Source organism: Lactuca virosa, chromosome 6, assembly GCF_052849685.1.
Source record: "Lactuca virosa cultivar CGN04683 chromosome 6, Lactuca_virosa_CGN04683_v6, whole genome shotgun sequence".
Taxonomy (NCBI): Eukaryota; Viridiplantae; Streptophyta; class Magnoliopsida; order Asterales; family Asteraceae; genus Lactuca; species Lactuca virosa.
The window spans coordinates 115863887-115935975 of record NC_136431.1 but is presented as its reverse complement, the minus strand read 5'-3'; the positions used below and the strand labels follow the sequence as shown (position 1 = coordinate 115935975).

The 72089-nt window shown below is 38.3% G+C and overlaps 2 protein-coding genes and 1 pseudogene across 2 annotated transcripts; all 3 read right to left on the bottom strand.

Moving 5' to 3' along the window:
* Positions 1 to 380: 380 nt before the first annotated feature.
* LOC145121876 (F-box/kelch-repeat protein At3g06240-like) lies at positions 381 to 983 on the bottom strand. Its single transcript, XM_079057563.1, has one exon. It carries the CDS (start codon positions 981 to 983, stop codon positions 381 to 383), a length of 603 nt encoding a protein of 200 aa, XP_078913689.1.
* Positions 984 to 34630: 33647 nt separating this feature from the next.
* LOC145121875 (F-box protein CPR1-like) lies at positions 34631 to 40723 on the bottom strand. The gene is made up of 3 exons (XM_079057562.1): positions 40433 to 40723; positions 39746 to 40336; positions 34631 to 34711 (listed from the first exon to the last, which is right to left on the bottom strand). The coding sequence occupies exons 1-3, from the start codon at positions 40721 to 40723 to the stop codon at positions 34631 to 34633; spliced, it is 963 nt and encodes a 320-aa protein (XP_078913688.1).
* On the bottom strand, positions 37318 to 38979 carry LOC145118972 (uncharacterized; annotated as a pseudogene).
* Positions 40724 to 72089: the final 31366 nt, after the last annotated feature.

Sequence of the window (72089 nt, the reverse complement as noted above, 5' to 3'; positions counted from 1 at the left end):
ACGTTTCGTTCTGTCAGTTGTGGCCTAAGTAGAGCAGTGAGGGAAATAAGGTCTTTTTATTGTTAGATCAGTTAGGTAGGCTTAGTTGAGCGGTTAGTGTTAGTAGTTGGTATCTTTGGTCATAACAGAATATAAGTGAATTCGGGAAGAGTTCCTAGCCTCTTGAATGCTAGTAAACTTAAGTATGCTCCATCATCAAAACTTTAAGTATGCTCCATGATCAAAACTTTAAACTATAGATAATGTCCATTTGCAGACCTCATATATTACAAAAGAAAATGAAAGCATCGCATGAGTAAACATGAAGATTGAGCTATGAGGCCAAGATCAACACAGTTTTTTAGGGATGTACAAGAATCATTATAAACATTAATAAGAATTCAGAATCCATATATAATTCCATAGTTTGTATTATATGATAAACAAAATGAACGCACCTTACAACTCTTCTTGCTATTACTCTCTTCTGTCTTTCTCTTTGGACTCCCATTAACATAGGGAGATACAAGACTCTCCATATTGATAGGGGCACAAATATACTCCCTAGTCTTGTAGAACAGCATATCATGACACAATGTTCTCTTGTTAGGAATGTAATGTTCTTGCTCTTTCAAGCATTGTAAAGCTAAGTTCATATCACAGTCCTTTTCAAACATTCCCCACGACAACTTTCCATTGTAGTTCTTCAGCATCCATAAGTTATCATTAAACCCATCACAAGGAAATACGCATAAACAATCTTCCATAATACCTAAATTCATATTTGGGCGGCTAGCAACACCAGATTCATATAGCTCATCATCAGGTTGGGGAATTTTGATAAATTTTTCTTCAGATAGCCGAAACGAAGTAATGACTCTCTTCTTATTTGGGGATGAAGAATCTTTCATAATCCAATGAAGTGCCCCATTGCATAAGATACCAATCCTACTAAGAAACGAATACTTTACATCTCCAATTAGTTTCCAAACATTTGATTTCATACTTAACACTTGAAAACATGTCCAACCAACACGTTTACGGAACCCTAATACAACCTTGTAATCATCCGTAGATGAATCATAGCCAAAACCCCAACATAAATGCTTGGTATCATGAATTTGAGGGTCTTGTAGTGTTTGAACCTATCTAGTTGAGGGATTAGCTACTACAAGTTGAGAAGCAAAAGAAGAGATGCATACAAGTCCATTGGAAGAACCAAGAAGATGACAATCACGGTCATCAAAGAATCTGTCATCAACATCATAAACACGCGACCCGTTGCGATAAGAGACCCTTGACATAACAATCCTCCTATCTATATCATTGTTTTTGTAATCAATTTGGTAACTATAGTTCATATGGAATTTAATGAAACCAGAGTCAGAGATCAATTTTTCCCAAGACTTACACACACTTTTGCATCGGATTAGATCCCTCACATTCAATCTTTTCAATATATTCGGAAGGACATCACCGTGAAGCTCTGCCATCGAAACCCTAGAGTCGACAATCCGAAAGGAAAGAAACCGGGGGGGGGGGGGGTTGTACCTAGACGATAGCGAGAAATTTATTTCTATGGTGTATTTATTAGGGATTTTAGTTATCAACACTCATAAATGCAAAACATGATATGATGAAATTATTAGCACGATATTTTACCATTTAGAGAGATTCATTTACTGAGATGGCTGTTACAAACCTGTCATATATGATTAGTACTTCAATACCCATAAGATCACTAATGCGATCTAGATCATGATCTTTGATAATTGATTTGCTATAACAACTAAAATCAATGTTAATAACATACCTTCTTTCTTGAGTATTTCTCTTGTGCTTCCTTTAAAAAGTCAACTGACATGTATTTATCATGAGTTGGTAGAGGTTGTGGAACAGGGAGACAAATTATACCGCCATCATGAAGAGCCAGGAGGAGAAAGTGAATGTTGGGATAACAATAGAACAAGTTAAGCACTTTAGACAAATGTCAAACAAACTTCAGTGATACTTGTAGAATAAAACTTCTGAAAAAACTTAATTCAAAACTGAACACAATATTTATTAAACTTGTGAAAATTTAATGTGGTTCAGTTGAGATGACCTACGTCCGCGAGCGAACGAGAGAAAGAGGATTTTATTAAACTTCCAAGAACAATTATAATCACACATAAATGTTACATTTCACTTGAGCTTTCAAAAGAAAATAATCTTTCTTGCTTACTAACTGCTCCAAAAGATGTGCACTCAACTTCACAATGATTGCTCTCTTGAAATTACTGTGTACACACAATCACGCAAGGAATAATGAATGAGGATATGAGCCTATTTATAGGCAAGCATGGAAAACCCTAATTCAGATGCGTCTGGCTCATCCATAATTAGCTCAAGAAGGGGATGCCCTAAGTTCCAATCAATCACGGAATGCATGTGGGAGCTTCTAGAACCTTTGACTTCATAAGCATCATCCATGAGCATCATCCATAACCATTGTCTATGATCATCATCCATGACCATCGTCCATGAGCATCGTCGATGAGCATCTTCAACTTATGAGCATCTCCCTTGAGCATCTTCAACATATGACACCTGATGCTCACACGTGATACGTGATCCCTGATGCTCACCCGAGCTTCCATGTGCTCTATTGATCCTAGATGCTCCATGTACCCCGTAGCTCCAAGTGCTCAATGTTGATTCTTGATGCTCACACATATATCTAAGTGTAAGGATGTCAATGGGGGAAAACGGGTAGGGGATTGCATCCCCCGCCCCCGCCCCCAAAATTGCCATGTTTCCCCGCTCCCGCCCCACCCCCCGATTTCCTGAATTACGCCCCGCCCCCGCCCCCAATTGATTTTATGTTGCCTTTTTTTTACGCTAAATGAAGTTCTTTTTGGGCTAAACGTAACTAATTTTTTGGAAAAGAAAATAGTTCTTTATAACAAAATTTTAAATGTTAAAAACAAAAATGCTATGACATCTCAAAAACATTAGAATGGAAACTTAAAAACGTTTTTTTTTTTTGCTGAATTTTGGCAGCTCAACGGGACCCCGTGGGACTTTCAGGACGGGACTACCCACCCCCACCCCTGCCCTGAAGTTAAAACGGGGTTAATTCTACCCTTACCCCCGTCCTTGCCCCCACTTTTTTTAAACAAATACCTCACGTATGGGATCGGTGTCTTACGAGACTTTTTGACATCCCTATCTATGTGTTCCGTTAACATTCCAAATGCCCCAATGAAATATCTAGATGCTCCATTGAATTTGATCAAGTGTTCACACCCTAACAGTGAACTGCTTCTTGTGGCCTACATAGAAGAAGTTAGGAAAGGATATGGATGGTTACATGATTTGAGATATTCGAACCACATGAGTGGAGATTGATCATGGTTCTCAAATTCACACGACCATAGTTAAGAAGGGAACATGTTTTCTAGTGAAGTGTCTAAGATATAACATAGGTTTGAAATCGACTTGATGAATTTAAGGAAACATGTAAGGAAAAGGGAATAGAAATACAACTTACGTACAAATGCTTACATGGACTAGCAAAATGGAATATCTAAACGAAAAAAAAAACGATCATTATTAAAATGGCTAGGAGTTGTTTTATTTAACGATGAATGCCAAATAGATTTTGGGAATAAGTAAACAACTAATAAACTATTTTATGGATAGATCTACCAATATAACTTTGATTGATATCAATCCTGAAAAAGCGTGGAGTAGTAATCGCCCCTATGTTTCATATTTATGTGTATTTGGTTGTTTAACAAATGTTCATGTACCACAATAGAGAATGAAGCTCCATGACAGGAGCGTGGATCTAAGGCCTATAATTTGCTCAATCCCAATATTAACAAAATAAAAATTACAATGAATGTCATTTTTGTATGAAGATAAAGGATAGTGTTTTAGCAAATCACATAGTAGAGAATGTCGTCAGTAAGAACAATACCGATGAGGATGACAACACCAACGAAGAAGATGAACGGTTGAGGATGATATACATCATGGGAGATTTATAATAAGAAATGGGTAGAATTCCTATAATTCGAGAAACAAGAATGTCTCCATATGGGGCAGTAGTTCGCGTGGAAGATTAAACATGTCCTCAAATTTTGCGATAAGGGCCTTGACGGCCTCGGAACCCTCACTTGATTCAGTGACCTCCGATGCTAACCAGTTCGGTGATACTATAAACGCATCTAGTTCATAATGTAATAACGACATGAAGAATGATTTGAAAGAGACCGGATTCTTAGACAAGCTCGGATCTCCTACCTGTGTAACACTCCGTTCCCCTTCCATACTATCATTGTAAGATCTTTCGAATTTACAATCATATCCCCCATGTTTGCATCCATTTAATACCTAATATTACATCAGTGACCTAACTCTAGAGGGAAGAAATCATCTACGACTAGTAGATCGTGAAACACGAGAATCATTTTTTTACCAGTAGTTCATGCAATGCCTTGTGAGACAAAGTTATCTGCCATCAATTAGTACCATTATTTCAAGACCGCCCATGTTTTTGTGTAGTTTCATAATCTATGGGGGCGTTAACACTATAACCGAGTTTAATGTGACTTTTATTGTATCTAAGTGAGCATGATCCTAGTTTGTATTAGACGGTTCTTCCTGATCCTCTTCTTCATCTTCGTCTCTCAGTACACAACTTGATGGCCTGGTGCGAACTTGGCATCGCATTTGAAGCATAACCCTTTTGCCCTTTAGCTGTGAGTTCATCCTTTGAAAATCTTTCGAACGTCCTCAGCTATCCCCATGCACCTCTAAATTTCCTATAGGAGGTTACCATATCTCTATATGTTGATCGGAATGACCAACCCCCGATCATGCCCCTCTCCCATCAACACGGTTCTCGTTACCGCCAATCGCATTGTGCGGGTCAATCCCTAGGGTTGTATGACCCTCACCGAAGATCTGAGTTTTGATTTTATCTTCTTGATGGAAGTTCCTTCCAATACCGGTTTCCAATGCTTCGTATTGCTTCCACAACCCATTGGTGTTGTTGTTGATCGGAATGGCCCACCCCTATCGTACCCCTCTTCCATCGACACAGTTCTCATTACCTCCAATCGCATTGTGTGGGTAAGTTCCTAGGGTTGTATGATCCTCACCAACGACTGAGTTGTTGTATGATCCTCAGAGTTCCGATTTTAGCTGGTTGATGGAAGTTCCTTCCAAGACCTATTCCGACAGCCCCCGTAGTTAGACCCACCATTTTCCCAAAATTTCTAACGTAATCGTGGGATGTCCCCTCCTTTCGGATAGCTATGACTTGCTCATATCGGCTACCCTCATACTATAGCTGGAATGATCAAGGAGATACCGTTTCAGTCCTCTTCATTATCAAAATGGTGACGTGTCCTCACTCCAACGATACCAAGGCTGCTCCATCCATATATAAGGTTGCAGCCTTGAGTTGTTCGACTTCCTTGATGCCTTGAATCTATTAAAAGAACTCTCAATGTGGTAGACTTACACACACATACATCTTCTCCTTCAAATAAGGACCTTTTTTGCTTTATGTACTTGAGCCCCTTCGAACCAACTTTTTCTTTCATCCTATTCTTATGCGATTCCCATTTTGCACCTTCGCCTTCTTGCTTTTTCCCAACCCGATTCGTTGTCAGATAATGGAAACCCCATATCATCGTAGAGACGGTCTTTCGTCGTGTGTCGCTCGCATTCTTCCTTGGTGGGCAAGTTACCAACCTTCGTGGTTAAGTGGTTATGGCCCGGAGGAGTTGTGTAATCTTCTAGTTGTGTTGTTTCTATTTTTCCTCGACTTCACCTCTAAATTTTATGATCTCTACTTCCAATTTGTTGATTTTCTTCAATCCCATGGTTCGCTTTCTTGGTGCTCTGATGCTAGTTAAAATGAACCAGGTAGAATTACTATAATTCTAGAAACAAGAAGGTCTCTGGAAGTCTTAGACTCAAATGAAATTTCTCATTATTCATCAAAATAACACATGAACCTATAAATACCAATTTGCCAAGAAACCTAATCCAAATCTAACCCCTATTTAGATGATAAAAAGATAAATCTCCCTATTAATTAATTCACTTGTTTCTAGGATGCTTATAGACAGTGGCGATGTTACATAGGTTGAAGGTGGGTCACTTGACCTACTTTTTTTTTTATTTTTTTTATAATAGCTTATATATAATTAAAAAAATGTGACCTACCTAAAAACAATTAACTGAACTACTTAATAGTATTGGAAAAAGATATACAACTCAGATTTTTAAAGCCTGTATTCTATACTTTAATAGCCCAAAAAGTTAAAATATAAGTCAATATATATAGTCCAATATAAAGTTAAATAGCCCAATATAAAATTAAATTAAAAACAAAATAAAAAATAAAATAAACGTGAGTGACTACTTGGAGGGGCAGCGGCTCAATAGGAACTCCTAGGGCAAGACTCTAATTCCATCGATTTATTAGTCATCAAAGATCTATAATTCATAATTCACAAATCACAATTCCACTGAATGTAATTTTTATTATTATATATTTTTTTAAACTTATTGCTTCACTGGATCATTGTTCATTTATTCTAATATAATTGATATTAAATGTTTGTTAATAATGAATTGTGAATATAAGACTATCGATTCCAGAGTCGGGTTTTTTTTTCTTACTAATAGTGAATATTGAAGGGTGATTTATGAATTCTTCAATGATTTAACAACATAAATTTTGATTGTTCCATGATTGTATACTATGTTTTTTTATTTGTCACAATATGAATTGATTATTTGATTGTAGTTCATTTGTTTGATTATTTGATATTTTGAGTGTTGTTTGTAAAATAAAATTGTGAAATAAGAAATCTCATAGCTAACGAAATAAGAAATATCATACCAAAAACAAAATCATTGTTTCATTGATAATTCCTTATTTCTTTGCTTTGATTGTTGATTTGTGACTTGGTGTTTGTTTCAGAAATTAGGATAAAAAAATTGTCTTTATTCAACTTTTTTTTAAAGAATGATAAAAAATAGTAAAAAAGGATAATGAGGAACATAAGCATATAAAAGTTGATTTAAGTTCACTATGTTGAATTATGAAAATCTATATCAAGATATAAGAGCACATCCCGGTACAATTATAAGAACTTCAAATCTTTTTTTGCTTATACGATCCGATTCGATCTTGACGCACAACTATTTTTTTTCTTGTCGTTTAATTTAAAAAGTGAATCATGTTGTTTTATGTTCTAAACTCGCCACTGCTTATAGACTTGTCCAAATTTGCAAGACGTACCATGTTATTGAAGCTAATACTATAAGCAACGAATCGGACAACCTCCTACATGGATGAGTGATTATGACTCGGGTAATGAACCGGAAGATGTTTGAGAAAACATGACCGTGGCATAAAATTCTGATCCAAATTCATACAATGAAGTTGTTAAAATGAAGCATTTGAGAATTGCCGTGACAGATGAGATCAAGCCCATTAAGAAGACCATTAATGTAGCTTAGTTGGGCTGCCAAAATGAGCTAAAAGTAGTGAATCTATAAGACCAAGCTGAGGCATAAGGCCTTACTAGTTGCAAAAAGAGACTCATAGAGGTATGGAGTTGATTATTTTGAAGTTTATGCACTTCGTGTGGAAACAGTAGGAACTACTATGGGATTGGATTCTCAAAAAAGGTGGAATATCTACCAGCTAGAAGTCAAATCTCTGTTTCTAGATAGAAAGCTGAATGAAGATGTGTACGTTGAGGCTTGAGCAACCACAAGGGTTCGAAGTAAAGGCTTAAGAGAAGAAAGTGTACAAAGTACATAACGTACTCTATAGGTTTTCGGGCTATTCGGTCTCATATATCACTACATATACACCAGGTAAAGAGGGGATTGATTATTATAATTTTTACAGTGCACTTGAAAGAATTTAAAATGCAACATAATCCAATCCGAAACATAAATGGAATTACCTGAATTGGTGACAAATTTGAAGAGGCGGAATAAAACCGATCTAACGTGTATCACCCGTGGATGAATGAAGGGGTGTTTGGATGTGCATATTCAGACCACATAAACATACGGAGGGAACTCCTGTCATGTTGCAGTTAATTCAATAAATAAGCGCCTCCAATTCCCCCCTGGGCGTTAATAACCATCTTTAAATCGAAGATGCATGGCTCAGAAATCAATGGCGTGAAGGTAACTTTGTGTATCCAACGTAAGTGGGTGCGGATTTTCATCAAACACTTATCCTGCAGTTCAGTGGAATCCATAACATATAGCATCTGGATGAGCATAACGTCAAGGTAACTTTGTGTAGTTTGTAATGCCGAGCCTCGGATTTCAACCATAAATAGGGTTTGAAATTACTCACGAGTCGCACATAAACATCAACATCGCTCCCCGAGATAGGAGAATATCTATATTTCTTCAAAGGTGATCATATACCCTTCCTTTTTCTAAATTTCTTCGTGACCCATATATTATTAATTTTAATATATTATTGTTATTATTATTAAATTATTAATATTAATATTATTGTTACTATCATTATTATTAATATATTATTATTAAAAGGTTTTTATTAATTATATATGAACGGATTGAAAAGTTGTTGGTTTTGTTTTACATCATGTTTTAGAACAGAAAAAAATAAAACAATAACTAGATCAATCTGACACTAACACACAAACAAAAAAAAAAAAAAAAAAAAAAAAAAAAAAAAAAAAACCTATTATGGCTATCAATTTTGTCATGGTTGCGGATTACTTTGTGCACACGAATTTATAAATTTATTCTAATGTAGGTCAATTGATAACTTTGGAATTAATTGAAATTTTTTGGAGGAACCTTGATTAATCATCGACGATGAAGAACTACAATTTGTGAAGATAGGAAGTAAGGTTATATTTCAAAACTAAGGGGTATTTTTACGTCATCATCAACTATGGTTGTTTATCTGGTTGTTCATAAAAATACATGTAGATGTTCAAAGTTCAGCATAAAATGGTCATATTAATAGCTCTGCTAGTGAGTTCCTCCAAAATACCACACATCATAATATACATACAATGCATGTACATCGGGCTCACAGTCACAAAGACTAGAGTGCCCTGGGCCCACAACCACAAAGATTGGATTGCCCTCGGGTATGTTGGCCTAGCGCCTCAACCCAACCACTTACATTAGCCTCTGTGCCTACAACTTAGAGTCGGCCCGCACCTAGTATCTTGGCCTACAACATGAAGTAGGACTGCCTCAACCTAACACACCATGATTTGTCGAAATATATGATCAAACAAGAAATCAAGTAAACAAGTAAGCACAAACAACTATCTACATAAATATACATGTCGAACAGTTCATTACCGCCTACTAGGCCCCTCCCAGCACACTATGCCACTACCGGAAAATCTCCAAGGAATACATAGCTATGTCAGATTTGGAATCTATGTTGCTGGAATTGATTGATAAGTGTATGATTTAAAAATAGTATACGATTAGGATCATGTAGTCCTAAAAGGACTGATTTGGCCTTATTTCCTGTGTATTGTCTGGTTGTGGGCTTAGGGTAGAATCATTCATTCGACAGTCTATGTGATCCCGTTTTGTGTATAATTTGTATGCATAAGGCAACCAACATTGTTGATAGAAGTTCCTAGCATCATAGAAGCAATTTAGTTGAAGGATGCCTTTTTATGTTTTGTGGCCTATAGAGTGTTACTGCCATAATGTTGCTTGCTTTATGCTTTGTGTGGCCCATATTGATGTGAGCTAACTATTAAATGAATATGTTAAGTTACATGCTGCAAAGGTGAAATAGTTCTAGAATGATTGATTTGGCCTATTTTGTAGCTCTTGTTTGAGTCTAACCGTTGTAGGGTTGGGTATTTTATTTGAAATATTATTTGAGTTTTGTTAAAGGTAACTGTATTCATGAAGTAGTTAGCTGATATTAGTAGGGGGTTTTCAACAACTGATGGCAGGGTGAGGTGGGAATCCTAAGAAGGACTAGGAAGTACTTCAAAGGAATTGGTGTGTTGTTTTGCGGTGTGTATTTGTTTGAAAGAGGGTATATGTGATTGAATCAGGTGGTAGTGGATATGAGTAGTTACTTAGAGGATCCAGAAAGATTCTTGAAGAAAGTACGGATATGTGTCGAAGTTAGTATTCGGCTCGTATTACTGAAAGTACAGGACTCGTAGTCAAATCGAGGAGGACTTTGGGGATTCTAAGGAGTTGATGGAGGGTACATTATATGGTTTGGCACCATGATTCATTGCAATGTATTCCCGCCTTATTCGGTTTAACGGTTACAGTTGTTTAGACTGGGGATGGGTCTGGTGATTGCTTGGGCCTTAGTGGTTATGTCAGTCTGAGTTTGAATGGTGCATACCTAGATGAGTTAATTGATTTTGAGGTCTCGAGGGCCTTGCTCGAGGTAGTAGCAGTTGAGTCGCGGGACTAAAGAAGGAACCGATTGTGATGAATGGCTCGAGGATTGTAGTCGCAGGCTGAATAATTGGCAGATGGATTGGGATGTCACTATTTTCGACAGGGGTTATGTACTTCCAGTTTTCCGCGTTTGGAGGAAAGAGAGATCAGACATTTGATTTTCATAGTTGGGGTGTAGACCCAACATGAGTCTAGATTATTGCGGTTTTCTTTGGCGACATGTATAGAAGTGTGGGAATGAACAAAAGGATACTTGTGTTATAGTTGCCTAGAGATGAGGTCAAGGGTTTGTTTTCTTCGGATATAGTTAGTTTAGGTGCTAGTTGACTGTTTTAGGAAGCAGGGAAGTGAATCGGGAACGAAAAACTTTTGTTGTCCCATGTGTATCCTACCTATGAGAATGATGCCTCTTGAATTTATGAATGATTCCCACGATGAATTGATGGTTGGGGATTTATAAGCAAGGTGTGTGCTAGTCCATTCGTTTGTAGATAGAGAATCAGTGTTATGAATGGACTTTCAGAATTATTGCTAGTGCGTCTACATGAGATTCTTAATGTTAGAGGCAGTTATGATTAGGGAGTTTCCGAGGTCCCCATCTGAGATTTGGAATCTCTTTGAATTTGATGATCTTCATCTGGAAGATCATCTTGCATTGTGTAATATATTCCAAAGGTATGGGATGATATATATATATATATATATATATATATATATATATATATATATATATATATATATATATATATATATATATATATATAGGGTAAGGATCAAATGAGAACACCTAAAATGTTGAGAACGCGAGAACAGTTATGGACCAATCATTTTATAGGGGTATATTAGTAACTGCGTATTTAATTTAAATTATAACAAATCTTAATCTCCTAAATTTTAGCAATATTAATTACAGTTACTTAAAATAACAGATTAACCAATATTTATTTTATTATTTTATTAATATATGACAAAAAAAATTTTATTAATTTTTTGTTAAAAAGTCGTTTTTTATAATTTATCATTCATCAGATATTATTAATTATAAATGAGTAAAACATGTTTGTAATTATAAAACTATAAAGTTGTAATCATAAATGAAGAAAACACAATTTAAAGATTGAGTTTTATTCAATAAAAAAAAATAAATAAAAAAAATAAAAAATAAAACTCGACTTATTATTAAACTTTGTTATATTCATAAATAGAATTTCTAAAGATCGAGTTTATACAATTATATACTTATATTCATAAATGAATATGCCAAATACTAGTTTCATACATTTATACATGATTATATTCAACAATGATTAACTCACTCCAAAGGAATATATTCATAAATGAATATGCAAATACTAGTTTCATACATTTATACATGATTATATTCAACAATGATTAAACCACTCCAAAGGAAAAACAAATATTGAAAAATTCATCCATATGCCGACCATTTTCTTGAGTCGGTTGTAACCTCCTTCTTCTACTTGGATCAAATGGTTGCTTATGTGACGAGCACCAACGATACCTAAAAAGTCATATCATTTCTTTTTCTTTGATAAATACCTACAAAATGCCAATAACATGTAAATACAATAAAAAGATCAATAAAATATTAAAATGAATGATTAGTAGCAAAATCATGTGGTGTTATAATCATAAATGATATGATTATAATCGATTTTCTAATCATTTATATTGCTGATAGTTATAATTATAAATGATTAGTATCGGTGTCTTCTAATGATATGTACAACCATGTTTATAATCATAAATGATTATAACTTTATAACAATCATCAATCGTATAACTTTATAACAATCATCAACTGTCTTTTACAAACAAATCAATTCCTTTTAGTTCATCTTCATAATCATATATGCATCAGTTAATACCTGAGAACAAAGCAACACAATATCAGCAAATCGCAAAAGAACCTTTGGGGGACTTGTCTTCCTGATGCCTGCTTCAACCATTCCATCCAATGATTCACTATCATGAAGTTTGGAAGAAGCCCAATGCACTAGCGAACTCTCGTCTCTCAGTGGATCTCTATTTTTTCAAAAAAAAAAAAAAAACAAACAGATCTCATCGGAAAAAGACGAAGATGAATGTAACATACCCATCGAACGGCTTCCTTCCGGTCAAAATCTCCAAAAGCAGCACTCCAAACGCATAAATTTCGTCCTTTTGGTTACCAGTTCCATGTTTCGAGTGTTCATAAGAAATTCGACCGGTATACGTCTCTGAAGCCTAATTAAATCATCATCATCATCATTAAGCACCACAATCAGAAGAATAAAAAAAGGAGAAGAATTGTCTTGGGAGCCAGAAACATGTACCTGAGCTCTAGCACTACTAATTGTTAGGGGCTTCAACTCTAACACCACTGTTATCCCCTCGCCCTTTTCGATCTCACTCTGAATCCCCCTCGTGCTCTCTCCTATGTTTGCCCATTTAAGAGAAAATGAACTCTATTGTTGTTGAAATCGTGAAGATCCAAAGAGGGAAGCAACCGTGTAAATGACCACGTTTAGACTAAGGAGGAGGCTCGATGGTGGCTATACGATGGTCGACGATGGAGGATGGCGGAAGACGATGAACGAAAACAGTGGTGCAGAAGGTGGGGTGTGCGGCCGGTTTTTTCAAAATAAATAGATTAGGGTTTTCTAGTTAAGTAGAGAGAGAGAGATAGAGAAATTATAGGAATTTCTATTTAATTAAATTATATGCATTTCCTATTGTACCCTTCTTTCCATTTCAAAGTTACATATTTAGCACATTAGTTTTATAAATATTCATAAATGATCCAGTTAATAATAGCCATAGATCTAATTATTTACAAGGTTGTGATCTGTTCTCGCGTTCTCAACCTTTTAGGTGTTCTCATTTGATCCTACTCCTAAGTGGGAGAGAATTGGGTATTCAGCTTCGAGGATCATCGATTTGTTAGAGTTTATGGTTTTAGAAGAATGGGTCACAAATATCTGCGGTTCGGGTATGCGAGTTTTTGGTTCAAGATTTGGTGAAAACGGGGTGCAGGGAAAGTTGCCATCAGATGTATGTGCTCAGGAATGCATGAGTTTGTTGGGGGTCAGAAATGGCATCGACCAAGTCCTCGCACGATGGCCTGGAGTGTCACAATCGAATGCCTGCTCCTGGAGGGATGAATGTGCTATATGGGTAAGGTTGCACCCTTTCTAAGACCAATTGGTTTTAGATCAACCGGTAGCGATGATGTTCAACAAGTGGTATCAGAGCCAGTGGCGAGGGTTCGATTCTCTCAGGGAGCAATTTCTGAGGGGGGGATTGTTGGGGATCATGTCACACCCCCAAACCAAGGATGGCGGAAACGTCTGGGGGTGGAGGACTTCATGTAAAGTATCACAACAACGAGTTTAATAGTGCTCAAAGTAAATACAACCATCATAAATATAATTGAAAAGGTTACACCATAGTATATGTTTACATGTTTCAAAATCAATTACATTATGATGACAAAATGAACTGTTTGACGATTTAACGTCCCATCCTCAAAATGTTGTTGATTTCCTGTTTCACTGATTTCCTGAGAATACAAGTAGTTTTGAAAAAGTGTCAACAATTAAGTTGGTGAGTTCATAAGAATTTTATTTGAGAAAGAAGCTGTTTTCTTTGTAAAAGCGATAGAGTATGATTCCAGAAAATTGAATATTTTCTTTGTTAAGTGTAAAATGAATGCTCCTATGTTATGCGATAATGAACCCTAGAAAGACCTGTAGGTTCCTTCTATAATCACCCAGCGTATATAAGTTATATAAATTTAAGTTAAATAAACCGTTGAATATAATGGGTCTGTCCTAGGTCCACAACCAAACAAGGAACAGGAGATAAGGCGGGCCCACCAATTCTAAGTCGATTTCAATTCAATTTTATATAACTCTAACATGTACACTTAGCAATTATAGATGAAAACTAACAATTCTAATGATTTGTAGTTTTAATACCATAAAACCATTTTGTGTAAACCCGGTATTTTGTATTCGTACCCCGTTTATATGAAAACCCGGTACTTTGTAATGTACCCCTTTTTGTGTAAACCCGGTACTTTGTAATGTATCCCTTTTTGTGTAAACCCGGTACTTTGTAATGTACCCCTTTTTGTGTAAACCCGGTACTTTGTAATGTATCCCTTTTTGTGTAAACCCGGTACTTTGTATTTGTTCCCTGTTAATGAAAGTCCTTTGTAATGAGTTCGAAATGTAAATGAAACATAAACTATACCTATTATAGTTTATCAAAATGTTTGTAATGTATATGCAACCTAACTATACCTATTATAGTTTATCAAAATGTTTGTAATGTATATGCAACCTAACTATACCTATTATAGTTTAGCATGTTTATTTGTGGTGTATAAGAACCCTTTTCTATGTAAGTCGAATGTATAGCAAAAATATAACTATGTTTATCATGCCTTGTTTTGTACTATTGGTAATGATGGAGGATTCTTACAATTCAGTGAGTATTTTCTGTTATATAATTATACCACAACAAGAAACTCATGTAAAATATGAAATTCTCAAAGATTAACACTTTGCTCAACATGTTACAAAGTGTGATGAAAGTTATAAGGTGTTAACTAGTCTTTGACCTTTCTACTCTGTTTTAGAAAAATCATAGAAAAATCATACGAAGTCGAAAACTAAATCCGTAAATTCTGAGAGTTCGTGAATTGTGTCTAGTTTATTCATAATTTTTATTATGATTTTTAGAAGTCTTTAACTTGTGAGAAAACGTTCATATTCACAGACTGGTCCGAATTCATTTCTGAAATGATAGGCAGTTTTGTAAAAATCACCATAAATCGTAGAAAAAACGTATGGAGATGTGAAAGTAGTCATTGTAAAGGTATGAACCTAAACTATTTTCATATTAAACAGTTTTGAAAGATATTAAGTTTAAGATAGTCAAAACAGTCCGTGAATAAGACTCAACTTTTCTGATGAAAGCTGTTGTTTGAGTTTAGTTAAGTTTTTGGTGTTTTAACTTGTATTCCCCCCCCCCCCTAAAACTTGAAGAAAACATGAAAATGTAGGGGTATGAACTCACCTTTTGTGATTTCAGTGGATGGATGTTGAGGAAAGGAAGTGTTCAACTCAAGAACACTTAGAAGATTGCTTGAAGATTCGAAGTTCTAACACAAATATGATGAAGTTTGTGTAAGAAACCTATGATTTGAGTAGAAAGGAGTGAAATAATCATATGGATGATGATAATACTTACCAAAAGTAGAAGAAAATCTTGGAGAATAGCCTTGAAACTCGAAATTTAGAGAGAGAAAATGAGAGAGAATGAAGTTTGTTCTTTGGTGGAAAATGAGAGAAATGTGAGGAGAGAGGGGAGTTTTCCAGCCTTTGATCAAGGATGTGGCTGGAAAAATGATGGAAAGAGTACAATGAAAGGACTAGGTATGGTGGAAGGACAAGGGCTGGTCATGGAGTGGGCATGGGTGGTTGCTTGTGTCATACACTAAAGTAAAGTCAACACTCCACCAATAATATCCCACCCACTCTTCTTGGATAAGGATTATACCCCAAAAACGTGATTAATTATGAAATATGGGGTTCTATATGTTAAAATATGATTTTGGGTGAAAATCCCGCGTTAAAATCATGTAAAACTGGCCTAAAATGAAGTCGTAGTCGAAAACCGGGTGAATTTGGCCTATCTGCGAGACTTCTCGGTACTGGGCCGAGGTTCGGTCCCTACTGCTGTTGGGCCCGAAGGTGAAATGGGCCGAAATGGAGCGAAGGTGGTCAGGAGCGAAATGGGGCGAAGGAGAAAGGAAGGTTCGGTCCGAAGGGAGGTTCGGTTCGGTTCGGTTCGCATGGTTTCGGTTCTTCAGCAGTTCGGTCCCTATAGGGACCTTCGGTTCTAAGCACTTTCGGTCCAAGAGGGTTCGCTTCCTAAAGGGAGGCTTCGGTCTATTAAGGCTGTTTTACCAAATATTACCACGTTTCAAGCGGTTTTTGACCCGGTTAAGGGTCGGGATGACCCGAAAGACTATAAAAAGTTAAAGGAACTTTTGAGAGAGATTTGGAAGAGATTTGGGAGAGATTTTTAATAGAGAGAGATAGAGTGAAAGAGATTGGGAGAGGCTTCTTTTGTGACCTTTTTGAGTGTCCGGCTTCGCAACGCAAGGTTTGTACATCCCGTTAAGTCTCGATATGATTGTTATATGCCCCCGAGGGTTAATGAATAATGTTTTATCGAGTAGTTTCATCACTTTCCCTAATTAGGGTTTAGACTTTCCGAACACGTGAAAACTCTAAGTGATACTTTGTATTAAGATTGCGAGTTGTACAATAAGAAACATAATGGAAACCCTAATATACAAGGGTTAAATGAGTTGACCGGTTTGACTCGTTGACTTTATTTGACTTTGACTTGACCGGAAATTGACGGTTGTCACAGATCAGAAATGGCATCCACCAAGTCCTTGCACGATGGCCTGGAGTGTCGGAATCGAATGCCTGGTCCTAGAGGGCTGAATGTGCTATATGGGTAAAGTTGTTCCCTTTCTAACACCAATTAGTTTTAGATCAATCAGTAGCGTTGATGCTCAACAGAGTTGTCTTCGCGGTAGGAGGTTATTGGACAAGGAGCTCGTTATAACCAATGGTTTTTTTCGGGATCACTGATGATTAGGTCTTGAGGCATTTGGGTCGCTCAGGTTAAGTATCAGTTGTTAATGTATTTGTTAGCTCGTTGTATATATTGCTATGTATAGTTTAGGATAAGCAGTTGTTGATCTATCAATCAACTTTAGATTTTGGTATGTGTTGTTCCACATGGGCTTTGTTCAGTCATGTATTGCATCAGTGGATTAGTTTTCAATGCATTCTCAATCGTTGGTCATTTCATTTACTTTTAATAGCTGAGGTGCCAAGCTTTCCTTCCAGGAGGTCGAAAATTATTGGAAACGGTGCTCGTAAAGGATTTCGGTACCACTACTGTTGTCTATGTAGACACAGTTGATTTGTATTTTACGTATGCGGGCAGTTATAAAGAGTGGGTCCCTAGGGTTCCATCCCGACATCCTTGGATCTTCTAACGAAAAACTAATATTGAGGATGTTTTAAGGGAGTACCTCAATGGCGTCATCTGTTTTGCAGCACTCGCTTCTCTTATAGCACCTCGTGATGGTAAGGATCTCCTCTTTGACTTGGTGGTTGCTGGCATCTTTCCGATCTCGGGCATTCCTCTGGTCGGCGTGAAACTTGGACCTTAAATCTTATGCGATTTCCGAGAGTTCTCCTGTTAGTTGTTCTTCATCTATTTCTTTCCTCAGAACCGTGCACTCGCCGGTATCGTGAGTTTTTCTCTTGTGGTACTCATAGTATTTCCCTTTCTCTTTGTCCGCCTTTAGAGGTGTTTTCTCAACAACATGAACCTCAGCTCGATGGCTTCGGGACTCATCTTTACCAAATGGACGGAATCTGCGGGATGGGTGTCTCGAGTGCTGGTTGTGCTTGTCATGGCTTCTGTAAAGTCCCAAAAATAAGACCCAAAAATTTCATTTTTAATTTTAATAAAAACAATATTCAAAACATCATCATAAATCCCAAATGGAACAAACGTATCAAAACATCACAAATATCAAAGTTATCATGAAATGCAGAACAATAACGCGTGTGTACTGTAATCACCCTGAGCGCTTCCCTTTTGCAACAGAAGTACCTGAAACATAAACTAAAAACCGTAAGCACGAAGCTTAGTGATTTTCCCCCAAATACCACATATTACACATGCCTAACATATATTGGGCCTCGCCCGATTAGTGTAACTGGCCTCGCCCTAACTCGCATAACGGGCTACGCCCACTGAGTATAACAGGTCTCGCCCTAACTCGCATAATAGGCCCCGCCCACTGAGTATAACGGGCCTCACCCTAACTCGCATAACGGGTGCCGCCCAACATACAAATCATATAAGTGTTAACACGCTGTCGCGCACGTATTAAACAAATAAATTTATCACTGCTGGTTGCACTAAAAATATAGCACATGGAAGCAGGGTCGAATCCTCAGGGACACAGCCTAAAAGTCAATGCCTTTTTGCATCAGGCACATCTAGTCAAGAAACAGAATATAAAAAGGGGGGTTTTGATTAAAACTAATAACTAGAAATACAGTGATAATACAGTAAACGAAAATCAATAATAAGAATGGTTTCAGCTCTGCTGTGACTTTCCTACTCATGCAACTGATCCAGATCTGATTATTTGAGATGCGTTCTATCTAAGCTGGTACTGAGAAAAACTAACAAGCTCTAGTAATTTCTCTTTTACCTTATTTAGTTAACCAAAACAAGTTCTTCAATTAACCATAAATTTTTACTGTCTAATCAAACAAGCTCTTAATTAAGATCAGAAAAGTTGCATTAAGTTCTTTGTAAAATTCCCAGCAATACCCAATACTTTTCACAAGCTCGGAAGCGTAAAGGTATGATTTTTACAGTTTATAATAAAGTCAAATCCCAAACACGGAACCGATTTATTACTTGTTACTTATTACCAATTAATTAGAACAATTACGGATTCTATTAACTGATTAATTGGAATGATAAAACCCTAGCTTGGTGATCACACTAACAAGAATCAAAATCAAACATTCATTAAGAACAAAACTGAAGAATCTAGATAGAAACACAAATCAAAAACAATATCTAATGATCAATCACATGAAAAGTACTTATCTTTGCAAAACTGAAAACTAGGGTTTACCCAGGCATGGCTAAAATCTTATCTAAAACAATAAAAAGAAACATTAAACTACTAAATCTTCCTAAACTAAACGTAGGAGATGATCCACAGTCTTCAGATCTTCAGAAATCGCTAAAATCGGAGAAGAAACGCCTCCAAAATTGTATTTTCGTCATCTGGTACCTCTGGAATCTCCAACTTAGGTTACAGGAATGCTATCAGGGTCTATTTATACGTCCAGCAGCAAAAACGGCGCACCTGCGATCGCATGTACACAACATGCGATCGCAGGTTTTGAAATAAACGCGTCTGATGCCTTTTTAATGAAGTAGGATGCTATTTTGACACTTTTTATCCAACCTGCGATCGCATGTACACAACCTGCGATCGCAGGTATTGAGTTTTCACTCCCGGATGAATTTTGGGCACAAAAGAACCTCGAAGGCAACCTGCGACCAAACCTGCGATCGCAAAAAGGGTCACCTGCGATCGCAAGGAGACAACCTGCAATCGCAGGTTGTGCCTATGACGTCCGAAATTTCGTCTACTTTTCAGATCATTTTGAATCGCGTCAATCGGAGTTACGGTTCTCAAGATATGGTCAAAATACTGACAGGGGGTCAAAGCTGCCAGTAACATCCTTTATCTTTAGATTGTAGATTCTTTCTTCGTGTGATCAATTCGATCGAATGTTTCTTGACCAAAGCATCTTCCAAACATTCCTCAACATACTCCATAAGTTCCAAGCTCCATTTTAAGCTCCAAACACGCATCCAACTGCTCCCAAAGCACTGCTCCACTCGAACTATCTGAAATTGACATAAAAACATGAGCAGTACGAGAATTCTAACGAAAGACATGAGCTGAACATTATTTATCTAAATGACATGCAAATGTACAAAATATGATGCTAAAATGATGATAAAAACTACCCTATAAGATACATAAAATGGCATCTAACAATAAGCATACCAAGATAATAGTATACAGAATAACCATCGGGCCCCCGCCCAGTAAGCATACAAGCACTAACACATGCAAGAGTCGCACAGACATCTAGCATCCTAACATAACAGATCATTGGTCGGCATTGGTGCCTTAGACCTGCTAAACCTGGTAAGGAGACTCACCTCGAACTGCTGAATCACACTGATAAATCTCTGGCTGCTGGCCCGACAAATCCCCGCGCCCAAAAGTCACTAAATGAAGAAGTTAAATCTGGATCCCTAAGCTCTTATCCAAAGGATGAGTCTTCAATCTTCTCCTTCCTCTTTAAGATGCACAAAACACACCAAAAATGTTTCATTAGAGCTCAAAAGCACCACACAAAGGCTATGGGACGAAATTAGGGTTTGAGGATGTGGAGGTTGGTCTAAAAATGTCCAAGAGATGGGTTAATGATGCTTAAATAGGGCACAAACCCTAAAAATTAGGGTTTGCCCCTGGCCAGCGTACACCCAGCGTACGCCCAACTTATGTGGTCGATTCTCGCGATTAGATTTCAGCTAGTACGCCAAGCGTCCTCATAGAGTACTCCCCGCGTACTAGCCAGAGGACCAAAAAAACAAACATTTTGCTTAACAAGGGTTAAAATGGAAACTTACAAGGTTTGAATGTTACAATTCTCCCCCACCTGAATCAGACTTCGTCCTTGAAGTCCGTTGCTACAAATAATTTCGGATAGTGCTCCCTCATCTCATCTTCCGGCTCCTAAGTCCACTCTGAACCCTTGTGATGCTGCAACTGGACCTTCACCTACTCAACGACCTTGTTCCTCAAGGTTATCGTCTTTCGGTCAAGAATCATCACTGGTCTCTCAATATAGTTCAGGCGGTCATCCACCTGAATATCCTCCAATGGAACCACTACGGAATCATCCACTAAACACTTCCGCAACTGAGAGACATGAAATGTGTTGTGGATCTGACTGAGCTCATCTGGAAGATCCAAACGATAAGCAACCCGGCCTACCCGGGCCAAAACCCTAAAAGGACCGATGTACCTGGGGCCCAACTTGCCCCTCTTCCTGAATCGGATGACACATTTCCAAAGATACACCTTCAGAAGAACCATATCCCCCAGCTGGAACTTTATATCTAATCGGCGCCTGTCGGCATAGCTCTTCTACCGACTGTGAGCTGTCTGAAGTCTACTCCGAACCTACTGGATCAACTCGGTCGTCTTAAGTACCTCGGTACTCTCCATAATCCGTTGAACGACCTCACCCCAACATATCAAGGTCCTACATTTCCTCCTATAAAGCATCTCAAAAGGTGGCTGATCTATGTTGGCGTGATAATTTTTGTATACGAAAATTCCGCTAACGGAAAATACATATCCCAAATCCCACCAAAGTCCAAAACATATGCCTGTAACATATCCTCTAGGGTATAAATGGTCTGCTCGCTCTGACCATCGGTCTGCAGATGGAACGTTGAGCTGAAATGGAGACGAGTACCCAACTCTTGATGGAATCTCTTCTAAAACCTGGAAGTAAACCTGACTTCCCCGTATGAAACCACGGAAAACGGCACCCCATGCCGAGCCACAACCTCCTTGATGTATACCTCCACCAACTTCTCCGAGGAGATACTCTCGTAGATTGGGATGAAATTCGTGCTCTTGGTCAACCGATCCACGATGACCCAAATCGAATCCACTTCACGTGCAGTCTGGGGATACTTCGTAATGAAGTCCATGGTGATCTCCTCCCATTTCCAAACGTGAATCTCCAATGGTTGCATCTTTCCATGAGGTCGCCGATGCTCGACCTTGACTTTCCTGCAAGTTAAGCACCGCTCCACATACCAAGCCACATCCTGCTTCATGCAGGGCAACCAATAATCAGGACGAAGATCTCTATACATCTTCGTCACCCCAGGATGAATGAAGAACCTAGACTTGTGTGCCTTCTCCATTAGAACCTGATGCACACCGCCCCAGTACGAAACCCATACTCTCTGATGAAGAGTCAACAATCCACAATTATCATAATCAAAGGAAGCCACGTAACCCACAATACTCTCACTCTTCCGGTGCTCTTCCTTCATAGCCTCTATCTGAGCCTCCCAAATCCGCTCCAAAAGCGGAGTCAACAATCCTCAAACATATGTCTCTTATCGAAGTCGCGACTGCCTTGCGGATGAGAGCATCGGCCACCACATTGGCCTTCGCCGGGTGATAAAGGATCTCACAGTCATAATCCTTCACCACGTCCAACCATCAGCGTTGCCTCATATTCAGATTCGGCTGATCCATCAAATACCTCAGGCTCTTGTGGTTCGTGTAAATAGTACAGGAGACCCCGTAGAGGTAATGTTGCCAAATCTTAAGGGCAAAAACCACAGCCCCAGCTCCAAATCATGCGTCAGAGAATTCGCTTCATGAGGCTTTAGCTGCCTCGAAGCATAAGCGATCACGTAACCCCTCTTCATTAACACTGCCCCCAAACTCGTGAATGACGCATCACAATAAACCACAAAATCATCAACTCCCTTCAGTAGGATCAAAATCGGTGCCTCGCACAACCGTTGTCTCAATGTTTCAAAAGTTGCGTGCTGCTCCGGCCCCTAGCGAAAAGTAACAGTCTTCTTTATCAAACGACTCAAAGGGACAATTATCTTGGAGAAATCCTAGATGAATCTCCAATAGTAACTTGCTAACCCAAGGAAACTCCAAATCTTAGATGAAGACCTCAGAACCTCCCACTGCATCATGGCCTCGACCTTGGCCGGATCGACCAGAATACCATTATGGTTCATGTGACACCAGTCAAAGTTTGGTAAAAAATAAATTGATCAATAATCATAATTGAGATGAACCAAGTGGTATAGTTTGTAACAAGGTTTCCAAAAACATAAAGAACACTGAAATCCGAGTTATAACGAAGAAGTTATGACCAATCGAAAATCCGCGATAAAACCGGCAAAACACTGTTTAGTGTAAGAAGCGAATTTTCGATAAAAGACTTTTTAGACTTAACAATCTAAATGAAAGTTGTAGAATATGTTAAACCGAGAACGTTCATAAAAAGAACGTAAAAATCCGACTTCGTATGAGGAAGTTATGATTTTTCGAAGTTTCGGTTTAGCAGTAGATAGCTAAAAATTCGAAATATAAATCGATCGATATTTAGCCAACGCAACTTAAACGAGAATCGAAGGTCTCGTCAAAAGTACCACAACGGTAAAAAGACAGACGAAAATGGACGTCGGATGAAGAAGTTATGAATTTTTAACGGATTCCCGTCCCGATCTGTTTAAAATAATAATATAAAAAATAAAAATCAAAATTAGCCGACGAAGTCTAAACGAAAGTCGTAGAGTATGATTTTACCTACGCGTGCAAATAAAGAACGACAAAAACGGAGCTCGTATGCGAAAGTTATGATTTTCGCAAGTTTTGGCACAAAAATAAAGAAAAATAGGAAAAACCGGGCAATTTCGCATGCCACGTCACCCTCGCACGTGGCGGCTGCTGATTGGACCGAAGCCTTGCGTGGCACTTCCTGATTCGACCAACTCCGCGGTCCAATCCCACTCGGACAGCCTCGCATGAGACACACCGGACATCACCCTCGCACGCTCCTCGGATACCCCCTTCGCACGTGTACTCCTCCTATTGGACCGAAGCCTAGCCCAATCCGAAGACCGCATCTGTCCGAGCCTCGCAGGTGCCCTTCGCTGCTGACCGACGCGTGGCTGCTGACTCTTCCCTCGCCTCGCCACATGTCCGATGACTAAGCAGCTTCGGCCGAACCCTCGCACCCCTATATAAAGGGTGGGAGCCTTCTCGGATGGAAGGACTTTTTCACCCCAAAACTTCCCAAAATTCACATTTTCACCCCCTCGACTTTCTCACAACCCCCCAAGGTCCCGGTATCGTGTCTAAAGCCCGAAGCAAGCCCCGGAGCCCCGGAATTCTCGAGAAGTTATCCTCTCTCCTGTCGAAACTCTGCCCGTTTTGAGCCGGTTTTTCGTCAAACAAACTCTTTTCCGGGAAACGAAACGCTGCCCGAATCACCGTCTATCAAAGTGAGTTCATACCCCTATAATTTACCTTTTCAATGGATTTTAAATGCTTTTTAGGGGGGGGGGAATACAAGTATAACACAATAATAAATTGTGTTAATAACTGTATGTGATAATAATCACACAAAAAGTTTCCGTATGCTTTTAAGAATTATCAAATACTTCCAACATAACTTAAAGCCACGTTAAATCTTAAAAGTCATGTAAACTCTGTTAAATTCTTTGAAAAATGTTTTATAAGCTATTTCAAAGTATAAATGCCAAAATCATGTTTATATATGTATAAATATATAAATAAGATTTGAAGGGCTTAGGACTAATGAATTATCTTATATCATTTTCCTTGTTTGGATGTGAAATTAGGGTTGTATTATTTGTCCGAAGGTCGTTTCCTTCTTAATTATATATATATTATGCATATATGAGTACAAAAGGTTACTCCTTTTGGTATCATCACCTTTGTATCAGGCTGAGCAAAGGTGTTCATCCATGAGAAACCATGCTAATCAGTTAGAACATATAAATTATAATAGGTATAACTTATGATTCAAAACTAAAGATACAAGTATGATTCACGACTGTATACTTTCCAAGGAAATTACCAAAATACATTCAACTATAACAAGATATGTATAATACTTTAATATACGAACAACATATTAAAGAAGTAAAGATACATCATACTGGGTTTACATTAGCAAAGGTACTATACAGAGTACCAGAGTTAGCAAACATGAGGTAATGCCGGGTTTGCATTAGCAAAGGTACTATACAGAGTACCCGAGTTAGCAAACACGAGGTAATAATACATCCTGCCGGGTTTGCATTAGCAAAGGTACTATACAGAGTACCCGAGTTAGCAAACACGAGGTAATAATACATTCTGCCGGGTTTGCATTAGCAAAGGTACTATATAGAGTACCCGAGTTAGCAAACACGAGGTAATAATACATTATACCGGGTTTGCATTAACCAAGGGTACGATACAAAGTACCCGAGTTAGCATTCACAGGGTAATAATAATACATTGTAAATCTCGTTGAAACAATAAATTTGTGAGACCCTTCACGGTGTACTTATCTAAGTACGACCTTTTAAGTCCTGAACTATTAGCCAAAATCTCTTGTAGGGAGAGCGTGAATTTGTGTATAGATGTATATGGGACTGACAATCCCGCACCTCTACTGTTCGCTATAGTTTGGCCGGCAGGCCTAGGGTGTCAAATATCATTCCATTCCGAAGCCTGAAGAACGTCGCCGCAGGCATATCCGTCATATTAGTATGGTTAATAGAACTCACATGGATAAAACAACGAGTGAATTACAAAGTAATATACTTCTCTTATAACAGTAAGAAAAGTTAATTACATCCCGACCAGATATACCTTCAGTAGCTTTTACTTACAGTAAGAGCTACGTATCATGAAATCAAGTATTGTACTTCTGGTTTTGAACATTTAAAACCACAAGGCAGTATTATGGATAACACAATACTCTCCAGGATTAATACTAAGGTTTTTACTGTAGAACAGATATAACTAAGAACACTTTTACAAATGAAACGGTTTATGGGATTAAACCACCTTTACAAATGAAACAGTTTATGGGATTAAACCACTTATACAAAGGAAACGGTTTATGGGATTAAACCACTTATCAAATGAAACTTAGTCATTCAATCTTTGTAAACTAGTAAAACATAAAAGACCTTTAGTGGTTAATTCTATAATTCCTTAGTTATTACATCAGAGTTGTACATAAGTAATGTCCGATTGACAGTGAAATGTATGACTTCCGCCTTACTTCCTGTTCCTTGTTTGGTTGTGGGCTTAGGGCAGATACACCCATTTAACTGTCCATTCGATATTGTGTTATGTATAATCAGTATAAACTAGGTAATTATAGAGGGAAACTATTGAGGTTATCAGTTAATCACCTCAGGAAATATAGGATTTCCTGGAGAAACCAGTGAACTTATTCAAAGAACTTAGGGTATACTTAACAGAACTAAAATGCTTATGAACTCACCAGCTTAAATGCTGATCTACTCTTTCCAAATAACTTGTATTCTCAGGAATCTAGTAGACAGGTACACTCCCGAAGCTTTTGAGAAGACTACCTAGTACCGTACTGCGACTCTTGTCTTCTGATGTACTTACTTTAGTGTTTGAATATGTAATGTTTAAATACTTATGTAAAACTTATACTTATTAATACAATGGTTGTTTGTACTTTGATTACAATATTGCATGTGTTTTGATACTTACCTAAAGTCCTGCGCCCCCGAACGTTTCCGCCGTTCTGGTTTGGGGGTGCGACAGTTCACAAGTTGCCCCAGAAACTGCAATATTGTAGAACTTTGCAAAAATTCGCTCCCTCCTCAAGGTCTCCAGCACCTCCCTCAGATTCTCCTCGTGTTGTTCCTGGGTCATGGATTAGACCAATATATCATCAATAAATACAATCACAAACCGATCCATCATCGGCCTACACACACGGTTCATGAGATCCATTAACACTACTGGAGAATTGGTGAGCCCAAAAGGCATCACCATGAACTCATAATGACCATAACGAGTCCGGAATGCCAACTTCTTCACATCCTCATTTCTAACCCTCATCTGATGATAACCCTAACACAAGTCAATCTTGGAGAACAAAGATGCTCCCTAAAGCTGGTCGAACAGATCATCAATCCTCGGGAGTGGATAATGGTTTTTCACCGTTACCTTGTTCAGCTCCCGGTAGTCAATGCACATACGATGAGTCCCACTCTTCTTCTTCAAAAATAAGATCGGTGCTCCCCATGGAGAACTGCTCGGTCGAATGAATCCCTTGTCTAACAGCTCCTACAGCTGTGTAGACAACTCCTTCATCTCTTTATAAAATACTTGTATTTTAGAAGTATACTTTTAGTTCAGAGCACTTCGGCCGCTTAGTGTTTATAGTTGTATACCATGTAAGGTTCGGTATACTTAGTTCACTATAAACAATAGCTCTGGTACCAATCTGTCACACCCCCAAACCGGAACGGCGGAAACGTTCGGGGGTGGATGACTTCATGTATAGTATCACAACAATTGTATCATAGTAATCAAAGTAAACACAACCATTACGTTAAATATATATAATAAGTGTTTACATTATTTTGCTTCGTATTCTTATACATCCAAAAGTATAATAAAAGTAAAAGACGTGGCTCTAGGTGCTCCGTCTTCTCAAAAGTCTGTCGAGGTACCTGTCTAATGATTTCCTGAGAATACAAGCAGTTTTGAAAAGAGTATCAGCATAAAGCTGATGAGTTCATAAGCATCTTTTGTAATAAAAACCTGTTAATGAATCAGTGAAATTGTTTTGTATGTTTCCAAGAAAATCCAATATTTTCTTTAGTAAAAGTGAGGTAGTATTAGTAAAAATGTTTGTATGATTGGATCACTACTACATGTATTGTATGATAAATTTTGTATGAAAAATCTCTGTATTGAATGTTTTATTTGAAAACCCTGGTTATTACCAGTATGTATAGTAGCTTTAGTTCTCATAAAGAAACCATGTATTTGTCCATACTTATGCTAAATAATCATTGTTCATGTATAGTATATTACTACATAAGTAAATCGTTGGTATCTATTTGCGAGTTTTATGACCATACATTAACTTGATAAGGCGCAAATCGAGCACCAGTATCCTCTATGACTTTATCACCCGTAGACCTGCCGGTCCTACTGTAACTAGCAGCAAGGTGCGGGATAGTCAGTCACGTATAGATCTATACACAAAAATCACGCTCTCCTTCGAGGAGACTTTGGTTCATAAGGGGTAGTCTTCCACTAGTATATGTAATTGTACCCAAAGACGTGTTTCTCTAGCTAGATTCACGATATTACAAGTAATAATACGAGAAAACCTTTTATTAAATATTATTCATTAAATATGTGTGTATGTATTTGTATAACCATGTATTGAATTCCCAAACTATATCTACTATAGTTTGTGTGTTTGTATATAGATAACCTTGTATGAATTCCCAAACTATATCTACTATAGTTTGTGTGTTTGTATATGTATAACCTTGTATGAATTCCCAAACTATACCTATTATAGTTTGTGTGTTTGTATATTTATAACTTTGTTTTGGTCTAAAAACTGTGCGGTTAGTATGAAAGATCGATATGAGATGCCGAATGTCAAGTGAAGCCTCGAACACAATTGGAACCTATTTAACATGTAATAACACATATATGAGTCAAATTAGGGTATTTCACTACTAGACATGATAGGAAACCACTCTAGGGACTTGGAAACACTTGAACTAAGTGTGCAAAACCATATGTGATTGAGTGAGGGAGGTGTACTGCCACCCTAAGGGTGTGTACGGCCATGGTTGTACGGCCCATGAGTGTACGGCCGTACACTCACGAAGAGGTGTGCTCTTGAGGTGTTTCCACGGTTCTAACTAGCACCCAAGAAGTGTTCTAGGTCCCAAGCTTAGTTGTAATGCAAGTTTGAGGCCTAAAATGATCATCAAAGTGGGTTTACGACCCTATGAGGTGTGTGCGGCCGTACAAGGGGTGTTCGGCCGTATACCCTTCATGTTCATGCCAAATTTGTCGACTTTAAGGTGAATCAAGGCTAGGACCATGTCCAACTAGAAGATAAGGGTCAAAGTCTCACTTTGGAGGGCCTTTAAGGTGTGTACGGACAACCTTATGAAGGTGTGTGGTCGTACTCCTTCAAAGGATGAAGAACATGATGAAACTTGAAGAGTCAAAGCTTGAATCAAGAGGTCTTTCAAGTATAACAAGCAAAAGGATGGAATACTTACGTTTTTTGAAGCCATGGAGGGTTCACGGTTGAAGAAACTTGAGAGAGAATGGAGTGGTGTGCAGCCAAGGGAAGAAAGGAATGAAGGAAGTGAGGTCTACTCATATATATATATAGGGGTGGGTGACCCACCATCGTGGGTGTGCGGCCATGAGGGGGTGTACGGCCGTACACCCATGTGTACGGCCGTACACTCCTCCTAAAGGAGTGTAAGGCCCGAAATGCTACTTTACGAGTTTGATAACTCATCCCTAATCTCAACCTTGGTTGTACTCAAGATTAGAACACTTTAACGAACCCTTAAACAGTGCTAAAAGATAACAGAAACGAATTTAACATTGATTGAATTGAATAGTTGAACAAGATAGAAGTTCCGAGTTGTAACATCATCCCCCCCCCCCCCCCCCCCGTTAGAGGGAATTTCGTCCCGAAATTCAAGAACAGAGATACAAATTATGAACTTGGAAAAAGATGAGGGTAATTCTGTTTCATTAAATTTTCGCGCTCTAAAGTGAATTCAAGTCCTGGCTTGGCATTTCAGCGAACCTTCGCTATCAAGATACGGCTTTACTTCATTTGTTTGACCTCTCGGTCCATGATCTCTACTGGTTCCCCCACGAAGTTGGTGTTCTCGTCTAGTTCGATCTCATCGAGGGGAAGTTACAAGTGTCTTATCGGACAGACACTTCTTTAGGTTCGACACGTGGGAGTAAGAATGTACACAGCTAAGTTCTCGGGGTAACGAAATTTGTATGCTATGGGACCGATCCTAGTGGGAATCTTAAATGACCCTATGTATTTCTGATTCAACGTTTCACGCTTTCCAAAGCGTATCGTGCCTTTCCTGGTTGAGACCTTCAAAAGAACACGGTTACCAACTTGGAACTCCAAAAGGTTTTCGTCTCTTATCAGCATGACTCTCTTGTCTAACTTTTGAATATGGATTTGTGTTAGTCTCTAAGCTTGAACTCGACCCCACGGACGAGTGGTAGTTCTGGAGGGTTCGCTGGGTATGCTTCGGAAGGGTCTCGGAGGGTAAAGTACTCTTCGCATGAGTACTTCGGGGTCTAGAATATGAGAAGGGCGATTCAGAGATCTATGTCGGGTTGTCCTTATAAATGAAGAGGGTTTCATGAATTTGACGGTCAAGACGTTGGAAACGTATGAATTTAGTATGGTGAGAACCATACCAACCCATGACGAATGATGATAGCGGACTCTTTACAGAGACGAAAGTTAGACCGATTTGAAAGAAATGATTGCTATACGACGGTGTATCTTTAGTGTGTTCGAAAATGTACTCTGTGTAAACGTTCTAGTGTTTTCTGTTTTCTTTTTGATGCTACCCCTATCACACTTGTACCGCGATGGGCGAGTACAAATAGTGCAAGTGTTTGGATAACTAGTGAAGATACTTCAAATTATGATTCTTTTTGGTATCTCTATGATCGCTGGGCATATACAAATTATTTATTGTTAAGATGAATAAGACGGTCGACTGAGCGACTCTGCCCTAAATCCACAACCAGACAAGCAACAAGAATTAAGGTGGAATTGCTCACTCTAAGTCTGCAACATCTCGGCTATACACAACCCTGATGTATAAACTAAGCCATCATAGCTTCCCTGAACGGATCTTTAGTTTTCATATGGATGTCGTGACTTGTTCGGACGAGTGAGTTATTTATAATTACTTCTTAATTTCCCCAAATTTTTATATTAAAATAGATTAAATCTTTGAGGAAATTTTTATTTAGAAGACTTACCAAAACCTCAAAAAAAGGGAGAGGGGTTCCTCGTTGCTCTTATATGTCATGCTGCTACACTCCTCCTTCTCCTCCGTCATTTCTCTCCGTCGGACAGTTTCTCTTGAAGTGCCCCATTTCACCACATGCATGACATACTTGAATTTTACTAGCATCGGAAGTTGAAGTGATGTGTTGAGTCGGGGTCCTATGGGAGCGAGCTTCGTCTCCATTTTTAGTCCTTGGACAATTTCTTTTGAAATGTCCAGATTCGCCACAACTATAACAAACCTGACCCATTTTCACATCAAGAGCTTGGGTGATTGATCGTGACGGTGCCCTACAAAAACGAGTGGTGTGTCCTTGTCTGTTGCAGTTCTCACATCACAATTCGCAACACTTTCCTACGTGGTGGAAGTTGCATTTCTTGCAATCTGGTAGATTTCTAGCGTATCGCCGTACTGGCATTGGTGCTGGAGTGGCAGATGTCGTGGCTGCAGAAGTTGCCACAGGTTGTTGTCTCTTGGCAAGTTTCTGAGATAACTTGCGCTCATTTTTGTTCCAGAATTTCCGTTTATTGTTCTTAGGTTTGTGAGTTGGAGTATCATCATGACTAGGACCCTGTTGGTTCCCTTGTGTGTTGCTACGGTTCGAAGTGTTAAAACTGTTTCCATTCCCATTTGGGTTGTTGGTGTTGAATTGTGCCATGACAGTTGTTACGACTGCTGTGACCGCGACCTGGAATGTAGCGGAGTCTATCTGTAGAATTGGTGTCTCACCAGTTGGTTGGTTACCTCCTTGTGAAGACATGGTTCTGTGGCATGACGAGAAACGATTTAGTGAGTAACGATGGTCATCGGTAGTTGTATTTCACGAATTTATATACTTATAAATTTCACGCCTTGGAGGACTACCCTGAATGGTTCTGATAATATTCCTGAGGTGTATTCTATGGGAGTGGGTATTGTACGAGCGTTAATTAAGCTAGATTATACTTGCTTCCGAGAGTGTTGTAATCCGATTCCTATAGTGTTCTGATAACCATCCGTAAAGGAAGTCTATATAAAATAAACTTTTGGATTTGAAGTGACTGTTCATGAATGAATTCCTGTCGAGACGTTTGTGAGATGGCATTTCCCAGATATACGTTTCGAAGATGAAGTAGTGGTATGACTTTGATAGAGTTACTTAGTTTGCATGTTACCTATCTAAGATATATTTTTGATAATGATGATCCTTAACTGAAATAAGATTGTTGTCACTATAGTTGGTATTGTGATTACAAAGAGTTCGGAAAATTTGACCCAGGAGTAGGTCTACAGCATACCAACAGAGGGAAAATTGACAACATAAAGAACTAGTGAAATAGTACTTGCAAGACAGGAATGTCTATAGGCAAAAGAGATACTTAGAGCATAGATATGAAGGCTATTTTTTAAACCAAAAGGAAGGATGAGTAGGGTATTTCCTATCGGCGACGGGCACCCCTCAGATGAATCCTTAATTCGGCCAGCTGACGCTCCACACCAAGCAGGCGTCTCTCGTATACTGATTGGCGTGCTCGGAGCTCTATGACTTCAGCTCGAGTTGCAGCTAGCTGTCGCTGCAGCGCTTCATTGTCTCTCATAGCTCTCCCATGAAAATTTTCAAGGCGATGAACGCGATCCATGCTGGCGCTTGAATCCGCTTCGAGTTCCACAGTTCATTGAAGGGTTGCCACACCCAGCTCAACATTGCGAGCCATTCGGCGTATCAGAATTGGAAGGGCCCTGTCTGCAGGACCTCCTTCGTCCAGATTGTAGAAGTTGCGGTTTCTGTCGTATGGGAGGGGTTGGCCTTGCTCGTGGCTCCACCTATTCAAACTCCTAACCCACATAGGCGTTGGACCTTGGAACTCAAGTCGGTGGTTAGGATTTGGTATTGGGGCCACTTGAGGTAGGTTTTCGACTTCAGGTTCTGAGTCAGCCTCTTCAGGAATTTGTTCTGCGAGGTCATCGTCCAAAGGAATTTCATGATTTTCTTCTGGCTCTTCCTCGAGCCATCCATTATTTCCTTGGTTGGGAAAGTACGGGTCGCCAGGAAGATTTAATCCAGCCATGCTATTTACGCGAGAATAGAGGTGAGAGGGATAGTTAATAAATGTCGAGTATAATAATATTCCTATAGTATTATAATTGTATGCTTGATACTTTGTTGTTATCCTATAGTAATTAAAATACTCCTATAGTATTTTTAATGTTGTATGTTATGTTCTATCGATCTCTTGATGTATATGGTTTGGTAAGTTTTTGGCTTGCTGCAACATCACAGTCACTCCCACACACATGTTGGTCATGTCTCAAATAAATATAATTGATCAGGCTATATTGATCCCAGACATGATTACATAACTATCTAGGTTTAACCGTAGCGTTCAACATCCAAATACTTTTGTTTTGTTCTACTTATGATATTGTTTCTGGTACTTACGGATACTTGTATACTCTTTATAAAATACTTGTATTTTAGAAGTATACTTTTAGTTCAGAGCACTTCGGCCCCTTAGTGTTTATAGTTGTATACCATGTAAGGTTCGGTATACTTAGTTCACTAAAAACAATAGCTCTGTTACCAATCTGTCACACCCCCAAACCGGAACGGCGGAAACGTTTGGGGCGGATGACTTCATGTATAGTATCACAACAATTGTATCATAGTAATCAAATTAAACACAACCATTACATTAAATATATATAATAAGTGTTTACATTAATTTGCTTCGTATTCTTATACATCCAAAAGTATAATAAAAGTAAAAGACGTGACTCTAGGTGCTCTGTCTTCTCAAAAGTCTGTCGAGGTACCTGTCTAATGATTTCTTGAGAATACAAGCAGTTTTGCAAAGAGTATCAGCATAAAGCTGGTGAATTCATAAGCATCTTTTATAATAAAAACATGTTAATGAATCAGTGAAATTGTTTTGTATGTTTCCAAGAAAATCTAATATTTTCTTTAGTAAAAGTGAGGTAGTATTAGTAAAAATGTTTGTATGATTGGATCACTACTAGATGTATTGTATGATAAATTTTGTATGAAAAATCTCTGTATTGAATGTTCTATTTGAAAACCCTGGTTATTACCAGTATGTATAGTAGTTTTACTTCTCATAAAGAAACCATGTATTTGTCCATACTTATGTAAAATAATCATTGTTCATGTATAGTATATTACTACATAAGTAAATCATTGTTATCTATTTGCGAGTTTATGACCATACATTAACTTGATAAGGGGCGAATCGGGCACCCGTATCCTTTATGACTTTGTCACCCGTAGACCTGTCGGTCCTACTGTAGCTAGCAGCAAGGTGCGGGATAGTCAGTCCCGTATAGATCTATACACAAAAATCACGCTCTCCTTCGAGGAGACTCTAGTTCAGAAGGGGTAGTCTTCCACTTGTACATGTAATTGTACCTAAAGACGTGTTTCTCAAGCTAGATTTACGATATTTCATGTAATAATATGAGAAAACCTTTTATTAAATATTATTCATAAAAGATGCGTGTATGTATTTGGATAACCTTGTATTGAATTCCCACACTATATCTACTATAGTTTGTGTGTTTGTATATGTATAACCTTGTATGAATTCCCAAACTATATCTACTATAGTTTGTGTGTTTGTATATGTATAACCTTGTATAAATTCCCAAACTATACCTATTATAGTTTGTGTGTTTCTATATGTATAACATTGTTTTGGTCTAAAAACTGTGCGGTTAACTTGTAAGTTGCAAACGTCCCTTATGCTCAACATAATACAGAAGGGATAAAATATCTAAATATTTTGTAAAACTGTAGAAACTATGTGTTTGTAATGATTGCATTCGTTTTAAGTTTATTGAAATCATTTTGTATAACTTTTATAAAATCATTTATGTTTGGCTTGTATTCCCCCCCCTGAAAACATTAAAAACTCGGAAAAATGTAGAGGTATGAACTCACCTCGAGTGAGTGGTTAGTATGAAAGATCGATATGAGATGCCGAATGTCAAGTGAAGCCTCGAACACAATTGGATCCTATTTAACATGTAGTAACACATATAGGAGTCAAATTAGGGTATTTCACTACTAGACATGATAGGAAACCACTTTAGGGACTTGGAAACACTTGAACTAAGTGTCAAAACCATATGTGATTGAGTGAGGGAGGTGTACTGCCACCCTAAGGGTGTGTACAACCATGGGGTGTGCGGCCCATGAGTGTACGGACGTACACTCATGAAGAGGTGTGCTTTTGAGGTGTTTCCACGGTTCTAACTAGCACCCAAGAAGTGTTCTAGGTACCAAGCTTAGTTGTAATGCAAGTTTGAGGCCTAAAATGATCATCAAAGTGGGTTTACGGCCCTAAGAGGTGTGTGCGGCCGTACAAGGGGTGTGCGGCCGTTAACCCTTCGTGTTCATGCCAAATTTATCGACTTTAAGGTGAATCAAGGCTAGGACCATGTCTAACTAGAAGATAGGGGTCAAACTCTCACTTTGGAGGGCCTTTAAGGTGTGTACGGCCAACCTTATGACCTTATGAAGGTGTGCGGCCGTACTCCTTCAAAGGATGAAGAACATGATGAAACTTGAAGAGTCAAACTTAAATCAAGAGGTCTTTCAAGTATAACAAGCTAAAGGATGGAATACTTACGTTTTCTGAAGCCTTGGAGCGTTCACGGTTGAAGAAACTTGAGAGAGAATGGAGTGGTGTGCAGCCAAGGGAAGAAAGGAATGAAGGAAAGGAGGTCTACTCATATATATAGGGGTGGGTGACCCACCACCTTGGGTGTGCAGCCATGAGGGGGTGTACGGTCGTACACCCATGTGTACGGCCATACACTCCTCCTAAAGGAGTGTATGGCCCGAAATGCTACATTACGACTTTGATAACTCATCCCTAATCTCAACCTTGGTTGTACTCAAGCTTAGAACACTTAAACGAACCCTTAAACAGTGCTAAAAGATAACAGAAACGAGTTTAACATTGATTGAATTGAATAGTTTAACAAGATAGAATTTCCGGGTTGTCACAAGAGGTAGCAGGGAATTCTTATTGCAGCTGATGGCGGAGAGTGGGTTGGTGATTACCCTAGGGCAAGCCTAGGATGAGATTAGCGGGGAGAGCAGTAGTAGGGAAAGGGATTATAAAGACTTCATATGAAAATAGTATATATCATGAGAATCTTCCTATATCATGTATTTACAATGTGTCACGGAATTCTATTATAAGGGTTAAATTCTTCCCAATGAAAAGGTGAAATCCTATTAAAGAGGACAACCTCATTTAATCAAACCATTTCGTACTTGTGTAATTTTCTTCCATGAAAGCATTCTCCACCAGAAATAGAGTAATATTCTTTTCTATTCAACTCCTTTAGTTTTTATACTTTGCTTTATTTTACGAAAATGGTCGACATTAGGATTAGGTAACTTCAGAACCAAGTGTTCCATGGTAAGCATGTAAAAACATTTTACATTTGCCCCATACATTGCTCCGTTTGAGCTAGCCAAAGATTTTATAACAATTAAAACAGTATTACATACATTAACGTAACAAAAAAAAATGCAAATCTACAATAATTTTCCTTTTGAAGTTTATTTAATTGCTTGTTTAAAGAAGGTAGATCATAAGACAACTTAGTGCAAAATTAACTATGAAAGTCGAGATTTAAAAAATGAAACATATTCTTTATTTATGGACTTATTTTTAATAAAAAAATCTCCATTGTTTGTTGACTAGGCTGGAAATGAGTGAAGGGCCACTTTTGTTGAAAACCAAGTATACTTGCAGAAAATAAATAGATCACACATAAGAAATTTAAGAAAATGAAGATCTAGAAGATGAAATGACATAAAAATCAAGAACCAGGATGTAGTAACAATATGAAAATGAGAAGATCCTGCATAACAAATTAAGAATCAAAATAGCAACATGCATCAATAATATTAATGCGATTTAAAGAAATACAGAAATCTAAATGAAGGCATACACTTTTATGAGAAAGTCTATCCCAACTTTTCTTGTTAAAAGCTTTCCACAAGATGCTTTAAAAACATCAAACATACGTTTCTGAAATCCATCAAGCACAAGCTTTTGAAATCCATCAAACACAATTTATTAACATAAGATACTAAAAACTATCAGAAGCTATCTTTATGGCAGAGAGAACAAGCAATGCCATATCATCCAAACTGCTTCAACAGCCTCAAACTTTCCACTTGCTCCTAGAACCGAAGGGTCTTGCTTAATCAACTGAGAAATCAAAATGGGAAGTTCAGTGAACAGTCAACATTATATATACCTTGGTTTTAAAAAGCGTAATGCGCCCTAAAACGTAAAAGCCTTTGCGGGCCGATGCGCTAAGCGCTAAGCGAAAGCGCTCGCCTAGAGCACATGATGCGCCAAGAATTTTAAAAAAATATAAAAAAGTATGTAAATACTTAAAATATCCAAAAATCATAGTTGCGTAGTATCATATTAGATCCTAAATACTAATAAGTTATAACTAGAGATCGTCTAAACTATCAACATCTTCGTCGTCAACTTGGACGACACCATCTCCTCCTCCATCATCACTATAGATACCGCTATCTTCTTCCACATCTTCATCTACCAAATGTCTATGAGATGGTTGAACGGTTGTTTTTCCCTTATTAACGGCCGATGTTCCGTTTCCATCATTTTGTACTCTTGATGCTCTAGTTCGATAACTAGGCTAATAAGCACCTGAGGCATGAGCTACATCTCTCCAAGTTAAATCTTCACCAACAAATACCGCCTCATCATCACTCTCATCTTCCATTCTTCTCATCAACCACTCGTTGCTTTCATCAATCTCTTGTAGGATAAGGTGATCGTTCTCTTTGTCTTTTGCCCGTCGCTCCAAGGACCGATTGAATTTGACAAATACCATGTCATTCAATCTCTCTTGTGCCAATCTATTTCGTTTCTTTGTATGAAGCTGCAAGTAAGAGAATCAAAGAAAGTAAGAACACAAAGCAGAATTTCTATAAAAAAACAGATTTTTCAGCAATAATAAACAAATTCCAGCAAAAAAAAAAACAGATTTTCTGAAAAAAAAAAAAAAAACAGTTTTTCTGTAAAACAATATTTTTTCTGCAAAAAAAACTTTTTTTTCCAAAATTTTCCACTAATAATAAACATATTCCAGCAAAAAAAAACAGTTTTTCTGAAAAAAAGAAAACAGTTTTTGTGTAAAAAAAAACAGTTTTTCTGTAAAAAACTTTTTTTTATATAAAAAACGTTTTCCTGTAAAAAATAGATTAATTTGTAAAAATTAAAAAACATGTAAAAAAAGAATTACATGTTGAAAAACACTCCAATTTCTTTCACAACTTGTAGCACTACAAGTGAGACTAAGAACCTTTATAGCAAATTTTTTTAGATTACGAGTTGAAGATCCATATGCTCCCCACCAATCAGCTATAAAAAACAAAAACAAAAACATAAAGTCAGATTATAAATTAGAATTTAGAAGAAAAAAATATGTTGGAAATTTGAATTTACCTGGTGATTTTGTCTCCCTATGTCTAACAGCCATAGGATTACCAAAGAGTCCTTGTGCATTCCGATATTTGTCCAACTCTTCCGAAATCTTGTCTTGAACTTGTTGCTCGGGAACAAGCCTCATAATGCAATCATACAAACCTTTTTCCACTTCTTCACAAGCTACCCCACTAACATCTTTATAAAAGATTCCCGGGTTCAAGAAGTGTCCCGCCGCATGCAAAGGTCTATGTAATTGACATTCCCACCTACGATCTATAATTTCAAAAGTTGTCTTGTAGTCATCCAGTCTGGAAAAGCTATCACGAATGGCCTCCTTAGCCCTATCCATGGCCTCATAAATGAAGCCCATGGCCGAATATTTTTCTCCATCAACAATCCTAAGAACCGTCACTAGGGGACCCGTCAACTTAAGAGCATAATGCACATTTCTCCAAAACATGTCTTGCATAAAGTAGCTTTTAACTTTTATCCCCCTCCCGTCTGAAGACCACTTAAATGCTTCCCACTCTTTAGAAACCACCATATTCCTCAAATTGGCTCTCTGTTTGTGGATTTGGGCAAGAGTGATGAAAGATGTTGCAAATCTTGTGATAGTCGGCCTATGTAAGTATCTTTGGTTTGTGAACTTTCTCATCATGTTCAGAAGAGGCACATGGCTATATATATATACCCAATTGCTAAAATTGACTTTTTTAATGCACTTTTCACCTTTAGAACTTGTTTGTCAATATCTTCCAACATCAAATCTAGGCAATGTGCGGCACATGGTGTCCAATATAGATTTGGTCTTTTAGCTTCCAAAGAGTAAATAATAGTTGCAATTGAAGTACATTGCAAGAATACAAATAAATGAAGGCCAAATGTATATTGGGTGAAGGTAATGAGTCTGTTACACTTCTTATTAGGCTTACGTTTCGTTCTGTCAGTTGTGGCCTAAGTAGAGCAGTGAGGGAAATAAGGTCTTTTTATTGTTAGATCAGTTAGGTAGGCTTAGTTGAGCGGTTAGTGTTAGTAGTTGGTATCTTTGGTCATAACAGAATATAAGTGAATTCGGGAAGAGTTCCTAGCCTCTTGAATGCTAGTAAACTTAAGTATGCTCCATCATCAAAACTTTAAGTATGCTCCATGATCAAAACTTTAAACTATAGATAATGTCCATTTGCAGACCTCATATATTACAAAAGAAAATGAAAGCATCGCATGAGTAAACATGAAGATTGAGCTATGAGGCCAAGATCAACACAGTTTTTTAGGGATGTACAAGAATCATTATAAACATTAATAAGAATTCAGAATCCATATATAATTCCATAGTTTGTATTATATGATAAACAAAATGAACGCACCTTACAACTCTTCTTGCTATTACTCTCTTCTGTCTTTCTCTTTGGACTCCCATTAACATAGGGAGATACAAGACTCTCCATATTGATAGGGGCACAAATATACTCCCTAGTCTTGTAGAACAGCATATCATGACACAATGTTCTCTTGTTAGGAATGTAATGTTCTTGCTCTTTCAAGCATTGTAAAGCTAAGTTCATATCACAGTCCTTTTCAAACATTCCCCACGACAACTTTCCATTGTAGTTCTTCAGCATCCATAAGTTATCATTAAACCCATCACAAGGAAATACGCATAAACAATCTTCCATAATACCTAAATTCATATTTGGGCGGCTAGCAACACCAGATTCATATAGCTCATCATCAGGTTGGGGAATTTTGATAAATTTTTCTTCAGATAGCCGAAACGAAGTAATGACTCTCTTCTTATTTGGGGATGAAGAATCTTTCATAATCCAATGAAGTGCCCCATTGCATAAGATACCAATCCTACTAAGAAACGAATACTTTACATCTCCAATTAGTTTCCAAACATTTGATTTCATACTTAACTTTTGAAAACATGTCCAACCAACACGTTTACGGAACCCTAATACAACCTTGTAATCATCCGTAGATGAATCATAGCCAAAACCCCAACATAAATGCTTGGTATCATGAATTTGAGGGTCTTGTAGTGTTTGAACCTATCTAGTTGAGGGATTAGCTACTACAAGTTGAGAAGCAAAAGAAGAGATGCATACAAGTTCATTGGAAGAACCAAGAAGATGACAATCACGGTCATCAAAGAATCTGTCATCAACATCATAAACACGCGACCCGTTGCGATAAGAGACCCTTGACATAACAATCCTCCTATCTATATCATTGTTTTTGTAATCAATTTGGTAACTATAGTTCATATGGAATTTAATGAAACCAGAGTCAGAGATCAATTTTTCCCAAGACTTACACACACTTTTGCATCGGATTAGATCCCTCACATTCAATCTTTTCAATATATTCGGAAGGACATCACCGTGAAGCTCTGCCATCGAAACCCTAGAGTCGACAATCCGAAAGGAAAGAAACCGGGGGGGGGGGGGGGGGGGGGGGGTTGTACCTAGACGATAGCGAGAAATTTATTTCTATGGTGTATTTATTAGGGATTTTAGTTATCAACACTCATAAATGCAAAACATGATATGATGAAATTATTACCACGATATTTTACCATTTAGAGAGATTCATTTACTGAGATGGCTGTTACAAACCTGTCATATATGATTAGTACTTCAATACCCATAAGATCACTAATGCGATCTAGATCATGATCTTTGATAATTGATTTGCTATAACAACTAAAATCAGTGTTAATAACATACCTTCTTTCTTGAGTATTTCTCTTGTGCTTCCTTTAAAAAGTCAACTGACATGTATTTATCATGAGTTGGTAGAGGTTGTGGAACAGGGAGACAAATTATACCGCCATCATGAAGAGCCAGGAGGAGAAAGTGAATGTTGGGATAACAATAGAACAAGTTAAGCACTTTAGACAAATGTCAAACAAACTTCAGTGATACTTGCAGAATAAAACTTCTGAAAAAACTTAATTCAAAACTGAACACAATATTTATTAAACTTGTGAAAATTTAATGTGGTTCAGTTGAGATGACCTACGTCCGCGAGCGAACGAGAGAAAGAGGATTTTATTAAACTTCCAAGAACAATTATAATCACACATAAATGTTACATTTCACTTGAGCTTTCAAAAGAAAATAATCTTTCTTGCTTACTAACTGCTCCAAAAGATGTGCACTCAACTTCACAATGATTGCTCTCTTGAAATTACTGTGTACACACACAATCACGCAAGGAATAATGAATGAGGATATGAGCCTATTTATAGGCAAGCATGGAAAACCCTAATTCAGATGGGTCTGGCTCATCCATAATTAGCTCAAGAAGGGGATGCCCTAAGTTCCAATAAATCACGGAATGCATGTGGGAGCTTCTAAAACCTTTGACTTCATAAGCATCGTCCATGAGCATCATCCATAACCATTGTCTATGATCATCATCCATGACCATCGTCCATGAGCATCGTCGATGAGCATCTTCAACTTATGAGCATCCCCCTTGAGCATCTTTAACATATGACACCTGATGCTCACACGTGATACGTGATCCCTGATGCTCACCCGAGCTTCCATGTGCTCTATTGATCCCAGATGCTCCATGTACCCAGTAGCTCCAAGTGCTCAATGTTGATTCTTGATGCTCACACATATATCTAAGTGTAAAGATGTCAATGGGGGAAAACGGGTAGGGGGTTGCATCCCCTGCCCCCGCCCCCAAAATTGCCATGTTTCCCCGCTCCCGCCCCACTCCCCGATTTCCTGAATTACGCCCCGCCCTCGCCCCTAATTGATTTTATGTTGCCTTTTTTTTACGCTAAATGAAGTTCTTTTTTGGGCTGTAACTAATTTTTTGGAAAAGAAAATAGTTCTTTATAACAAAATTTTAAATGTTAAAAACAAAAATGCTATGACATCTCAAAAACATTAGAATGGAAACTTAAAAACTTTTTTTTTGCTGAATTTTGGCAGCTCAACGGGACCCCGTGGGACTTTCAGGACGGGACTACCCACCCCCACCCCTGCCCTGAAGTTAAAACGGGGTTAATTCTACTCTTACCCCCGTCCTTGTCCCCACTTTTTTTAAACAAATACCTCACGTATGGGATCGGTGTCTTACGAGACTTTTTGACATCCCTATCTAAGTGTTCCATTAACATTCCAAATGCCCCAATGAAATATCTAGATGCTCCATTGAATTTGATCAAGTGTTCACACCCTAACAGTGAACTGCTTCTTATGGCCTACATAGAAGAAGTTAGGAAAGGATATGGATGGTTACATGATTTGAGATATTCGAACCACATGAGTGGAGATTGATCATGGTTCTCAAATTCACACGACCATAGTTAAACTTGGAAACAAAATGATAATGAACGTGCATGCTTAAGGTAATGCTAAGATCAAATTGAATGGAATCAATCATATAGTTTGTGATATGTACAATGTTTTGTAGTTGAGGAACAAATCTTAATATGTCACGGCTACAAGAAAGTGGTCAAGATATCTTGACAAAAGGAATGTGTAAGATTTTTCATCCCAACAAAGGTTAGATTATTAAGACCTTAATGGGTGCAAGTAGCATGTTTATGTTGTCTTTTGAATCACAACCTCAACCTAGTCGAAATGAAGACTGCTTGATCACCATTCACAAAAAGATAACAATTGAGATGTAACTTTGGCACAGATGGTTGTGGAACTTAAATTGTACATGGAACTTGTACATGCAGACCTTTGCAGACCACGTCAAACAATAATAAGAGTTACAAGTTTTGTTTTATTGATGATTTTAGTAGAAACTTTTGAGCATATCTTTTTTATATAGAAAAATGAAGACACATTACTACTTCAAATGTTTCAAGAAATTAGTTAAGAAGGGAACATGTTTTCTAGTGAAGTGTCTAAGATATAACATAGGTTTGAAATCGACTTGATGAATTTAAGGAAACATGTAAGGAAAAGGGAATAGAAATACAACTTGCGTACAAATGCTTACATGGACTAGCAAAATGGAATATCTAAACGAAAAAAAAACGATCATTATTAAAATGGCTAGGAGTTGTTTTATCTAACGATGAATGCCAAAAGAATTTTGGGAATAAGTAAACAACTAATAAACTATTTTATGGATAGATCTACCAATATAACTTTGATTATATCAATCCTGAAAAAGCGTGGAGTAGTAATCGCCCCTATGTTTCATATTTATGTGTATTTGGTTGTTTAACAAATGTTCATGTACCATAACAATAGAGAATGAAGCTCCATGACAGGAGTGTGGATCTAAGGCCTATAATTTGCTCAATCTCAATATTAACAAAATAAAAATTACAATGAATGTCATTTTTTTATGAAGATAAAGGATAGTGTTGTAGCAAATCACATAGTAGAGAAGGTCGTCACTAAGAACAATACCAATGAGGATGACAACACCAACGAAGAAGATGAACGGTTGAGGATGATATACATCATGGGAGATTTATAATAAGAAATGGGTAGAATTCCTATAACTCGAGAAACAAGAATGTCTCCATATGGAGCAGTAGTTCGCCTGGAAGATTAAACATGTCCTCAAATTTTGCGATAAGGGCCTTGACGGCCTCGGAACCCTCACTCGATTCAGTGACCTCCGATGCTAACCAGTTCGGTGATACTATAAACGCATCTAGTTCATAATGTAATAACGACGTGAAGAATGATTTGAAAGAGACCGGATTCTTAGACAAGCTCGGATCTCCTACCTGTGTAACACTCTGTTCCCCTTCCATACTATCATTGTAAGATCTTTCGAATTTACAATCATATCCCCCATGTTTGCATCCATTTAATACCTAATATTACATCGGTGACCTAACTCTAGAGGGAAGAAATCGTCTACGACTAGTAGATCGTGAAACACGAGAATCATTTTTTTTTGGTAGTAGTTCATGCAATGCCTTGTGAGACAAAGTTACCTGCCATCAATTAGTACCACTATTTCAAGACCGCCCATGTTTTTGTGTAGTTTCATAGTCTATGGGGGCGTTAACACTATAACTGAGTTTAATGTGACTTCCATTGTATCTAAGTGAGCATGATCCTAGTTTGTATTAGACGGTTCTTCCTGATCCTCTTCTTCATCTTCATCTCTCAGTACACAACTTGATGGCCTGGTGCGAACTTGGCATCGCATTTGAAGCATAACTCTTTTGCCCTTTAGCTGCGAGTTCATCCTTTGAAAATCTTTCGAACGTCCTCAGCTATCCCCATGCACCTCTAAATTTCCTATAGGAGGTTACCATATCTCTATATGTTGATCGGAATGACCAACCCCCGATCATGCCCCTCTCCCATCAACACGGTTCTCGTTACCGCCAATCGCATTGTGCGGGTCAATCCCTAGGGTTGTATGACCCTCACCGAAGATCTGAGTTTTGATTTTAGCTTCTTGATGGAAGTTCCTTCCAATACCGGTTTCCAATGCTTCATATTGCTTCCACAGCCCATTGGTGTTGTTGATCGGAATGGCCCACCCCTAACGTGCCCCTCTTCCATCGACACAGTTCTCATTACCACCAATCGTATTGTGTGGGTAAGTTCCTAGGGTTGTATGATCCTCACCAACGACTGAGTTGTTATATGATCCTCAGAGTTCCGATTTTAGCTGGTTGATGGAAGTTCCTTCCAAGACCTGTTCCGACAACCCCCGTAGTTAGACCCACCATTTTCCCAAAATTTCTAACGTAATCGTGGGATGTCCCCTCCTTTCGGATAGCTATGAATTGCTCATATCGGCTACGCTCATACTATAGCTGTAATGATCAAGGAGATACCGTTTCAGTCCTCTTCATTATCAAAATGGCGACGTGTCCTCACTCCATCGATACCAAGGCTGCTCCATCCATATATAAGGTTGCAGCCTTGAGTTGTTCGACTTCCTTGATTCCTTGAATCTATTAAAAGAACGCTCAATGTGGTAGACTTACACACATACATCTTCTCCTTCAAATAAGGACCTTTTTTGCTTTATGTACTTGAGCCCCTTCGAACCAACTTTTTCTTTCATCCTATTCTTATGCGATTCCCATTTTGCACCTTCGCCTTCTTGCTTTTTCCCAACCCGATTCGTTGTCAGATAATGGAAACCCATATCATCGTAGAGACGGTCTTTCGTCGTGCGTCGCTCGCATTCTTCCTTGGTGGGCAAGTTACCAACCTTCGTGGTTAAGTGGTTGATGGCCCGGAGGAGTTATTCAATCTTCTAGTTGTGTTGTTTCTATTTTTCCTCGGCTTCACTTCTAAATTTTATGATCTCTACTTCCAAGTTGTTGATTTTCTTCAATCCCATGGTTCGCTTTCTTGGTGCTCTGATGCTAGTTAAAATGAACCAGGTAGAATTACTATAATTCTAGAAACAAGAAGGTCTCAGGAAGTCTTAGACTCAAATGAAAATTCTCATTATTCATCAAAATAACACATGAACCTATAAATACCAATGTGCCAAGAAACCTAATCCAAATCTAACCCCTATTTAGACGATAAAAAGATAAATCTCCCTATTAATTAATTCACTTGTTTCTACGATGCTTATAGACTTGTCCAAATTTGCAAGACGTATCATGTTATTGAAGCTAATACTATAAGCAACGAATCGGACAACCTCCTACATGGATGAGTGATTATGACTCGGGTAATGAACCGGAAGATGTTTGAGAAAACATGACCGTGGCATAAAATTCTGATCCAAATTCATACAATGAAGTTGTTAAAATGAAGCATTTGAGAATTGCCGTGACAGATGAGATCAAGCCCATTAAGAAGACCATTAATGTAGCCTAGTTGGGCTGCCAAAATGAGCTAAAACTAGTGAATCTATCAGACCAAGCTGAAGCATAAGGCCTTACTAGTTGCAAAAAGAGACTCATAGAGGTATGGAGTTGATTATTTTGAAGTTTATGCACTTCGTGTGGAAACAGTAGGAACTACTATGGGATTGGATTCTCAAAAAAGGTGGAATATCTACCAGCTAGAAGTCAAATCTCTGTTTCTAGATAGAAAGCTGAATGAAGATGTGTACGTTGAGGCTTGAGCAACCACAAGGGTTCGAAGTAAAGGCTTAAGAGAAGAAAGTGTACAAGGTACACAACGTACTCTATAGGTTTTCGGGCTATTCGGTCTCATATAAAACTACATATACACCAGGTAAAGAGGGGTTTGATTATTATAATTTTTACAGTGCACTTGAAAGAATTTAAAATGCAACATAATCCAATCCGAAACATAAATGGAATTACCTGAATTGGTGACAAATTTGCAGAGGCGGAATAAAACCGATCTAACGTGTATCACCCGTGGATGAATGAAGGGGTGTTTGGATGTGCATACTCAGACCACATAAACATACTGAGGGAACTCCTGTCATGTTGCAGTTAATTCAATAAATAAGCGCCTCCAATTGCCCCCCTGGGCGTTAATAACCATCTTTAAATCAGAGATGCATGGCTCAGAAATCAATGGCGTGAAGGTAACTTTGTGTATCCAACGTAAGTGGGTGCGGATTTTCATCAAACACTTATCCTGCAGTTCAGTGGCATCCATAACATATAGCATCTGGCTGAACATAACGTCAAGGTAACTTTGTGTAGTTTGTAATGCCGAGCCTCGGATTTCGACCATAAATAGGGTTTGAAATTACTCACGAGTCGCACATAAACATCAACATCGCTCCCCGAGATAGGAGAATATCTATATTTCTTCAGAGGTGATCATATACCCTTCCTTTTTCTACATTTCTTCGTGACCCATATATTATTAATTTTAATATATTATTGTTGATATTATTAAATTATTAATATTAATATTATTGTTACTATTATTATAATTAATATATTATTATTAAAAGGTTTTTATTAATTATATATGAACGGATTGAAAAGTTGTTGGTTTTGTTTTACATCATGTTTTAGAACAGAAAAAAATAAGACAATAACTAGATCAATCTGACACTAACACACAAACAGAAAAAAAAAAAAAAGCCGACTATGCCTATCAACTTTTTTTTCATGGTTGCGGATTACTTTGTGCACACAAATTGTAGGTCAATTGATAACTTTGGAATTAATTGAAAATTTTTAGAGGAACCTTGATTAATCATCGAAGATGAAGAACTACAATTTGTGAAGATAGGAAGTAAGGTTATATTTGAAAACAAAGGGGCATTTTTACGTCATCATCAACTCTGGTTGTTTATCTGGTTGTTCATAAAAATACATGTAGATGTTCAAAGTTCAGCATAAAATGGTCATATTAATAGCTCTGCTAGTGAGTTCCTCCAAAATACCACACATCATAATATACATACAATGCATGTACATCGGGCTCACAGTCACAAAGACTAGAGTGCCCTGGGCCCACAACCACAAAGATTGGATTGCCCTCGGGTATGTTGGCCTAGCGCCTCAACCCAACCACTTACATTAGCCTCCGTGCCTACAACTTAGAGTCGGCCCGCACCTCGGCCCGCACCTGGTATCTTGGCCTACAACATGAAGTAGGACTGCCTCAACCTAACACACCATGACTTGTCGAAATATATGATCAAACAAGAAATCAAGTAAACAAGTAAGCACAAACAACTATCTACATAAATATACATGTCGAACAGTTCATTACCGCCTACTAGGCCCCTCCCAGCACACTATGCCACTACCGGAAAATCTCCAAGGAATACATAGCTATGTCAGATTTGGAATCTATGTTGCTGGAATTGATTGATAAGTGTATGATTTAAAAATAGTATACGATTAGGATCATATAGTACTAAAAGGACTGATTTGGCCTTATTTCCTGTGTATTGTCTGGTTGTGGGCTTAGGGTAGAATCATTCATTCGACAGTCTATGTGATCCCGTTTTGTGTATAAATTGTATGCATAAGGCAACCAGCATTGATGATAGAAGTTCCTAGCATCATAGAAGCAAGTTAGTTGAAGGATGCCTTTTTATGTTTTGTGGCCTATAGAGTGTTACTGCCATAATGTTGCTTGCTTTGTGCTTTGTGTGGCCCATATTGATGTGAGCTAACTATTAAATGAATATGTTAAGTTACATGCTGCAAAGGTGAAATAGTTCTAGAATGATTGATTTGGCCCATATTGATTTGAGTCTAACCGTTGTAGGGTTGGGTATTTTATTTGCAATATTATTTGAGTTTTGTTAAAGGTAACTATATTCATGAAGTAGTTAGCTGATATTAGTAGGGGGTTTTCAACAACTGATGGCAGGGTGAGGTGGGAATCCTAAGAAATACTAGGAAGTACTTCAAAGGAATTGGTGTGTTGTTTTGCGGTGTGTATTTGTTTGAAAGAGGGTATATGTGATTGAATCAGGCGGTAGTGGATATGAGTAGTTACTTAGAGGATCCAGAAAGATTCTTGAAGAAAGTACGAATATGTGTCGAAGTTAGTATTCGGCTCGTATTACTGAAAGTACAGGACTCGTAGTCAAATCGAGGAGGACTTCGGGGATTCTAAGGAGTTGATGGAGGGTAGATTATATGGTTTGGCACCATGATTCATTGCAATGTATTCCCGCCTTATTCGGTTTAACGGTTACGGTTGTTTAGACTGGGGATGGTTCTGGTGATTGCTTGGGCCTTAGTGGTTATGTCAGTCTGAGTTTGAATGGTGCATACCTAGATGAGTTAGTTGATTTTGAGGTCTCGAGGGCCTTGCTCGAGGTAGTAGCAGTTGAGTCGCGGGACTAAAGAAGGAACCGATTGTGATGAGTGGCTCGAGGATTGTAGCCGCAGGCTGAATAATTGGCAGATGGATTGGGATGTCACTATTTTCGACAGGGGTTATGTACTTCCAGTTTTCCGCGTTTGGAGGAGAGAGAGATCAGACATTTGATTTTCATACTTGGGGTGTAGACCCAAAATGAGTCTAGATTATTACAGTTTTCTTTGGCGACATGTATGGAAGTGTGGGAATGAACAAGAGGATACTTGTGTTATAGTTGCCTAGAGATGAGGTCAAGGGTTTGTTTTCTTCAGATATAGTTAGGTTAGGTGCTAGTTGATTGTTTTAGGAAGCAGGGAAGTGAATCGGGAACGAAAAACTTTTGTTGTCCCATGTGTATCCCAACTATGAGAATGATGCCTCTTGAATTTATGAATGATTCCCACGATGAATTGATGGTTGGGGATTTATAAGCAAGGTGTGTGGTAGTCCATTCGTTTGCAGATACAGAATCAGTGTTATGAATGGACTTTCAGAATTATTGCTTGTGCGTCTACATGAGATTCTTGATGTTAGAGGCAGTTATGATTAGGGAGTTTTCAAGGTCCCCATCTGAGATTTGGAATCTTTTTGATTTTGATGATCTTCATCTGGAAGATCATATTGCATTGTGTAATATATTCCAAAGGTATATATATATATATATATATATATATATATATATATATATATATATATATATATATATATATATATATATATATATATATATATATAGGGTAAGTATCAAATGAGAACACCTAAAATGTTGAAACGCGAGAACAGTTCTTGACCAATCATTTTATAGGGGTATATTAGTAACTGCGTATTTAATATAAATTATAACAAATCTTAATCTCCTAAATTTTAGCAATATTAATTATAGTTACTTAAAATAACAGATTAACCAATTTTTATTTTATTATTTTATTAATATATGACAAAAATAATTTTTATTAATTTTTTGTTAAAAAAGTCAATTTTTATAATTTATCATTCATCAGATACTATTAATTATAAATGCGTAAAACATGTTTGTAATTATAAAACTATACAGTTGTAATCATAAATGAAGAAAACACAATTTAAAGATTCAGTTTAATTCATAAAAAAAAAAAAAAAAAAAAAAAAAAAAAAAAAAAAAACTCGACTTATTATTAAACTTTGTTATATTCATAAATAGAATTTCTAAAGATCGAGTTTATACATTTATATACTTATATTCATCAATGAATATGCCAAATACTAGTTTCATACATTTATACATGATTTATATTCAACAATGATTAACTCACTCCATAGGAATATATTCATAAATGAATATGTCAATACTAGTTTCATACATTTATACATGATTATATTCACAATGATTAAACCACTCCAAAGGAAAAACAAATATTGAAAAATTCATCCATATGCCGGCCATTTTCTTGAGTCGGTTGTAACCTCCTTCTACTTGGATCAAATGGCTGCTTGTGTGACGAGCACCAACGATACCTAAAAAGTCATATCATTTCTTTTTCTTTGATAAATACCTACAAAATGCCAATAACATGTAAATACAATAAAAAGATCAACAAAATATTAAAATGAATGATTAGTAGCAAAATCATGTGGTGTTATAATCATAAATGATATGATTATAATCGATTTTCTAATCATTTATATTACTGATAGTTATAATTATAAATGATTACTATCGGTGTCTTCTAATGATATGTACAACCATGTTTATAATCATAAATGATTATAACTTTATAACAATCATCAATTGTATAACTTTATAACAATCATCAACTGTCTTTTACAAACAAATCAATTCCTTTTAGTTCATCTTCATAATCATATATGCATCAGTTAATACCTGAGAACAAAGCAACACAATATCAGCAAATCGCAAAAGAACCTTTGGGGTACTTGTCTTCCTGATGCCTGCTTCAACCATTCCATCCAATGATTCACTATCATGAAGTCTGGAAGAAGCCCAATGCACTCGTCTTTCAGTGGATCTCTATTTTTTCAAAAAAAAAATCAAAACAAATCTCATCGGAAAAAGACGAAGATGAATGTAACATACCCATCGAATGGCTTCCTTCCGGTCAAAATCTCCAAAAGCAGCACTCCAAACGCATAAATTTCGTCCTTTTGGTTACCAGTTCCATGTTTCGAGTGTTCATAAGAAATTCGACCAGTATACGTCTCTGAAGCATAATTAAATCATCATCATCATTAAGCACCACAATCAGAAGAATAAAAAAAGGAGAAGAATTGTCTTGGGAGCCAGAAACATGTACCTGAGCTCTAGCACTGCTAATTGATAGGGGCTTCAACTCTAACACCACAGTTATCCCCTCGCCCTTTTCGATCTCACTTTGAATCCCCCTCGTGCTCTCCCCTATGTTTGCCCATTTAAGAGAAAATGAACTCTATTGTTGTTGAAATCGTGAAGATCCAAAGAGGGAAGCAACCGTGTAAATGACCACGTTTAGACTAAGGAGGAGGCTCGATGGTGGCTATACGATGGTCGACGATAGAGGATGGCGGAAGACGATGAACGAAAACAGTGGCGAAGAAGGTGGGGTGTGCGGCCGGTTTTTTCAAAATAATTAGATTAGGGTTTTCTAGTTAAGTAGAGAGAGAGAGAGAGAGAGAGAGAGAGAGAGAAATTATAGGAATTTCTATTTAATTAAATTATATGCATTTCCTATTGTACCCTTCTTTCCATTTCAAAGTTACATATTTAGCACATTAGTTTTATAAATATTCATCAATGGTCTAGTTAATAATAGCCACAGATCTAATTATTTACAAGGTTGTGATCTGTTCTCGCGTTCTCAACCTTTTAGGTGTTCTCATTTGATCCTACTCATATATATATATATATATATATATATATATATATACACATATGTATATATATATATATATACATATATATATATATATATATATATATATATATATATATATATATATATATGTATGGTTGAGCCGGTTTGAGATTTGGTATGTTTGCAATGCCAGTTGGTGGTAGCTCGAACCCTAAGTGGGAGAGAATTGGGTATTCAGCTTGGAGGATCATCGATCTGTTAGAGTTTATGGTTTTAGAAGAATGGGCCACAAATATCTGTGGTTCGGGTATGCGAGTTTTTGGTTCAAGATTTGGTGAAAACGGGGTGTAGGGAAAGTTGCCATCAGATGTATGTGCTCAGGAATGCATGAGTTTGTTGGGGGTCAGAAATGGCATCGACCAAGTCCTCGCACGATGGCCTGGAGTGTCACAATCGAATGCCTGCTCCTGGAGGGATGAATGTGCTATATGGGTAAGGTTGCACCCTTTCTAAGACCAATTGGTTTTAGATCAACCGGTAGCGATGATGCTCAACAAGTGGTATCAGAGCCAGTGGCGAGGGTTCGATTCTCTCAGGGAGCGATTTCTGAGGGGGGATTGTTGGGGATCAGAAATGGCATCCACCAAGTCCTTGCACAATGGCCTGGAGTGTCAGAATCGAATGCCTGGTCGTAGAGGGCTGAATGTGCTATATGGGTAAAGTTGTTCCCTTTCTAACACCAATTAGTTTTATATCAATCGGTAGTGTTGATGCTCAACAGAGTTGTCTTCGCGGTAGGAGGTTATTGGACAAGGAGCTCGTTATAACCAATGGTTTTTTTCGGGATCACTGATGATTAGGTCTTGAGGCATTTGGGTCCCTCAGGTTAACTATCAGTTGTTAATGTATTTGTTAGCTCGTTGTATATATTGCTATGTATAGTTTAGGATAAGCAGTTGTTGATCTATCAATCAACTTTAGATTTTGGTATGTGTTGTTCCACATGGGCTTTGTTCAGTCATGTATTGCATCAGTGGATTAGTTTTCAATGCATTCTCAATCGTTGGTCATTTCATTTATTTTTAATAGCTGAGGTGCCAAGCTTTCCTTCCAGGAGGTCGAAAATTATTGGAAACGGTGCGCGTAAAGGATTTCGGTACCACTACTGTTGTCTATGTAGACACGGTTGATTTGTATTTGACGTATGCGGGCAGTTATAAAGAGTGGGTCCCTAGGGTTCCAGCCCGACATCCTTGGATCTTCTAACAAAAAACTAATATTGAGGATGTTTTAAGGGAGTACCTTAATGTCGTCATCTATTTCGCAGCACTCGCTTCTCTTACAACACCTCGTGATGGTAAGGATCTCCTCTTTGACTTGGTGCTTGCTGGCATCTTTCCGATCTCGGGCATTCCTCTGGTCGGCATGAAACTTGGACCTTAAATCTTATGCGATTTCCGAGAGTTCTCCTGTTAGTTGTTCTTCATCTATTTCTTTCCTCAGAACCGTGCACTCGCCGGTATCGTGAGTTTTTCTCTTGTGGTACTCATAGTATTTCCCTTTCTCTTTGTCCGCCTTTAGAGGTGTTTTCTCAACAACATGAACCTCAGCTCGATGGCTTCGGGACTCATCTTTACCAAATGGACGGAATCTGCGGGATGGGTGTCTCGAGTGCTAGTTGTGCTTGTCATGGCTTCTGTAAAGTCCCAAAAATAAGACCCAAAAATTTCATTTTTAATTTTAATAAAAACAATATTCAAAACATCATCATAAATCCCAAATGGAACAAACGTATCAAAACATCACAAATATCAAAGTTATCATGAAATGCAAAACAATAACGTGTGTGTATTGTAATCACCCTGAGTGCACTAGTACAAAAGTGACCTACGGTCACACTTTCCGAAAAACGGCCTGTGACACTTTTTATTAAAAGTGTGGCCAAAGGTCACTAAAAAAATTTAGAGACTATTTTTGGATACATTTAAATTAGTTTGTGTGGCCATTATATAGATAATCAGAACTTTAACCACACTTAATTATACTAAATGTGACAAATATTAGTCACACTCGAACACTGAGGCCATAGGTCACAATCAGCCACAGATATCGATCAAGATTGTCATACTTTTTTATGAGAGACAATAGATAAACGTATTGTCACATGAGTCAGTTGTATGTGTGTCTATAACCTGGTTTCTTTTTAGCCACATAACAGACAAAGTAGCTAAACGGTGATATATATGGTCACACTAAATATTTGTGTGTCCATATTGCGGTTATGTATTAGTTGTACTTAGTAAACGCAAGAAAACAAGTTAGTATTGGTTATTTATGGTCATTTAGTTTTTATTAGGTGTGTCAAAATATGATGAATTGGCTTTGAGAAGAAACAAATATTGTGAGTGTAGGTAGCATTTAGTTATGATTACAGTTATTATATGTGTCTATATGTAAATATAGTTATAAAAGAACAATAATTTCTTATCGGTATAATTATGGGTCGTTTATTGAATATGTTACTATATTTATGTAATGTTCATTCTGGTTGAACTATTGTATTTGTCAGTTTAATGAATAGTCTTCATAAAATGAAAATTTGTTGATGTAAAATTGAAATTGTTTCCTAGTTAAGTTATTATACAAAAAAATGACAATTTTAGACTTTTTGGATGACTCGTAAATTTGACTATTTTTTTCTTTGATATCATTTGACAGAATTAAAAATGAACAAAAAGGTCAATCACGCCATGTTACAAAATTACATTGCTTTATTTGCAATTAAAGGGTTGTATAAATTAATGAAAAAAATTGAATGACAGTTTTGTAAAGTTACCTCAACAGAAACAATTTCTGAAAAAACCAAAAAAAAAAAATAATAAAAACAAAAACAAATAACAATATAGTTGTATTGAATAACAGCTATAAGAAAGGACCAAATTGCCCTTTTTGTCATCTATTCTTTTAATTGCACCAGATCATACACCATTAAAAAATGAAAATAATACAACTTTCTTTAACAGAAAAGTATGATAAATAAATGAAAAGAATACAACTTTGTCTAACATTGCATAACGAAAGTACATTGCTATAATATGTAGTTTATGTTATAACATGTCATCTACCATTACAGTAAAAAACTGAAAAATTAACTTTGTGTTATAACAATATTACACCAGAAAAGTTTGATGGTATAATATGGTAAAAAGATATTCGGTAAAATCTTTAGTTTTGGGTTCAACAAAAGTTTTATCCCACTCAATGAGTTTCCAGCAAGGGGTCCGCCCAATTATGCCTTTTGACTTCACCCATCAGATTATCATCCATTATTGGTGAATTCATAGACAGGTTATAGGCCCTACATGTAGTTCTTCCCAACAATGCAGTTCATCAAATTCCAGGTGTTGATTCAGAAGAAAGTGTGAATCAGGGCTCTTTTGTACTTGGCCAATAAAGAAGAAGGCTTTGCCTTCCAAGTGTATCTCTCCCAAACCATATTGCTTTTGACATCTCCAAGACAATTCCCATATGCTAACTACATGTAAAGAAATTCTACAATCAAACACATCATTCCAGATTCTAATAATAATTTGCAACTATTGTTTTTTTATAATAATCTAAGTATCAAGTCTATCCCATAAGACCAAGAATAACTTGTCACAAGTTCCTATCTACATTTTAGCCCCTTCAAATCGCAACAATGAGACTAGAAAAATAGAGATAAGGTCACATAGAGACAAACAAGACAAAAACAGAGAAAGACCTTAAGAACAAGAAGCATACCTGAAATGGAGAGGCGACAAATGGTAAGTCTGAAAGGAAAGAAAGAAAGAAAACACAACTTTCAGCATCCCAATTATGGATATTCTCCAAATACAAAGTGAACTATTGACTAGTAGCAAGAAAACACAACTAAAAGTCTGAAAGGAAAGAAAGAATAACTTGTAGCTAATGCAATGGTGGAGGTGGTACCTGGTGTCGCTGCTATGGTGGCTACACCACTGTAATTGGGGGCAGGTGTCACTGTGATGTGGGGCTATGGTGGTGTAGTGATACAGAAGCAGGAAGATAAAATTGATTTGCCAATGGCTGCGTGAAGAGACAGGAACTGAGGATGTAATGAGACAGTGATTTGTGATTCCGTGAATACAGTATCTATAATAATCGAATATATACATATCGATTGCAATCTATTGCTTCAATCTGATTTTGAACAGTTATGGTTATTGAAGGAGATGTATGTGAAAAAGGTAGGAGGCGGGGTAACGGGCCATCTGGTGAAGGTGAGGGCGATATGCGTCATGTAGGGTGACTACAAGAAACGTCAATCGTTGGTGAGGAAGGTGGAGTCGGCCATCAGTATCCGTAAAGGGGAACACGGGCATGGGAGGTAGTATATGGCTTCAGTATTTAGAGACATGCAGGTTGCAATAAGGCGAGAAGTGGTGGCGGATGATTCACAGAGAGGTGCTAGCACTCAGGAGATCGTATGGTGGAGATGTCGGCGACGAGTGATTTGTATGGAGAGGCCGACGAACTGATTGGAATGTTAGAGCCAATTTTTAGGTGGGAAATATAATTAGGGCTTTTAATTTTTTGTGGAAAGAGTGAAATTATACCGGGAAACTAAAATTTTGAGGAGAAATTTAAAATAGTTTAGAATATATATATATATATATATATATATATATATATATATATATATATATATATATATGTGTGTGTACGTGTATGTGTGTGTGAGTTTCTTTGAGACCAATGCAATATTATGATACAAAGGATGTGTTTTGTGACTATTCATTCTGGATGCAAAAAAAATGGAAATATTAAATAAATTAAAGCGAAGCCCTAAGTCATAAACCTTACGACATATATAACTCTAAAACCCCAATTCATACATGAGAAGTTATGAGCTTGTGGGAATAAGTGTACAAGCCATTGGACTAAACTCGCAACAAAACGAAACTATTGGACCATCCTTGCAAGCCAAACCTATTTTGGACCAAACTTGTAGCTTTTGGTTAATGGTTTAGGGTTTGGTTAATGCTTATAACATATTGCTTATAGATTAATACTTATGGTTTAAGGCTTAAGGTGTTAGACTTAGGGATTATGTTGTAGGACTTAGGGATTTTGGCTTATGGTTTATGGTTTATGGGTTACTAGATATTTCTTATGGCACCTTGCATAAGGCGTAAGGTGTAGGGATTATGCTTATGGCCTAGGTTTTATGGTTTAGGATTATAGATTATGGCTTATGGCTAAAGGCTTAGTGCTTACAACTTAAATCTTATGATGTATGGAATATCGCTCATGGCTTATAGCATATGGTTAAAGGTGGTATAGATTAGGGCTTAAGGCTTATATTTTATGTGTTAGGGCTTAGGGCTTAGGGATTATGGTTTGTAACTAAACGCTTAGGGCTTACAACTTACGTCTTATGGTTTGTTGCTTATTGCTTGTGGCTTATATCTTATGGTTAAAGGTGGTATGGCTTAGGGCTTAAGGCTTATAGTTTATGTATTAGGGCTAAGGGCTTAGGGGATATGGTTTGTAGCTTCTGATGTATGGCTTAGGGAATAAGGCTTATGGCTTAGGAGATAAGGTTTAGGGCTTATAACTTATGGCTTATGGCTTATAACTTATGATTTATGACTTAGGGCTTAGGGCTTAAGGCTTAAGGATAAGTGCTTATGCTTATGGTGTTTAAAGACTTATGGCTTACAACTTATGGTTTAATGCTTAAGGCTTATGTTTTATGGCTTATAACTTAACGCTTAAGGCTTATTGTGACAACCGTCAAATTTCGGTCAATTCAAAGTCAACAAGTCAAACCAGTCAACTCCAATAACCCTTGTATGCTAGGGTTTACGTTATGTAATCACTATACAATTCGCTATTTTAATGAGAAATCCTCATTTGGAAAGTTCATGTGTTTGATTTTCCTTAGCCTTAACAGTGCTAAACAACGAACCAAAGCGATAAAACACTATTGCACAATCATCGGGATTGTGTACGACACTAAAACACGGTTTAATGGGGTTTACGAACCTTGCGTTGTGAAGCCGGACACTCAAATTAATCACAAACGAAACCTCTCTAAATCGTTTTCACTCTATCTCTTTCTATTTGAAATCTCTCCCAAATCTCTCCCAAATCTCTCTCAAAAGTTACTTTAACTTTTTGTAATCATTTGGGTCATCTCGACCCTTAACCGGGTCAAAAATCGCTTGAAACGGGGTAAAAACGAGTAAAATAGCTTTAAGGATCCGAAGTGTCCGAAGCCAGGGTCGAAGTCCGAAGTGTCCGTGTCCGAAGTCCGAAGTGTCCGTGTCCGAAGTCCGAGGTCCGAAGCCAGTGTCCGAAGTCCGAGGTCCGAGGTCCGAAGCCAGGCCCTTTTTACCGGTTTTTCGACTACGACTTCGTTTTAACTCCGTTTTTCATTATTTTAACGTGGGATTTTCACCCAAAACTTTATTTTATAAACTAAGGCCCCAAAATATATAAATCTCCAGGGTTTTTATAAAATATATTAAAAGAATTGGTGATTGAACTAATTATTGAGGGAATATTTGTTTTTCCTTAATTTATGGCAAAAGCAACCCACTACCACCTCACTCTATGACCAGCCACTCCTTCCCACTACCCCTTGTCTCCTTAGTGGACCTTTACAGCCAATCTCCAGCTCTTCCCACGTTCTAAGAGCTGGAGGATTGATCCTCTCTCCTCATCCTCCATAAAACTCTTTCATTCTACACTTAGCAACCAAGAACACTCTCCAAAATTCTCTTATCTTTTCTCTCAACTTCAAAAACTTCAAGACACTCTCCAGGGATTTCTTTCTTCAATTAGTAAGTATCTTCATCATTCACATAATTATTAAACTCCATTCTACTCAAATCATTGATATCTTACACAAGTTCCATCTTATTCGGTGTTAGATTCTCACCTGCGGTATTCATGGACCTAATGAATAGAGTGTGTCGACCCTACCTAGACAAGTTTGTAATCGTATTCATCGACGATATCTTGATCTACTCGCGAAGCGAAGAAGAGCATCGCCTACATCTACGCCAAGTGCTAGAGACGCTAAGAGCGGAGAAGCTTTATGCTAAGTTCTCTAAGTGTGAATTCTGGATTAGAGAAGTGGATTTCCTTGGACATGTGGTAAGTGAGAAAGGCATACATGTGGACCCCTCCAAGATCAAGGCAATCGAGAATTGGTCAGCACCCAAGACGCCAACCGAAATTCGACAATTCCTTGGGCTTGCTGGCTACTATCGAAGATTTATACAAAACTTCTCCAAGATTGCGAAACCACTCATCACCTTGACGCAGAAAGGTGTGATATTCAAGTGGGAAAATAAACAAGAAACTGCTTTCCAAACGTTAAAACAAGCCCTATGCAGCGCACCGATCTTGTCTCTCCTAGAGGGAACCGAGGACTTCGTAGTGTACTGTGATGCTTCGAATCAAGGCCTCGGATGTGTGCTCATGCAGAGAGGGAAGGTTATCGCGTATGCATCAAGACAGGTTAAGACGCACGAGGTTAATTATACTACGCACGACCTGGAATTAGGAGCAGTGGTTTTCGCTTTGGAGATCTGGAGACACTACCTCTACGGCACGAAATGCACTATCTTCACTGATCATAAAAGTCTTCAGCATATCCTCAATCAGAAAGAGCTCAACATGCGACAGAGGAGATGGGTGTAGTTGCTGAATGACTATGAGTGCGAAATTCGTTATCATCCGGGCAAGGCCAATGTAGTGGCCGATGCTCTAAGCAGGAAGGAGTACTCGGGCCGCCGAGTAAAATCCTTAACAATGACAATCCATTCCCACCTGACCATACAAATCAAGGAAGCTCAACTGGAAGCTTTGAAACCAGAAAAGGTGGCAGGAGAGACATTAAGGGGAATGGATAAAAACTTAGAAGTCAAGGAGGATGGAGCACGTTATATCATGAACCGGATTTGGACACCGAAGTTCGGTGGACTCCGAGATGTTGTCATGAATGAAGCACACAAGACTCGATACTCCATCCATCCCGGGTCGGATAAGATGTATCTAGACCTCAAGAAATTATACTGGTGGCCGAACATGAAAGCTGAGATTGCTACCTATGTGAGCAAGTGCCTGACTTGCGCTAAGGTCAAAACAGAATACCAGAAACCATCCGGGCTATTACAACAGCCGGATATACCTGAGTGGAAGTGGGAACGAATAACAATGGACTTCATAACCAAGCTGCCTAAGACATCGGGCGGTCTTGACACAATATGGGTAATTGTAGACAGATTGACCAAATCAGCACACTTTCTACCAATAAAAGAAACCGACAAGATGGAGAAGCTGACTAGGACGTACATCAGAGAGATTGTACGACTCCATGGTGTGCCGATATCCATTATCTCCGATAGAGATAGTAGATTTACCTCACGGTTTTGGCAGTCTCTACAAAAATCATTGGGAACTAGGCTTGACATGAGTACGGCCTACCACCCACAAACCGACGGACAGAGCGAACGAACCATTCAAACGTTGGAAGACATGTTAAGAGCTTGTGTGATAGACTTCGGTAAAGCATGGGATACCCATCTACCGCTTATCGAATTCTCCTACAATAACAGCTATCATACTAGCATCAAAGTCGCTCCATTCGAAGCTCTTTACGGTCGCAAATGCAGATCACCCCCGTGTTGGGCTGAGGTGGGGGATACACAGCTAGCTAGAGGGCAAGTCTCTAATAGCACCCTCACTGGCCCTGAAATCATAAGGGAAACCACAGAAAAGATCGTTCAAATTCGAGAGAGACTGAAAGCGTCTCGCGATCGGCAAAAGAGTTACGCAGACAAACGACGCAAACCCTTGGAATTCCAGGTGGGTGATCGGGTACTACTAAAAGTTTCCCCTTGGAAAGGAATGATACGATTCGGCAAACGCGGGAAACTAAATCCAAGGTACATCGGGCCATTCGAAATCCTTGCTAGGATTGGGCCAGTAGCATACAAACTTCGATTACCTCAGGAACTTGACAAAGTACATCCCACGTTTCACGTGTCTAACCTAAAGAAGTGTTTGTCTGATGAGACACTCGTAATACCACTCGACGAAATCAAAGTTAACGAAAATCTCCACTTCGTGGAGGAACCAGTCGAAATCATGGATCGGGAAATCAAACGAACGAAACAAAGTCGTATTCCCATCGTGAAAGTACGTTGGAACGCTAAACGAGGACCCGAATTCACCTGGGAACGCGAGGATCAGATGAAACAAAAGTATCCACATCTCTTTCCAAACTCTTGAAATCCCAGTCAAAATGAAAATTTCGGGACGAAATTCCTTCTAACGGGGGGATGATGTGACAACCGTCAAATTTCGGTCAATTCAAAGTCAACAAGTCAAACCAGTCAACTCCAATAACCCTTGTATGCTAGGGTTTACGTTATGTAATCACTATACAATTCGCTATTTTAATGAGAAATCCTCATTTGGAAAGTTCATGTGTTTGATTTTCCTTAGCCTTAACAGTGCTAAACAACGAACCAAAGCGATAAAACACTATTGCACAATCATCGGGATTGTGTACGACACTAAAACACGGTTTAATGGGGTTTACGAACCTTGCGTTGTGAAGCCGGACACTCAAATTAATCACAAACGAAACCTCTCTAAATCGTTTTCACTCTATCTCTTTCTATTTGAAATCTCTCCCAAATCTCTCTCAAAAGTTACTTTAACTTTTTGTAATCATTTGGGTCATCTCGACCCTTAACCGGGTCAAAAATCGCTTGAAACGGGGTAAAAACGAGTAAAATAGCTTTAAGGATCCGAAGTGTCCGAAGCCAGGGTCCGAAGTCCGAAGTGTCCGTGTCCGAAGTCCGAAGTGTCCGTGTCCGAAGTCCGAGGTCCGAAGCCAGTGTCCGAAGTCCGAGGTCCGAGGTCCGAAGCCAGGCCCTTTTTACCGGTTTTTCGACTACGACTTCGTTTTAACTCCGTTTTTCATTATTTTAACGTGGGATTTTCACCCAAAACTTTATTTTATAAACTAAGGCCCCAAAATATATAAATCTCCAGGGTTTTTATAAAATATATTAAAAGAATTGGTGATTGAACTAATTATTGAGGGAATATTTGCTTTTCCTTAATTTATGGCAAAAGCAACCCACTACCACCTCACTCTATGACCAGCCACTCCTTCCCACTACCCCTTGTCTCCTTAGTGGACCTTTACAGCCAATCTCCAGCTCTTCCCACGTTCTAAGAGCTGGAGGATTGACCCTCTCTCCTCATCCTCCATAAAACTCTTTCATTCTACACTTAGCAACCAAGAACACTCTCCAAAATTCTCTCATCTTTTCTCTCAACTTCAAAAACTTCAAGACCCTCTCCAGGGATTTCTTTCTTCAATTAGTAAGTATCTTCATCATTCACATAATTATTAAACTCCATTCTACTCAAATCATTGATATCTTACACAAGTTCCATCTTATTCGGTGTTAGATTCTCGAATCATCAATACATCTTCTTAGTGTTCTTGAGTTGAACACTTCCTCTCTCTCACTTTCATCTACTGAAACCACATAAGGTGAGTTCATACCCATACATTTATATCTTTTTCTTAAGTTTTAAGGGGGAAATACAAGTAAAATCATCAAGAACACAATTAAACTTTTTCTAACAGATTGCATCAGAAAAGATGGACGTTAATCACAGACTGTTTTGGTCAACTTAAAAATTTTAGTTTTCAAAACTGTTTCAGGTGCAAGTAGTTCAAACTCTTAGCTTTAAAATGACTACTTGCACATCTCCAGATGATTTTTCTACAATTAATAGTGATTGTTACAAAACTGCCTGTCATTTCAGAGGCAAACCCGGACCAGTCTGTGATTATGAACATTTTCACCTCTGTTAGAGATCACTAAAAATCATGAGAAAATTTACGAACAAACTAGACTCATATCCCAAACTCTCAAAATTTGCGGATTTGGATTTAGAGCTGTGATGATTTTTCTATAAATTTTCTAAGAAAGGTAACAGAAACTGTTTTTAACGAAAAGTTGCTGTTAATTTCATTTTACCTTGTAACATGTTGAGCAAGGTGTATATCTTTATGTGACTATATGTTACTGCAACATATGACATTTTATCTTAATATTTAGACACACATCAGTTTACAAATGGATTTGGTCATGAAAAATATAAAGAATAACAAGTGATTATAATCAAAGTACAATCGATACATTCAAACATTAAATAAACTATTTTGAATATAGTTTGCATACATTACCACGTACTACCCTTGGTTGATAAACTATAATAGGTATAGTTTATGATACATTACATAACACATACATTTAAAAAGGGTACATTTATACAAAGGATATTTTCATTAAGCAAGGTACGGCCATACGGTACCAAGTTTTCATAACACGTAATTCCGTTAATGACTTGTGAGACAACTGCTTCAAATTACCATTAAGTCCTGTATTGTAACCAGAGTCTCCTTGAGGGAGAGCGTGATACTTGTGTATAGATCTATATTGGGTTTGACAAACCCACACCTAAACTGCATGCAATAGTTAGACCGATAGGTCTGGGGTGACAAATGTCATAACATTTCCGACGCCTGAAGAACGTCGTTTTAGGCAACCTTGGTCATAGTATGGTTATAATAAACTCACATAAAGTATTAACAAACATTGGAATTTACGGGGACTTCATTAAAATTTAACGAGTTTATGTCGATTTAAACTTGCATTGTTTTACTATAAATATGACAAATTACTTGTACATTTCGGTCTTTGGGTTTTAAGACTACATTTACACATTAAGGAAAATATTGGATTTTTCTAACACAAATACTACTTTTACAAACGAAAAGCTTATGAACTCACCAACCTTTGTGTTGACACTTTTTCAAAAACTTGTATTCTCAGGAAATCATTAAACAGGTAATCAAGTGCTTTTGAGGATGGGACGCTAAGGCGTCTACTATTTCATATTTTATCAACATATTGTGATTTATTCGTAAACATGTAATTCATACAATGATGCAAATTTTTTTATATATATGTTGGTTGTGTTTGCTTGAATTACTATTACAATTGCTGTTATGATACTATACATGAAGTCCTCCACCCCCGGACGTTTCCGCCATCCTTGGTTTGGGGGTGTGACAGATTGGTATCAGAGCGCAGTTTATAGTGAATTAAGTATATCAAACCACACAAGATATACAAACTATAAACACAATTGGGACTAATAGTCTCTGATTTGTGCATTTTTCAAATAAATATACCTTTAGAAAATAAATGATTCTTTTTATTAAAAAGTATAAATACATGCATACATGCTCACATAGTGTCATAACTAGAAGAACATAAAATAAAAGAAGAGGAGTTGTACATTATGGGTATGCCTTGGTATATGTAAATCAAGTCTGGGAAGGATATAGCCTGATCAACTATATCTGTCCGGGAATTGACTTGCATATACCGGGGGATGGTCAGGATGGACAACAAATCTAACAAACTCGTCTTACCGCTAGTACGCCTCATTCACGAAGCCGGTCTATAAGGGGGGTATAAGGTTGTTGCCTGTAAAATGGCAATTTAATGGGTGTCCACTCTCACCCACCGCTTCCTTGATCGGTGGAGGGTCGTTAGCCGAACGGGTAAGACAAGGACTTATAAATTCTCATTAAAAGTATGATGAATATTATAAAGTAACTAAATGCTTTAAGAACTCAAAACTAAACATTTACAAATACTATAGGAGTATTTTGTGTTACTATAATAAAAATATTTTATACTTTCATTTTACCTCATAACCCAATGTATTGGGTCAATAAAAAGTATAAAATCGTATGTATCGTAAACATACCGGAAAACAACGTAATAATATACTTTATGTATAAAAGATTTCTCTCCCTATAAATACACTTTTACTAAAAGTACATTGGTTTACGACTTATGACAGAACCATGCCGCCAAGAAGAAGACCAAGACCTTCCAGCAACACAGCAACACCTCCTCCGCCGCCGCCTCCACAGTTTGATCCCGCGATGTTCCAGGCTGCAGTAACAGCAGCCGTAGCAGCTGCAATGTCACATATAGGGACCAACGGAGCTGGTGGTTCGGGATCGGGAGCTACACACTCTATCCACGGAGACAGTACGTGGCGTGCAAAAGAGTGTTCATACAAGGACTTCACAAATGGTAAACCCGACAACTTCAATGGAAGCGGGGGAGTCATCACGTTGATGCAATGGTTTGAAAAGACCGAAGTAGTCTTTCAGGTGTGCTCCTGCCCCGAAGCGAGCAAAGTTAAGTTCGCAACCTTAACCTTCACCGGCCGGGCCCTTACTTGGTGGAACTGCCGGGTTAAGTCACTTACTCTCGAAGTGGCTAGCTCCATAACCTGGGCAGAACTAAAAACGTTGATGATGAAGGAGTACTGCCCGAGAGGTGAAATTCAAAAGCTGGAACAAGAACTCTGGAACCTCAGGATGACGGGCTCTGACCTTGAAACCTACACCACCCGATTCAATGAATTGGCTCTCCTCTGCCCAACAATGGTTACTCCGGAGGAGAAAAAGGTGGAGCGATACCTTTGGGGACTGTCTCTCCACGTGCAAAGTAGTGTCCTAGCTTCAAGGCCAACTACTTTTGACAGTGCCAGGGAGCTGGCACAACAACTTGTTGACCACCGAGCCGGTCATAATACTACAACCACCACCACTGATAAATCAAAAGGGGGAAACAACAAAAGGAAGTTCTGGAACGAAAAGAAGAGCCAACCAGCACAGGACCCCGCTAAGAAGCAACAAATTGTTGCTGTCCATGCTGCCACTAATGCTGCCACTACTGCTACCACTCCAGCACCACCGAAGCCATATGCGGGAAAACTACCTAAGTGCAACAAGTGCAACTTTCACCACAATGGTGCTTGTAGGGAGATGCACTATAACAACTGCGACAGGAAGGGGCACACTGCTCGTTTCTGTAAAGCGCCGGCTCAACCAATCAACCAAGTCGCCAGTACGGGGGCAACCCGGACCTGCTACAACTGTGGAGACGCAGGTCACTTCAAAAGAGACTGCCCCAAAGCACAAGCCCCTAATGCTGGTGGAGTAGGAAGAGTCCTGGCAATAGGACATGGGGAAGCAGTCGAGGATCCCACGGTGGTTACCGGTACGTTTCTCCTCAATAACTCTTATGCATGCGTACTATTCGATAGTGGAGCGGAGAGGAGTTTCGTGAGCCACCAATATAAACATTTACTTGAACAAAATCCCCAATCACTAAAGGATACTTATGTAGTAGAAATGGCAAATGGGAAAGTAGAACGCACTAGCGACATATACTCAGAATGTACTCTCACTCTAGACAACCATACATTTAAAATTGACCTGATGCCGGTCACCATAAAAAGCTTCGACGTAATCATCGAGATGGATTGGTTAGTTCCTCACCGTGCCGACATTCTATGTTACGAAAGGGCCGTTCGCCTCAATCTACCAAATGACGAAACCCTTCTTATCTATGGTGACAAACCTAGTGCGAATTTACAAATCATCTCATGCATCAAAGCCCAAAAGTATCTCCGGAAGGAGTACCACGCCTTCTTAGCCCATATAGTAGACAAGAAACAAGACGTGAAAGACATCAAGGACATCCCCGAAGTGTGTAACTTCCCGGATGTGTTCCCAGAGGATCTTCCTGGTGTACCACTCGCACGACAAGTCGATTTCAGAATTGACTTAATACCCGGAGCTACCCCCGTAGCCAGAGCTCCATACCGCCTCGCACCATCAGAAATGCAGGAGTTGTCCAGTCAATTAACCGAGCTTTTGAACAAAGGGTTCATCAGACCAAGCTTCTCACCTTGGGGAGCACCAGTCCTTTTTGTAAAGAAGAAGGACGGATCCTTTCGCATGTGCATCGACTATCGGGAACTAAACAAGCTCACCATCAAAAACCGATATCCTCTGCCCCGAATCGACGACCTTTTCGACCAACTCCAAGGAGCAAATTTCTTCTCAAAGATCGACCTAAGGTCAGGCTACCATCAGCTACGAGTTCAAGAAGAAGATATTCCCAAAACTGCATTCAGAACTCGCTATGGGCACTACGAGTTTGTGGTGATGTCCTTCGGCTTAACAAACGCACCTGCGGTATTCATGGACCTAATGAATAGAGTGTGTCGACCCTACCTAGACAAGTTTGTAATCGTATTCATCGACGATATCTTGATCTACTCGCGAAGCGAAGAAGAGCATCGCCTACATCTACGCCAAGTGCTAGAGACGCTAAGAGCGGAGAAGCTTTATGCTAAGTTCTCTAAGTGTGAATTCTGGATTAGAGAAGTGGATTTCCTTGGACATGTGGTAAGTGAGAAAGGCATACATGTGGACCCCTCCAAGATCAAGGCAATCGAGAATTGGTCAGCACCCAAGACGCCAACCGAAATTCGACAATTCCTTGGGCTTGCTGGCTACTATCGAAGATTTATACAAAACTTCTCCAAGATTGCGAAACCACTCACCACCTTGACGCAGAAAGGTGTGATATTCAAGTGGGAAAATAAACAAGAAACTGCTTTCCAAACGTTAAAACAAGCCCTATGCAGCGCACCGATCTTGTCTCTCCCAGAGGGAACCGAGGACTTCGTAGTGTACTGTGATGCTTCGAATCAAGGCCTCGGATGTGTGCTCATGCAGAGAGGGAAGGTTATCGCGTATGCATCAAGACAGGTTAAGACGCACGAGGTTAATTATACTACGCACGACCTGGAATTAGGAGCAGTGGTTTTCGCTTTGAAGATCTGGAGACACTACCTCTACGGCACGAAATGCACTATCTTCACTGATCACAAAAGTCTTCAGCATATCCTCAATCAGAAAGAGCTCAACATGCGACAGAGGAGATGGGTGGAGTTGCTGAATGACTACGAGTGCGAAATTCGTTATCATCCGGGCAAGGCCAATGTAGTGGCCGATGCTCTAAGCAGGAAGGAGTACTCGGGCCGCCGAGTAAAATCCTTAACAATGACAATCCATTCCCACCTGACCATACAAATCAAGGAAGCTCAACTGGAAGCTTTGAAACCAGAAAAGGTGGCAGGAGAGACATTAAGGGGAATGGATAAAAACTTAGAAGTCAAGGAGGATGGAGCACGTTATATCATGAACCGGATTTGGACACCGAAGTTCGGTGGACTCCGAGATGTTGTCATGAATGAAGCACACAAGACTCGATACTCCATCCATCCCGGGTCGGATAAGATGTATCTAGACCTCAAGAAATTATACTGGTGGCCGAACATGAAAGCTGAGATTGCTACCTATGTGAGCAAGTGCCTGACTTGCGCTAAGGTCAAAACAGAATACCAGAAACCATCCGGGCTATTACAACAGCCGGATATACCTGAGTGGAAGTGGGAACGAATAACAATGGACTTCATAACCAAGCTGCCTAAGACATCGGGCGGTCTTGACACAATATGGGTAATTGTAGACAGATTGACCAAATCAGCACACTTTCTACCAATAAAAGAAACCGACAAGATGGAGAAGCTGACTAGGACGTACATCAGAGAGATTGTACGACTCCATGGTGTGCCGATATCCATTATCTCCGATAGAGATAGTAGATTTACCTCACGGTTTTGGCAGTCTCTACAAAAATCATTGGGAACTAGGCTTGACATGAGTACGGCCTACCACCCACAAACCGACGGACAGAGCGAACGAACCATTCAAACGTTGGAAGACATGTTAAGAGCTTGTGTGATAGACTTCGGTAAAGCATGGGATACCCATCTACCGCTTATCGAATTCTCCTACAATAACAGCTATCATACTAGCATCAAAGTCGCTCCATTCGAAGCTCTTTACGGTCGCAAATGCAGATCACCCCCGTGTTGGGCTGAGGTGGGGGATACACAGCTAGCTAGAGGGCAAGTCTCTAATAGCACCCTCACTGGCCCTGAAATCATAAGGGAAACCACAGAAAAGATCGTTCAAATTCGAGAGAGACTGAAAGCGTCTCGCGATCGGCAAAAGAGTTACGCAGACAAACGACGCAAACCCTTGGAATTCCAGGTGGGTGATCGGGTACTACTAAAAGTTTCCCCTTGGAAAGGAATGATACGATTCGGCAAACGCGGGAAACTAAATCCAAGGTACATCGGGCCATTCGAAATCCTTGCTAGGATTGGGCCAGTAGCATACAAACTTCGATTACCTCAGGAACTTGACAAAGTACATCCCACGTTTCACGTGTCTAACCTAAAGAAGTGTTTGTCTGATGAGACACTCGTAATACCACTCGACGAAATCAAAGTTAACGAAAATCTCCACTTCGTGGAGGAACCAGTCGAAATCATGGATCGGGAAATCAAACGAACGAAACAAAGTCGTATTCCCATCGTGAAAGTACGTTGGAACGCTAAACGAGGACCCGAATTCACCTGGGAACGCGAGGATCAGATGAAACAAAAGTATCCACATCTCTTTCCAAACTCTTGAAATCCCAGTCAAAATGAAAATTTCGGGACGAAATTCCTTCTAACGGGGGGATGATGTGACAACCGTCAAATTTCGGTCAATTCAAAGTCAACAAGTCAAACCAGTCAACTCCAATAACCCTTGTATGCTAGGGTTTACGTTATGTAATCACTATACAATTCGCTATTTTAATGAGAAATCCTCATTTGGAAAGTTCATGTGTTTGATTTTCCTTAGCCTTAACAGTGCTAAACAACGAACCAAAGCGATAAAACACTATTGCACAATCATCGGGATTGTGTACGACACTAAAACACGGTTTAATGGGGTTTACGAACCTTGCGTTGTGAAGCCGGACACTCAAATTAATCACAAACGAAACCTCTCTAAATCGTTTTCACTCTATCTCTTTCTATTTGAAATCTCTCCCAAATCTCTCTCAAAAGTTACTTTAACTTTTTGTAATCATTTGGGTCATCTCGACCCTTAACCGGGTCAAAAATCGCTTGAAACGGGGTAAAAACGAGTAAAATAGCTTTAAGGATCCGAAGTGTCCGAAGCCAGGGTCCGAAGTCCGAAGTGTCCGTGTCCGAAGTCCGAAGTGTCCGTGTCCGAAGTCCGAGGTCCGAAGCCAGTGTCCGAAGTCCGAGGTCCGAGGTCCGAAGCCAGGCCCTTTTTACCGGTTTTTCGACTACGACTTCGTTTTAACTCCGTTTTTCATTATTTTAACGTGGGATTTTCACCCAAAACTTTATTTTATAAACTAAGGCCCCAAAATATATAAATCTCCAGGGTTTTTATAAAATATATTAAAAGAATTGGTGATTGAACTAATTATTGAGGGAATATTTGCTTTTCCTTAATTTATGGCAAAAGCAACCCACTACCACCTCACTCTATGACCAGCCACTCCTTCCCACTACCCCTTGTCTCCTTAGTGGACCTTTACAGCCAATCTCCAGCTCTTCCCACGTTCTAAGAGCTGGAGGATTGACCCTCTCTCCTCATCCTCCATAAAACTCTTTCATTCTACACTTAGCAACCAAGAACACTCTCCAAAATTCTCTCATCTTTTCTCTCAACTTCAAAAACTTCAAGACCCTCTCCAGGGATTTCTTTCTTCAATTAGTAAGTATCTTCATCATTCACATAATTATTAAACTCCATTCTACTCAAATCATTGATATCTTACACAAGTTCCATCTTATTCGGTGTTAGATTCTCGAATCATCAATACATCTTCTTAGTGTTCTTGAGTTGAACACTTCCTCTCTCTCACTTTCATCTACTGAAACCACATAAGGTGAGTTCATACCCATACATTTACATCTTTTTCTTAAGTTTTAAGGGGGAAATACAAGTAAAATCATCAAGAACACAATTAAACTTTTTCTAACAGATTGCATCAGAAAAGATGGACGTTAATCACAGACTGTTTTGGTCAACTTAAAAATTTTAGTTTTCAAAACTGTTTCAGGTGCAAGTAGTTCAAACTCTTAGCTTTAAAATGACTACTTGCACATCTCCAGATGATTTTTCTACAATTAATAGTGATTGTTACAAAACTGCCTGTCATTTCAGAGGCAAACCCGGACCAGTCTGTGATTATGAACATTTTCACCTCTGTTAGAGATCACTAAAAATCATGAGAAAATTTACGAACAAACTAGACTCATATCCCAAACTCTCAAAATTTGCGGATTTGGATTTAGAGCTGTGATGATTTTTCTATAAATTTTCTAAGAAAGGTAACAGAAACTGTTTTTAACGAAAAGTTGCTGTTAATTTCATTTTACCTTGTAACATGTTGAGCAAGGTGTATATCTTTATGTGACTATATGTTACTGCAACATATGACATTTTATCTTAATATTTAGACACACATCAGTTTACAAATGGATTTGGTCATGAAAAATATAAAGAATAACAAGTGATTATAATCAAAGTACAATCGATACATTCAAACATTAAATAAACTATTTTGAATATAGTTTGCATACATTACCACGTACTACCCTTGGTTGATAAACTATAATAGGTATAGTTTATGATACATTACATAACACATACATTTAAAAAGGGTACATTTATACAAAGGATATTTTCATTAAGCAAGGTACGGCCATACGGTACCAAGTTTTCATAACACGTAATTCCGTTAATGACTTGTGAGACAACTGCTTCAAATTACCATTAAGTCCTGTATTGTAACCAGAGTCTCCTTGAGGGAGAGCGTGATACTTGTGTATAGATCTATATTGGGTTTGACAAACCCACACCTAAACTGCATGCAACAGTTAGACCGATAGGTCTGGGGTGACAAATGTCATAACATTTCCGACGCCTGAAGAACGTCGTTTTAGGCAACCTTGGTCATAGTATGGTTATAATAAACTCACATAAAGTATTAACAAACATTGGAATTTACGGGGACTTCATTAAAATTTAACGAGTTTATGTCGATTTAAACTTGCATTGTTTTACTATAAATATGACAAATTACTTGTACATTTCGGTCTTTGGGTTTTAAGACTACATTTACACATTAAGGAAAATATTGGATTTTTCTAACACAAATACTACTTTTACAAACGAAAAGCTTATGAACTCACCAACCTTTGTGTTGACACTTTTTCAAAAACTTGTATTCTCAGGAAATCATTAAACAGGTAATCAAGTGCTT

Coding starts and splice junctions, on each gene's coding strand:
- LOC145121876 (XM_079057563.1), bottom strand. CDS start 983: ATGAAATCAAATGTTTGGAAACTAATTGGAGATGTAAAGTATTCGTTT.
- LOC145121875 (XM_079057562.1), bottom strand. CDS start 40,723: ATGGCAGAGCTTCACGGTGATGTCCTTCCGAATATATTGAAAAGATTG. Junction 40,337..40,432: donor TTGGTTCTTCCAATGAACTT/GTATGCATCTCT, acceptor CATGATACCAAG/CATTTATGTTGGGGTTTTGG. Junction 34,712..39,745: donor AGAGTCTTGTATCTCCCTAT/GTTAATGGGAGT, acceptor GGGGAATACAAG/CCAAACATAAATGATTTTAT.